Source organism: Rhinatrema bivittatum, chromosome 1, assembly GCF_901001135.1.
Source record: "Rhinatrema bivittatum chromosome 1, aRhiBiv1.1, whole genome shotgun sequence".
NCBI lineage: Eukaryota > Metazoa > Chordata > Amphibia > Gymnophiona > Rhinatrematidae > Rhinatrema > Rhinatrema bivittatum.
In genome coordinates, this window is record NC_042615.1 from 332,925,204 (window position 1) to 332,997,292 (window position 72,089).

The 72,089-nt window shown below is 42.6% G+C and overlaps 1 long non-coding RNA gene across 1 annotated transcript; it reads left to right on the top strand.

Moving 5' to 3' along the window:
• Positions 1-12,382: 12,382 nt before the first annotated feature.
• Positions 12,383-26,344, top strand: LOC115080696. Its single transcript, XR_003853636.1, has 5 exons — positions 12,383-12,448; positions 17,374-17,441; positions 20,847-20,882; positions 23,681-23,822; positions 25,989-26,344. It is a non-coding gene; the product is annotated as an uncharacterized LOC115080696 (long non-coding RNA).
• The last annotated feature ends 45,745 nt before the right edge of the window (positions 26,345-72,089 follow it).

The window sequence follows — 72,089 nt, forward strand, 5'->3', positions numbered from 1 at the left end:
GGTTTTACATTAAACTGTGGCCAAGTTGAATACCACTAATGTGTGTGTTTGCATTTATTGGGGGCATGGGGCGACAGGTTTCAGCAGTATTCCATCCTTATGTTATATGGAACAATTTCACTTTCTACATATTATTCAGCTTCATTACCTTTTTGTAGCCTGTAGAAAGAGGGGCAGAAAGAGAGGAAATGCATAAAAGCCAGATTTCAGGACTGGGTACGATGACAGCAAAACATACAAAAAGCCTGCAGATCAGCTTTCTTGCATAGTTGCAAACTGCCCATTCTTTGCCCATGGGTTTACTTTCCTAAAACGTTTGGAATAGAAACATAGAAATGATGGCAGGAAAGGACCAAATGGTTCAATCAGTCTGCCCAGTAAGCTTATGCTAATATCTGCTGGGCCTTGTAGGTTAGCCTATCTTATCAGTTATCACTGTAAAAGTCAGGGACCTTATTGATTGCTGTTTGAGTCCAGTTCCCCATCATATCTTGCCGTTGAAGTAGAAAGCAATGTTTGAGTTGCATCAACAGTATCAAGCCTTATTGGTCAAGGGTAGTAACCGACGTATCAGCAAGTTACCCCCATACTTGTTTCCCCAGACCGTAAAAGTCGGGGCCCTCGTTGGTCACTGTATGAATCCAAGTCCTCTTTTCCCCCTGCTGTTGAAGCAGAGAGCAATGATGGATGTATCAACAGTATCAAGGCTTATTGGTTAAAGGATAGTAACTGCTGCACTAGCAACTTAGTCCATGCATGCACTCTTTTCTTCATTTCCATCCTCTAGCCTTTAAGGATCCACAATATTTATCCCGTGCTCTTTTGAATTCTTTCACTCTTTTGGTTTTCACCACCTCTCTGGAAGGGCATTCCAGGCATCCACCACCCTTTCCATGAAGAAACATTTTCTGATGTTGGTTCTGAGATGTCCTCCCTGGAGTTTCATTTCGTGACCCCTAGTTCTATTGATTTCTTTCCAATGGAAAAGGTTTGAAATTTGTACATTATTAAAACCTTTCAGGTATCTGAAGGTCTGTATCATATCACCCCTGTGCCTCCTCTCTTCCAGGGTATACATGTTCATATCCTTCAGTCTCTCCCCATAAGTTTTCTGATACCGATCCCACAACATTTTGTTAGCCCTTCTCTGGACCACCTCCATCTCTATCCCTATTGAGACAAGGGCTCCTGAACTATAGGCAACCTCCTGTCACCCTTGACAACAATCCACTTGGATTTTCAGGATATCTCTAAATAATATTAATGAGATTGATCTGCAAATAATTGAAGCAGTGTGCATGCAAATCTATCTCATGCATATTCATTAGGGATAACCTGAAAATCCAAGTCGATTGATATCCAGGCATATTGGAGGTTACCTTCTCCAACCATGGAGGAAAAAAAACATCTGAGTTAAATAAAGCAAACACTTGTGCCAAAAGTGCTGATGGATATTTTCCCCAAGGACCAAATGAATGATAAAGAGTGCCACAGCTCTGCCCTTTTTCCTACCCCATAGATCTGGACCTGGATGTGTACTTTACATTTTTTTCTCACCATAAGGGTGGCCTGCAATATCCAGCAATAATCAGCAAATACTGCAAAATAAATTTTAAAAGATTATGAATTTGTTGACCAATGTATGGGATGCAAACACAGGGTATTTCAATGCTGGATATGTTAAAAAAAAGTCAGCATATAAAAACAAAAGGAAAAAGAGAAAGATTAATGTGAATGGCAAACTACAAGGAATTAATTTATCACTCTCACCTGACCCCTTATGTACAAGATTTTTTTGAAAGTAAAAACTAGGCAAATTTAAGGGAAAGAGCTCACAAAGGATTAATGCTGAAATCCTAAAATATGGCATATGTCCTTGAAATGTTTGGGCTGTAGCACACATACCCAGAGATACAGAAAAAATGTGGTACCATTCGTTTTTATCAAATAACAACTGTACTGCATTAATCAGAGGCCCACATTATTACTGTATTATTACAAGATAGGAAGGACATGAAACTCATCACTCCCCCATGTATTGCCTTTAAACAGCTCTTACAAAGATACTAGCTTGGGAAGGGACAAGAGGAGGTTGGCACAGCTTAGTAAAACAGTCATAAAAGAAGGCTTGGGAGAGCTGTAAAATGTATTTCTCTCTCTATGACAATCAGTTGCATAAAATTCCATGTAGTTATACATTTTGGGCCGGATTTTAAAAGGATTACACGCATAAGTTATGCGCGTAACCCTCTTAAAAGGCCCCTGCGCGCGCCGAGCCTATTTTGCATAGGCTTGGTGGCGCGTGCAAGCCCCGGGTCGCGCGTAAGTCCCGGGGCTTTGCAAAAGCGGCGTGTCGGGTGGGCGGCGTGAATTTCGGGGCTGGGCGGGAGGCGTGTCGGGGGTGTGTTGCTGGCCCAGGGGCATGGTCGAGGCCTCTGGACCAGCCCCTGGGTCGGGTGATGGCGCGCCAGCAGCCCGCTGGTGCGCGCAGATTTACACCTGCTTCCGGCAGGCGTAAATCTGCCAACAAAGGTGGGGGGGGTTTAGATAGGGCCGGGGGGGGTGGGTTAGGTAGGGGAAGGGAGGGGAAGGTGAGGGGAGGCGAAAGGAAAGTTCCCTCCGAGGCTGCTCCGATTTTGGAGTGGCCTGGGAGGGAACAGGCAGCGTGGGCCGGGCTCGGCGCGCGCTGGTTGCACAAATGTGCACCCCTTGCGAGTGCCGACCCTGGATTTTCTAAGATACGCGCGGCTACGCACATATCTTATCAAATCCAGCGTACTTTTGTTTGCGCCTGGTGCACGAACAAAAGTACGCGCGCGCGTAAATTTATAAAATCTACCCTAATGGGATTTGATGAGCTGAATCCATATCTGTAGTAGCAAAAATAAAATTCATCCACTTGCACAAACAGCATATCTATATATTTCTTGCAGTCAAAGGAAAAACACCATGATAAGCAGAATCCATTTATAAACCGCCCGATTTACCCACGCCCACCTTTCCAGCCCCCACGAGTAACTTCACCAAAACTTTTGGCCAGCTTGGGGGGGTCAGGAGGCCCCCCCAAGCTGGCCAAAAGTTCCAGCTTGGGGGGTCAGGAGGCCCCCCCAAGCTGGCCAAAAGTTCCGGTTGGGTCCAGCGGGGGTCCCGGAGCGACCTCCTGCCACATGACCTACATGTCACGTGGTAGGAGCACAAGATGGCGCCAGTGACCATGTGACAGGGGATGACCAATAGCACGGGCAGCCCCTGTGACACAGGCTATCGGCGCCGTGAGGAAATCGCAAAAGAGTGCAGGGATGGCTTCCTGACTCCCCACTGGACCACCAGGGAGTTTTGGTAAGTCTTGGGGGGGGGATTAAGGAGGGTGGGGGGTTTAAATTTTTATTTAGGGAACTGGGAAAAGTATGGACAGATCCTCAACTTATGGAATTCTCCATAAGTCCATATTGAATGAAATCGACACCCCACGAAAACTTATCAACGATTCAACGAACACTTTTTGTCTGCACATCCCTACTGATCTGCTCCCGGTGCTCCAGCTGACTGAAGCATCGCTATAAGCATAAGGTATCCTCAGTTTATACTTTCACAGCTCTGAAAGTGTAATTGTGAGTAACTTACACTTCCAGCACTGGACCACTGGGAATGGGTGAGTTTATTCCTCACTCCTGGCAGAGTTATTTGGTTTTGTATCAGGGGGTTGGGAAGGTGTGTGGACCAGGAAATTGGCACTGTGAGGGGAGGGGTGCCAGGGGCGCAGGTTTTAAAATATATGAAGTGAACCAAGGAAGGGCGATGTCCTTTCGTGGATTGCATACTGGCTAAAAGACAGGAAACAGAGTAGGATTAAATGGACAATTTTCTCAGTGGAAGGGAGTGGGCAGTGGAGTGCCTCAGGGATCTGTATTGGGACCCTTACTTTTCAATATATTTATAAATGATCTGGAAAGAAATACGACGAGTGAGATAATCAAATTTGCAGATGATACAAAATTGTTCAGACTAGTTAAATCACAAGCAGATTGTGATAAATTGCAGGAAGACCTTGTGAGACTGGAAAATTGGGCATCAAAATGGCAGATGAAATTTAATGTGGATAAGTGCAAGGTGATGCATATAGGGAAAAATAACCCATGCTATAGTTACACAATGTTAGGTTCCATATTAGGTGCTACAACCCAAGAAAAAGATCTAGGCGTCATAGTGGATAACACATTGAAATTGTCGGTTCAGTGTGCTGTGGCAGTCAAAAAAGCAAACAATGTTGGGAATTATTAGAAAGGGAATGGTGAATAAAACAGAAAATGTCATAATGCCTCTGTATTGCTCCATGGTGAGACCGCATCTTGAATACTGTTTACAATTCTGGTCGCCGCATCTCAAAAAAGATATAATTGCATGGAGAAGGTACAGAGAAGGACTACCAAAATGATAAGGGGAATGGAACAGCTCCCCTATGAGGAAAGACTAGAGAGGTTAGGACTTTTCAGCTTAGAGAAGAGACGGCTGAGGGGGGATATGATAGAGGTGTTTAAAATCATGAGAGGTCTAGAACGGGTAGATGTGAATCGGTTATTTACTCTTTCGGATAATAGAAAGACTAGGGGGCACTCCATGAAGTTAGCATGTGGCACATTTAAAACTAATCAGAGAAAGTTCTTTTTTACTCAAACCACAATTAAACTCTGGAATTTGTTGCCAGATGATGTAGTTAGTGCAGTTAGTATACTGTGTTTAAAAAAGGATTGGATAAGTTCTTGGAGGAGAAGTCCATTACCTGCTATTAATTAAGTTGACTTAGAAAATAGCCACTGCTATTACTGGCAATGGTTAGATGGAATAGACTTAGTTTTTGGGTACTTGCCAGGCTCTTATGGCCTGGATTAGCCACTGTTAGAGACAGAATGCTGGGCTTGATGGACCTTTGGTCTGATCCAGTATGGCATGTTCTTATGTTCTTATGTTCTTAGGTCCAACCTGTGAATTCTGGAACATGCTAATTTAATTTTGGAAGGGTTTGAAGGGTAGAAAATGCACAGGCCAACAGGGTCCTACATAAAAGTTTTGTTGGTGGAAAAGAGATAATAGGGTGCTGGCCATTTCTTTTTTTCACAGTGCTACTTAATCAGATATCTTTTGAAGATAGCCGGTTAAGTAGCAAGTTATCCGGCCATACAAGGCTGGATAACTAAGAAACCTAACCAATTTTATTTGAATATAGATGGTTAGGCAAGTATATTCAGCAGGATATTTATCCCATTAAATGTTAGGGACAAGTTATCTGACTAACTTTAGCCAGATAACTTGTCCACTTGCTGACTTACTGAATTTCAACCTCTTCATGATTAAATTACAATTTAGAAATAGTCACATAATAATGTGTTATCATTAATATTTTGATGTTCATATTGCAGCCTATCTGGGGCACCTTACAAAGAGGAGATAGAGTATAACCAGGATTTGAATATGGCTAAAATGATGTAAAGTTAGAGACATGAGTCAAAAGCGAGGAGGTGCACATTCAGAGGCATTTAGCTAGACAGATATTTTTTGACTAAATGAATATTTGGGCACTTATTTACTTATTTATTTTGTAAATTTTATCTTATGCACTCTACAATAGCACAATGAGGCTCACAAATTATAAACATACATAGTTAAAAACACAATATGTATACACAAATGCACATAATGAAAAGAAATATATTCAAACAGTGCTTTTTGGCATTTCAGATACCTCATTTCCAAAGAGGCTGATCGCTCAGTTTATGTCATCCTACCACAACAGCTCATCTAAAACTCATTATCTAGCATCAGGTTCATCAAAGTATCCAAATCCTTTTTCGCTGTTGCTATGACCTTGTGCTAATTCAATGTTCCCAAATTGTTGTACCCCCTCCTGAGTGAATCACGATGGCTTCCAGGCATTGTCTGCTACTGATCTGCTCCATCATGACCTGTACCAATTGGTCCCATCTCATTCCTCAGATCTTGAATCATGCCCAGGGGTTCGCCATATGACCGAATGAGAGCACTTCTGTAAGACCAGTATATAAGTAAGTGACCCAGAACCCAGGCACATCTCATCTCAACTAGACTTCCCATAACCCTAAAAGAAAGCAAAACAGATAGAAGTTATGCATCATAAACTGGAGGCGCCCCCCAATCCCAGGTGAACATAGACGATGTAAGTCCCGATCATCACTGGCCAATATGCCGAATCTCTTCATCTTATATACCCACTTCATCCACAATCTGAAAAGACTGTGTACATCTCGTAAGTCTCCACATTCCAACCTAAGCTCTTTATCTCATTCTTGAGAATCCTGGAAAATGATAGCAAGTTAATGGAATCTCAGCACCATGCACCAAGAATGCCACTCCCCTGCTGGCTGCGAGCTATCAAAAGTCTGCACTCTATCCACTAGACATGCTGCCTTATCCTTCAAATGGTAGTGTGATGACTGGCCCCTTAGCCCTCTGATCTCATCTGACACCAGGACATTTTCACAAATGCCACTCTGAATAAAACTGTTTCATAGGCTGACTAGCACACCATGGGCAAACTCCTCACAATGGCACCTCACGTACATGATTGGCCTCCACTTATTCATGACTGGACCTCTCCCCTTTTCCCAACCTCCTAATAGACACCTGACTGGAAATCTAGCCATGGGATTATCCTTATCCATTACCTTCTGGAAAAATGAAAACTCTGCAACATGAGACTGCACTGTCACCAACCAGTATCCTGACTGCTTTGCCTGTATGAAGTAATGAACAAAGACGAAATCAGACACTGGTCCACCTTGCCACCCATGCTTCCTCAAAAAACAGGAAACAACACCTCTGTCTTTTTTGTAAGACATCCAAGTTGCCAGAGTGAGGGATGCTCTGATCATATCCCAGGCCTCACTACGTAAAACTGCCACAGATGCTCTGGAACTGGTACTCCTAACTAATCCACTTGAGAAGCCAAATGCCAAAACATATCCTACTTTGAAAGAGAAAAAGCATCGGCGATTGAGTTCTCCACACCTTGAACATGTTTAGCCCTAGCTGTAATATTCCATTTTAAGCAAAGTAACACAAATTTCCTCATTAGTGCAGACACCCACTTACATTTGATGGACTGCATATTGATAACTTCCACAACCCTCAGGTTATCACACCAGAACAAAACATTCTCATCCTTCAACCCAAAGCCCTAAATTGCCAAGGCCACAACTAATGGGAATAGGTTGGTTGGTTTCAGACAGCTTCGACCTCTGTGCCTTTCTTCCTTCTCTCTCCTCACGCCTTGGGAAGATGACTGCTGCCGCGTCTTCATGCTGCTCTCTCCGGCGTCCCTGGACCGGCAACGGTGATGGTGTTCACCATGATTTCCTGAGGGCCTCCTAGGGTGCGTGCACACACACCACCCACGTCTTTAACCACGTCATGGCGGGAACCTCGGGGGCGTCCCCTCTGAGTGACTTCATCCTAGCCGGATATTTAGCCTGCCCTGTTTTGCTAGCTAGTCGAGTTAGCAAGGATTGGAAAGCCTCCAGTCTAAGCTGCTCTGCCGCTTCTAGTTGCCACTGGAAGTCCTCTCTGCCCTTTGGGGTATTCTCTCTAACTTGGGTACCCGCTCCTCGGAGGCCCTCCTTCTCTATTTCAGGTACCTATCCTGGGATACCGGGAACTCGCTCCTCAAGGGCCTGTTCTCCTTAATCTGGTGCCTGCCACGGAACAACTTCTGCCTGACTGGAACTCTATCACAGCTTCAGCTGCAGTGAGTACTAACCCTCTCAGTCTGTCTTCTACTTCAGCGCTTCACTCTACATCCAGGACCTGTTCCTGATACGCTGCGCTGCCTACCATCTACTGTGTGAGAGACTGCCCTCCTCTGCTGAGGAGATCTGGACTGCCTTCCTGGGTTACCTCCACAGCTGCCCGCTCTCCGGGCAGTGCCTTCAGCTGTATAATAAATTCAACTTCTCTGTGTTGTCATGTCCGAGTCTAGCCTAGTACTGCGGTTCCTCACGGGGTTCCTCCCCGTGGGCATGGCCATATCCGCAGTGCCCAAGAATCCACTCCAATACCTCAAAACCATAACAGATTGCTAACTCCATGGATTTGGCTCAGCTCACCGCTTTGTGGGCCATTCCAGGCCTGACCCAGCGAATCTACGAATAACAGAATGTTATGGTTTTGAGGTGTTGGAGTGGATTCTTGGGTACTGCAGAGATGGCCACTCACATGGGGTGGAGCCCCAGGAGGAACCGCAGTTCTAGGCTAGACTCTATACACGCAGACACAGAGAATTGGTATTTATTATACAGCTTGGTGGTAATGCCAAGGAGATGGCAGCAGTGATGTAACCCAGTAGGAGTCCAGGGGTCCTTGGCAGAGGAGACCAGTCCTACACTTGAGTAGATAGTAGGCAGCGCAGAGTAGAAGGGAAAGTCCCGGATGCAGGTTCCCAGCGCTGAGCTAAAGTTGAGACAGACTGACAAGGTTAGATTACTCAATGAAGTAGGTAGCCGTATCCTGGTAGGCAGAAGTAGTTGAATTGTAGGCAGAAAAGCGGGGATAGTAGGCCATCGAGGAGCGAGTACCTGGTATCCCAGATAGGTACCTGAAAGAAAGCATAATGGCCTCCAAGGAGCGGGTACCCAGGTAGAGATGAATGACCCCAAAGGGCAGAGAGAACTTCTAGCGGCAGCAAGGAAGCGGCAGAGCAGCTTAGAACAGAGGCAATCCAATCCTTGCTAACTCAGTTTGTTAGCAAATGAAGGGCAGGCTAAATACCCGGATGGCGTGATGTCACTCGAGGGGGACGCCCCCGAGGTTCCCGCCATGATGTGGTTAAAGACGTGGGTGGCGTGCGTGCACACACCTAGAAGGCCCTCAGGAGAAACATGATGAACATCGTTGCTCTTGCCATTCCGGGGACGCCATAGAGAGCGGCAGGAAGATGAGGCAGGCTTGAGGAGAGAGAAGGGAAAAAGGTGAGGCACAGAGGATGAAACTGTCTGAAACCAATGGATGCAACAGTACCCCCCCTTCAAAGGGCCCCCTCGAGACCCCCTACCTGGTCTTGGTTTTTGAGGATGCGATCAATGAAATTGACAAAGCATCTCTTTGTCCATGATATTAGCCAATGGTTCCCAAGAGTTTTCTTCAGGTCCGTATCCCTCCCATGACAGGAGGTAATTCCAAACTCTGCCTCTCTTTCTTACATCAAGGATGGCATCAACCTTGTACTCGATTTCTTCTTCTGCATCAACAGGAGTAGGTTCAGGTGTCTTGGTGGAAAAATTGCTAAGAACGAGCGGTTTCAGCAGAAAAACATGGAATGCATTATGAATCTTCATAGCTGGAAGATGTTTTAGACTATACATGCGTGAGCCCAATCGCCGGAGAATAGGGAAGGGTCCGACAAAGCGTGGAGCAAATCGAGCAGATGGAAGCTTACATCTCAGATGCTTGGTAGACAGCCAGACTTTATCACCAGGCTGGAATTCAGGAGCCTTGCTATGGTGAGCATCATAGCCTTTCTTTGCTCTTTGTCCTGCTTTTTGGAGCATCTCTTTAGTCTTTCTCCAGAGCTGCTGTATATCTATGGCAGTAGATTGAGCTACCGGGGAAGACACAGAAAGTGGAAGTTGTAAATGTGGTAAGGGTTCTTGTCCGTAGACCACTTCAAAAGGTGTAGATCCAGTAGATATTGTTGGATGTGAATTGATGGCAAATTCAGCCCAGGGCAACAGTTCAGCCCAGTCATTCTGTCGTGAACCAAGATAGGTGCGAAGGAACTGTTTGAGGGTTCTATTCATTCTCTCAGTTTGGCCATTTGACTGAGGATGGTACGCCGAGGTGAAGTCAAGTGTGATGTCAAAGTTCTTACACAAGACTTTCCAGAATTTAGCTGTAAATTGAGCTCCTCTGTCAGACAGGAACAGGAAACAGGAATGATGACAGGAAAAGGAGCCAGGAACAAGCAACTAGCATACATGCAATTGTGGAGACCTGTTGCCAAGACAGAGAACAAATGGCTGGGCCCTGCCTTTTATACAGAGACCCAGTGATGCCATCATCTGGGGCTGCGGACTACTTTCCTGCTGCGGCCCCTTTAAGAATGCACGAGTCGCGCGTGCTCCTAAGCCATGGCCCAGAGGAAGCAGGGTGGTGGTGGCACTCCGCAGCCCACACGGGGAGACCCGCCGGGTGCAGGGAGGAACTGTGCAGGAGTCAGAAGCAGCAGAAGTGGCTGCAGGCGCTCGGGGACGGAGGCAGCTGCCTACCGCCACAAGCAAAGGTGAACCAGAGCTGGCAGCTGGATTCCTGGGGTGAGTAGGCCCAGGTGTGGGCCTACCATGGCCAGGACGCGTATCATAGATATCCCGAAGTCCTGACTGGTTAGGGGGTGATCACAATAGCTTTGGGAAGCCTTGCTATAAGGTCCTTCTAGTCTGCCCATATTCTCCTGTTATAATATCATGGACCCTGCTTGATCTCCTTTTCCATCACTACAACTCAGGATCTTTTGAATTTCCCAATCCCACCATTTAACTCAGACCTCCCATCCAAAAACTGCAGACAAAAGACAACTGTGATTTAATTTCCGTGACTCAATTAGCAGATGTAAATCATTTGTATAAGTTTGGAAATGCATGCACATATATGTCTTACAAAACACTAACTTGTGAATGAAATACTGAACCCTGCCCTAGAATGTCCCTAAACTGCCCAATTTTTTTGGAGGGTGAGGGGTTACATTTATGTGCGACATTGCTGGTAGGTGCCTACTTCAGGCATTTACAAAATAGTATTTCTGCATGTACCATGGTATTTACACAAGATGAATTTTAAGACCCATGCACGTGTGCACATGTGCGCTCTTTTGCCGGCTCGCACACGTGGACGCAGCAATTTTATAACATACACATATACATGCGAGTATATGTGCACCTGTTATAAATTGGGCCAGTTCGCCCTAGTAAAGGAGAGGACTTCCTAAACCCCCAGCTAACTAGCTTCCCTTTTACCCTATTAGCCCTGACCCTCAAAACCCTGCTGACTAGCCTAGTTTTTATTTTATTACTTACATGCTGTCTGTGGCAGAAGTAAAGTTACGCAGTAGGGGACCCTGGCAAGTGCCAAATACTTACACGCAGATTTCATATTACAAACTCTCCCTACCCATTCCCCACCAGTGCCCCGCCCAGATCACACCAACGCCCCTTTTTAACTTTTGGATTTATGCGAGAACCAAGAGATATGTGTGCACTTATGCAGGTTTTTAAAAATCCGTGCGGCACGCACTGGGCTGGCTGAGTCACTTGTGTATCCCCTGGCTTTGACGTGCATATTGCTTTTAAAATCCGCCAGATAACTTCCAATTTTGCAGGCTGAAAACTTTGGAAAAATTACCCCCCCCCCCCCCCGAAAGGTAAACTTGCTGGCAGACTGCACCTGTCTTTTTCAAATTAGGGTGGACTACTGCCAGTTTAAGACTAGATATGAATAAACCCAAACTCAAAGAAACAGTAACCATACAAGACAGCAATTTACCCTCTGCCTTTTTTTTTTCTTTTTAGCAATTCAGTGGGGTTAATATCTAATTAACAAGAAGTAGTGGCCTAATAGTTCCAGTAACTTTGTCTCTGCTAGAAAGTTGCTTATTACATCTTGTCTGTTATATATAAATGTTTTAAAAATAAAGGGCCGCATTTTAATACCTATGCGCGGGCGTAGATTTGTGCACGCAACCCCCAAATCTATGCCCGATTTTATAACATGCGCGCGTGCATGTTATAAAATCCGGGGTTGATGTGCACAAGGGATTGCACACTTGTTCACCTTGCGTGCGCGCCAAGCCCTAGGGGAGCCCCGATGGCTTTCCCAGTTCCCTCCGAGGCCGCTCCAAACTTGGAGCGGCCACGGAGGGAACTTTCCTTCTGCGCCCCCCCCCCCCCCCCCACCTTCCCCTCCCTTCCCCTACCTAACCCGCCATCCAGCCCTACCTAAACCCCCCCTAACCTTTATTTTGAAGGTTGTGCCTGCCAGTTGGATTTACGTGTGTAGGGCTTTTAAAATTTTCCCCAAAAGGTTGAAAATAACTTTTAGTAGCTTTAAGCTATGCACGGTGAATTATCAGTACATTCCATTTGAGTGGTGTGACAGCTTCCTATCATTTCCTTTACAGTGTATTTATCTCTTAATAGGTATTGGTTTAAGTGGGATTTGTTCTGATTAAAGTCTTATGTTTGGCTAAGCACATAGAGCTTCTCATTTTGGAGCCATTAAGCCACACCTACAGTGCAGATAACTGAATGATTGTAGCAATATTAATAAGTCTTACACATTGAAGCAAACTATATAAATAGTAAGTGATTTGCATTTAAACATCATCATCACAGCTCCTCTTGGACACAGAATCACTCACAGCTGGAGACAGGTAAGCTAGCACAGTGCATTCTTAAGATGTTTCATTTTTGTGTCTTATATTCATATATTTGCTATTTAAAGAAAATGTCCTAAAGTAAATTTAGCACTGTACCATAGAAGTATTCACCATCTGCACAGTTTTTTAACACCTCTGAATTTCATCCAGTTAGGGTTTGTTTGTTTATTTATTTATTCCTCTTGATTCTCCATGTTTTTTCATGAAAGGTACTAAGCAGATTGAATTTAAAAATCAGCAATATCCAACTAAATATATTAAAGTAGCCAGCAATGTCTAGCATAATATATATATATATATATATAACAATTTGGAACATTTTTTGGGTTACTTTGTGAATGTTTGTACTTTTCATTCGGGGCTATTAAAGAATATAATGCCTCAAACTAGGCAGAAAAGATAACCAGAGGATTAACAGAGCTATAAACTCAAAATGCAAAAAAGAAAAAAAAAAAGGTAATCACCCTTAATAAAATAAAATCCATTCTGTAGTTACCAATAAAGATTGTATTACCTGGTGTCCTGCTATCTCCTTTAAACACAATATTCAACTTGATCAAGGTTCATTGTGTGTATGCGATAGTGTACATAGTACAGATTTATTTATTTAAAATCATATATTCTGCTATATTTCCAAAAACTGTACCATGCGGATTACATATTTTAAAATCAGAAAATATCATCATCAAATAAATACACAAACTCCTTACAGTAGACAAATTGGTTAATAAATACAGATTAAAACATAAACAACTTACTTATTATTCACCTAAAATAATCAATACGCATGTTGTAAAAGCTTCAATAAAAAATAAGGGAGGTCCATTTTCAGCTGCTGTGCAGCCTGGCTAGTTAGCCGGAAAAACATATCCAACTTACTAGTAGGATATATTCATCAGTTTGGTTGCAACGCTGAACATGCCTGGCTATCTTAAAGTTGGCCGGTTATGTCTATCAGTATAACTTTAGGACAGCCCTACAGCCCGACCAGAGTTAGCCACTTAGTTTAAGCAGCTAACTCCGAATATCAGAGTTAACCATGTAACTAATGCGGCTAACTGTGCTCCCCGGAATACCCCGACTTATGCGACTAAATTCTAGCCGTGCAACTCGTTATGCGACTAGAATTTAGCCACATACAGCTTTCAATATAGTCAGATAGCCATTTAGATGGATCTCTTTTCAGTTATACATCTAAATGGCTTTTGAATATCCACCTCTAGGTTTTTAATCCTTTCCTAAAGCTTTTAATATCTTTCTCTTCTCACAACTCAATAGTCAAAGTATTCCATAGCATGGGTACTGCATATGAAAATGCACAAGACCTTGTCACCTCATGTTTAAAAGCCTGTGCAGCTGCCGGTATACTAAGCAATTTCTTATTGCAAGAGTACAAAACACTTCCAGGCAAATAGCATTGCAATCTCTGGTGCACCTAGCACTCATTTTCAGAATGAAGCAATCTATGAGTTAGAACCAGAAAGCCTAAATTTAAATCTCCATCTTACCGGAAGCCAATACAACTCTTCCAGTGCCTCAGTAATGTGATCTCTTTTTTCCAAACCCAAACAACGCTCATGCTGCCTTGTGCTTTATCAACTGCAACACCCTGCAACAGGACCTCTGGAGGCCCATTGCATAGGCTGACACAGTAATCCAAATGCTCCAACAGTCACTAGGGATTGCAAGGCAGAAGGAAATAAATGTGTTGGAATCATAACTCTCAGCAGCTTAAGTGTTTTCAGCTTAAACAATGCTACCTTTGCCACATGGCACACCTGTGCTTTTAGGATCAATTGTGAATCTACCATTACCCCTAAGCTACATATTTCAGATAACACCTGTAATCACGTCCTCATTATATTTATTGTTTTTTCCAGCACATCAGCAGAGAATTCACCAACTCCTAGCAACTTTGTTTTTCTATATTCAATCATAAGCCATTAATGGCTAACCAGTTCTTCGTTACAATCATACAATTCTCTCCCTGAAACTCCTAGCAACTTTGTTTTTCTATATTCAATGATAAGCCATTAATGGCTAACCAGTTCTTCGTTACAGTCATACAATTTTCTCCCTGAAATTCTTAGCAACTTTGTTTTTCTATATTCAATGATAAGCCATTAATGGCTAACCAGTTCTTCGTTACAATCATACAATTTTCTCCCTAAAAATGGTATGAATATTTGAATATCATCTGCATAAATAAAATATACTAACCCAAGTTCCTGAAATTTCTGACCTAATGGAAATAAAAATATATTGAACAAAACAGGACAAGGCTGACCCCTGAGGTTCTCTCAATACAAGGTTTCGCCAGGATGAACCTTGATCATCTTGCCATACCTGTCATGTCCTCGCCTGCAAAAAAGATCTAAAACCATTTCAAGACTACGCCATTTATCCCAATATTATTCAAATGGGCTACAAGTGTCTTTTGGCAAACCATATTAAATACAACATTTACATTCAGTTGAACTAAAACCCCTGGTCCACCACCTTTTAAACTACACAATACAATATCCAATAGAGCTAGCAATAAAAATTCAGTATTGGGTGCCTGTTGGATCCCAAATTGAATTTTATCTAAAATATCATATTTAAAGCGCATTCAGTGCTATTTAGCCAGGTAAGCGGGACTTGTTTATTTATTTATTTATTTTTTAACTTTTATATACCGATGTTCCTGTATAGGATACATATCGCATCGGTTTACATGAAACTGAACTGTCGCCGGATGGCGGATACAATGAAACAAGGGTATAATGAACATGCGGAAACAACAAAAAAAAAAAAAAAGTGAAACATTAGAAACATTAGAAATACACTATCATATAATGTTGTAATGATACTAATGAGAAAATGATAATATAATAACATAATATTAAAAATAATAACCTTAATACTTTAATACTAAGGCTTATGCGGCTAAGTAGCGGCCGGTGAATATGTGTCTATGTTCAGTGGCCACCACTTAGTTGTACAAGTTCCTTATATGGATAAAAGTTACACACACAAAAAGTAGGCATGTACTGGGCAGATCAGGGGCAGAGCGAGCTATCCATATAACTTAAATGGCTAACTACTGATATTTGGAGTTAGCCTCATAGTTATACATGTAAGTTTAGATGCCCCATAGAGCAGGTCTAAACTTAGATGGGTAGATTTATCCAGCTATGTAAGTATATATAATGCATATATTCTGCATCTTCACCATGCTGCTGAATATAAATTGTAATTTCGCTGGATAAGTTCTACCCGGCTAAGGCCAGGATTCTCTAAGGTCGCAGACCTTAGAGAATCTGGTGGTAAAGGGGGGGGGGGGCAAAGCGGGGGGCGGTCCTGCGATTGCTGCCGGCTTTCGTGCTGAAAAACTACACCATAAAAGGTGTAGTTATTCGGCGCGAAACTGGCAGCGATAAGGAATCTTACCTTTCGCCGCCAACGATGTGTCCACAGCATCAGCCCCAATGCCGCCCCGACTCCTCCTCTTCCGGGGCCGACTCCGCCCCGAGCTAGCTATCGCACGCTAGCGTTAGAGAATGACCCCCTAAGTTACTTACATGGGCCACCTTTGAATGTCTACCCCATGTTCCTGAAAAAAATCATTTAACTGTAATAATACTGCCTTTTCTATAATTTTGGCAAGTGTTGGAACATTGGATATCAGATAATTCACATGCTTGCAATATCCCTGGCAAAGAGAACACAAGGAAGTTAGAAAACTTGGACATAGTCACCAATGAATGAAGGAATCAAAGCAGGGCTTCTGAATGTCCAAGTTCTTAAATCCTGAAATCTATAACATCAATGAAAGATCTGCCTGAGTGTCACCTGTTTCTTTTGCAAATGAGTTATTTTTATTAAATACTTTAAACAAAATAAAGAAAAGGAAATGCATTGGTAGCTTCTTATTAGAACTTAGTTATTTGCACTAATATGTACTACTGTATTCATATCAATAAGTAAATGAGTTTCAATGATCACATCTCAATATTCATTCATTTTCTAGCAACATCAGTAAGACTATCTGTTTTCCTGCCGAATCTAAATGCTTTTGAGGGGGATGTGCAGATCCTATACTAGACTGTCTAAAACGTCTTGGGCAAACATATTAATTAGATTGTGGGTCTCAATGTTCCCTGCCTCCCACTTTCCCAGCCCTCCCAGCAGTTTCAGCAAGTTCAGTTTGATGAGACTGTAATATGGTATTTGAAAGATGTTCAAGGCCAGACTAGTGAGCCAGTTCTAATTCTATGAAGTGCCAGGCAGGAGACTCAGTCTCCATCCCCAGCTATGGATTCTGCATTTCACACTATTCAGGACCTTGAGCTACAGAGAAGCATTACTCAGAATAAGGGAGTTCCCTCCAGCAATGACATGTACTGACTGGCTGAAGGATTCTATTGACCAAAGCACCCAAGGGTGTCCAGCAGGTAACCACAGCCACAAGTCTGAAGAGGGGTGGAGGAAATACAAAGATTAGGAAGAGAGTCATTATTGAACAACAGTTTGGAATTATATTATACCTTTCATCTATACAGAATCATATTGTGCTATCCAATTTTCTTTTTTTTTTTGGGGGGGGGGGGGAGGTGGAGGGAGAGCAGTATCTAGTACTTAAGCAGTATGCATGCTCTCACCTCCGTGATAAATGGCCAACCGGTATGTTTATCGCACCTGGGCTGCATGTAAACTTCAATGAGGGAAAAGGAACAATGGTTTAAAAAGTAATTTTAAAAAATGTAATTATATAATGGACCTTTAACCATGAATATTCATTCTGTATATCTTGACGGGATCATTTGGTCAGTCATATTACAATATTGTAAAAATAATAATAAGGGGAACATTTGAATTAAAATTGAAATCTTTTAGGCAAAAAATTAATACTGGCCTGATTATTTTTTTCTTTCCAGTATAAAACAGGATGATGAGAGTTATAATTGTGTTTTTGTACCTCCTGGCTTTGACCATTGGTGAACAGGTAACAGTATATTCTTTATTGTGTAAAATATAAGCATTGTGTAGTATAGTGTCACAACAGACAAATTCTGTGGAATTTGAAGGAATACCAAACATTATGCACAGGAATAAATGTCTGTAGGACAGAGCTGAATAGTCCACGGAGCTCTCCCAAAGTATCTATTTTATAGCATGAGAAAAAGTGCTGTAATGTGAATATCAGGAGATAGTCAATCAGTTGTTTGAGGAATTTCGCAAAGAAACCAAAATGCATCCACCATATTTTCTCTATCTATTGGGATGATTATGCAACACATTGTTAAGGTGTTAGCAGGGAAACATGTACTCAGTATATGATGTTTTATGAAAATGTTATATAATTTTCATTTATATTTCACTTTTTGTGACTAGAAGGCCACTTCAAAGCAGATTACATTCAGGTGCTGTAGGTATTTCCCTGTCCCAAAATGGCTTATAATTGTAATTCACTTTGATGTTTTTCAAAAGCCGAAAAATTAAATATGGATAAATAAATCATTTCTTATTCCTGGTTCCTCTTTCTTCTCACACCCATCATAAAAACAGTCAATTTCTAAGATTGGATATAAGAATGCCATTCCAAAAATTCTAATAAAACATATTTCAACTCATAATTTGCAAATATTTAAGAGTGTCATATTCACTTTTCAGGCATAACTTAACACAATGGCTACTAGACTTTAAAATTGCTGCTGAAAAGTAAAGTTAATTTTCCAGATATTCAGTCACAACTCACTGACTACAGCTGCAGCTGACTACTCTGCTAGAATGCAAATCTATGTGATTTAGTGGAAGGTAAAATTGAATAAATAAATTAATCTGATCAAACAAAAGTTGTGTGGTTAGATTTAGGCCAGCCTTTTGTGCGGCGGCACTTAGGAGGACAAAATGCTCCAGTTAGTATTTAATATCGTTAAATTCCAAAACTTATCCAGAATGCATCCCAGCCCAGTTCCTATTCTGTCCATCCAAAGCTGTTCACCTAGCAATTTTGTGTGGACTCAGATTATAGCCGGAATGAAGGGAGGGTGGGGAGAGAGGATGGGAATTCTTATCCACTTAGATTTATGAGGTTAAAAGGCTAATTTAGGCCTTGGAAAATCTGGCAATAACAGGGGGGGGGCCTGCGAAAGCCGGCAGCGATCGCTCCTCCACGGTGCAATCGCTGCCGGCTTTCTCACCCAATAGCGCCATTGTGCCTATTCCACCAGGCACGGATGGAGAGGGGCAGCCCACTACCAACGGGCACTTCAAGAAAAAATCACTTTGAGAGAAAAAAACAACAAAAAAATTGAAAAACTGAAGAGAAATATGAGAAAGGGAAAACCAGCGATCTGAAGACCCGCCCCCCCCCCCCCGACGTCATGATGACCAGCCAGCGGCAACCCGATTAACGGCGCTATTACACCAGGCGTCGCACGCCGGGCGTCGCACGACGAAGGGGTGCGACAAAGGGGTTTTCCCCTTTGTGCTCCCCTTCGTGCTAACCTTTGTGCTCCTTATATCATAACTGTATGTATATGTTTTGGTTAACAATTTAATCTTTATTAATGTTGTTTATATTTTTTGCATTGTTTTTATAAAAAAAAAAAAAAAATTATTTCGTTACAGATGTTTAAATGTATTAGACTAAGAAATTTCACTTCCTGCTTATTCAGTTTTATTGTAAACCGGTTTGATATGCATTTTATGCAGGAAAATCGGTATAGAAAAACTAAAAATAAATAAATTTTAAAAGGTGGTGCTATTGGGTGCGAAACTGGTGGTGAAAAGGGCCCTTACCTTTTCGCCATCAACGATGTCTTTGCAGCGCCTGCCCTGGTGCCGCCCCCGACTCCTCCTTCAGGTGTGGACGCCACCCAGAACCCGCCCCGATCTAGGTATTGCACGCAAAAAGTCCCTTTTCACGTGCGATCCCTTTTGAAAATGACCCCTTTAGTTATGTAATTCTTTTACATGTTGACCCCAGTGTGATCAGTTCAAGACCCAGCCTTACTCATGGGACCTTAATGCACTCATAGCTAATGTTTGCTTGCTAATTCATCTTAGTTAATTTATGTACTATGCAAGAGTCTTTTCCATATGTGGGGCCCAACTCCCTGGAAGTTTTCACATTTCTATGTGAACTCAATGTGAATATTCCAAAAAGTTTACCTTCCCAAAATATTAATTCTATTTTCATAAAAAAAAAAAAAGAAACACAAACTACCACTCTGCAATAGTTACATTGATTAGCAACTAAGGGCCTCATTTTCCAGTATCGCATGAGGGGGCGTGTCCCATGCAAATAAGGCATTTTTCGTGCAGCAGGGAAACATCGCATCACGCGATGTTTTCGCAAATCACGATGTGTTCGCGATTTGCGAATCCATTTCCGCAAATGGCGAAAACATCGTGATAAAACAACCAATGAATCTTTGCAGTACACAAGAGAGAGAGAGAGAGAGAGAGAGAGAGAGAGAGAGAGAGAGAGAGAGAGAGAGAGAGAGAGAGAGAGAGAGAGAGAGAGAGAGAGAGACTTGCTATAGTACCTATGCCCTAGACAGGTATTTGTATCCCTATCGGAGGGCCACCTAGTAACTCGAGGTGGGGATTAGGTATGAGCGTAGGGGGTTGGGGGCCACTTTCACATTCAACATGAGACATACAGAAAGAACAGTGGTCTCTAGTGAAGATTTGCTGGCCGTCGGAGTGAGGACACTCACTCCAAGAAGAGATTTGGGCAACGTTCTCTCAACCTAGCTTGATGGACACTCTACCTGGGCAACAACAAGCTAGGTTGAGAGAATGTTGCCCAAATCTCTTCTTGGAGTGAGTTTCCTCACTCCGACGGCCATCAAATCTTCACTAGAGACCACTGTTCTTTCTGTATGTCTCATGTTGAATGTGAAAGTGGCCCCCAACCCCCTACGCTCATACCTAATCCCCACCTCGAGTTACTAGGTGGCCCTCCGATAGGGATACAAATACCTGTCTAGGGCATAGGTACTATAGCAAGTCTCTCTCTCTCTCTCTCTCTCTCTCTCTCTCTCTCTCTCTCTCTCTCTCTCTCTCTCTCTCATATATATATATATCATGGACCATGATATCCCTGTAATGAAAGTGTTGTAGCTATTAGCCATGCTAACACTGTGGCAAATGATAACTTTACATATACTCTGCCCCCTGAATATAAAATTATGAATTTGCAAATCATGTTAACAGCTGTTAGCCTGATTTGTGAATTTATCTCCCGCGATAACACCTTGAAAAATGACCCCCTAAGTAATAAGTCAAAGCAAATATTGTATTATGTGACTACATGAACCTTAGTGCAAAGTGAGTGATATCTCTTATTCTGTGTGAAAGTATATTTTCTGCTTTTTTGGATCCCCTGGAAACACTGCAGGCTACAGAAGAGCGTAATCGTGAGGTCAGGAGTTCGGTGAGTACTCTCTATGCTTCTGAATTCATGTACAATGTTGAAAATCTAAATTTATAAGCTTTAACAAGTGAGGAGCTACAATACAGAGCTATGCTCCAGGAATAGAAATAGAGCAGCACTAAAGACTTAAGACCACAGTATACTAAGAACAAAGAAATGAGGACTCCATAGGTTGTGTTACCCAGTGGTTCTCAACCTGGTTGTTGGCACCAACCCATCTAATCTGGTTTTCAGGATATCAATAACAAATATTTGTTTTGTATATTTTATCAGCTGATGCATCTTATCCAGAATTTATGCATCAACTTGCATTGACATCAACATTAAACCTTCTAGAACTATTCATAAATAGTCAATGGATTCCCTAAAACTGAATTAATTCAGGGTTGGGGACTTTATTTCCAACTACTGATAAATCCACTGAAGTAGTTACTTTTTTTTTTAAATAAAAAGCATTCAAGAGAGGTCAGAACTAAAAGGACTCTGTCATGGTTAGTAAAATGAGAACAGCTGAGATTTGTTTACAGCCGTGGCACAGCGGGAAATATCTCCAGTCTGAAGCAAGATAGACTCAGACACCATGGCTCATTGGCTACAATAGTAGATTAAGATAGTGAGCTAGTCCTGCTGCTTCAGTTTGCATATCTTTGTTGCTGCACTACAGAGAAAAAGGGAAGCACAAACAGGAGATTCAAGCAGATTACATTTGTGCATGAATTCAATTGTGTTATTTTCATGAAAGTTAGCTACGACTCTGGAGCTGGAGCTGGAGCTAACTTTCCCAGGGAGCACTGGGACGCGATTGCATATCCTGACGCTCCTGAGACTGTATGTTAAAGAGGCCCGGACAGTCCAAAAGCACTCCCCCCTCCAAAATCTAAAAAAAAAGACATAGTCGTGTGAGACCCACCAGTCCTGCTCCCCACCTCTATCCTCCGCTGCCTCTATGTTTTTAAATGTGCAGCACAAGCCCATCCTTTCCCTTCCCAACCCTGTCCATTTGTCTAGATTTCCCCAGCCTCTAGACCCCACCCTGCCCAGGCCATACCTATTAAACCATGATTGCCTAGTGGAGCCTGGAAAAATTGCATGGGCTGAATAGTTATCATCTTATGCTCCATCAGTGTGTGATCTTATATGATTACATAAAAACACATACTGGGAGGGGACGAGGGAGACCAATTTAATTCAGACAAACTGGTCAGATCCTCACTTTTAAAGAAAAAGTATTCTTTAGTAATGGTATCATATTTTTTTAAAGCCAATGCAATAATAATAATACAATAATTTTCAGAGAAATAGATTTAGTTGTCAGTTATTTTCACCCTCTTAATTTTTGAGGTTTTTAAAAATACAACAAAATTTTCAGCTTGATAGAAGGTTAAATGTCAAATACCTCCAAATCAAATGAAAGTGCTGAACGGAATTTTCGTTTGACTCTAAGGGCCTGATTTTAAAAAGCATTTACTCGAGTAAAACTGGGTTTTACTCGAGTAAATGCACTTTACTTGTTTAAGTGGACCTTTGAGAATTACTACAATATATGCCATTGAATTGTTCATAGGATTTACTCACTTAAGTACACTTTACTTGAGTAAATGGCTTTTGAAAATAGCTACGATAGTATGTTACATTTACGCATGTAACTCCTTTGAAGATTACCTCCTAAACGTTTGGCAGATCCAGTCAGCTGTTTACCAGGGTGTCTAGTAAGGGCCTGGACTACTTTTATTCTGCACTGAAATGGATCAGACTTCAAGTTGCACCAAAAGGTAGTACAGTGAAGTCTCAAAATGGAGCATAGGAATAGCACAGCAGCATTATTCCCATAACTTAGAAAGCCTGATGCCAGAAAAACTTGGTAAAGGAGAAAAATATAAGAACCACATTCCTAATTTAATATCAATACTAATTGACTAAACTTTATTTTATATGATGACAAAAAGATCATTAAGTACCAAGAGATGCAACCAGAGATCAGGATAATGAAGAAAATAGATTCAGGAAAAGCACCAAATATCTTAGGCACCAGCAGTTTAGTTAAAAAGAACTTCCAAACACACCTCAATATTACACATTATGAGCTCCAGGAAAAAGTACTCTTTCGCAGAACGCAAGCATTAAGAAGAACACTAGCAGTAAACTTGAGAGAGTGAAAAAGTCAACATACCTTGGCTTAAGAGTGAGAGTCATTCCCATCATGATATGCGTTAAGCAAAATAATTCTGAGATGGTGCTCCTGAGGGAACCAACTGTTAAAGTGTGCAAAACAATTATTTTATCAGCATCCTCCTATTTACTGTGTTCTTTGTGAACATCATTCTCTCAATCGATGGCAGGAGAGAAAAGGTGAGTTGGATTCAGACGACAACCAATGCAGGCCCCCGACTTTAACAATCCTTGGTCCTGATACACAGACATAAGGGTAAAAGCACAGGACTGCTTCTATAGCCAAGTCCGAAACCAAAGCATGTCAAGCGGCACTGTCTAAATTTTCAAGAAGGCTGCTGATCCCATAAAAATGTTGCTAGCAGTAATTTTGTTATTGGTTTGACAGTTGCTTTGTTTTGATTGTGAATATTGCTACCCTTATCATATGGCTTGAGGATAACTGCACAGCGCGACAGTTACTAACCTTAAGATAAACATGGGGGCGACCTGCATGGCAGGGCAGATATTAACTTGAGAAGCTTGCTAGGCAGACTGGATGAACCATTTTGTCCTTTTCTGCTGTCATTACTATGTTACTGTGTGTAAGACCTGTTGCTTACGGACATATCTTACAACTCTACTTACAGTCAGGTGAAAGACGCTTTCGAATTATTATGCCGCCATTTTATCCAGCACAACCACCACCGCCTCCACCTGTACAGCGTCCATCTTTTTTCCCTTTCTTCATACCTGTGAATTTTACTGCTTTATTTGGTTAACATTATAAAGGTATGTACAAAATGTTTAAAAATCTCCATATTAAATGGACATATAATCCCAGTGCAACTGACATAGCAGTGGATAAGCTTTGACGTACTATTTAACTATAAATGCCCATCCCAGGGAGCTTACACTTTGTTCAGCTACCTGTAAGTGCTTATTTCATAAGGCGAATTCTTGCATCCAAGGCCATTTTGATAATGAATAGCAAGTAAAATCAAAGCATAAACTCTCCGAGGCAGGAACATACAGATAGTTTAAAGGATAAACTCTTGGAGGGGACATCTGCAGCTGAACAGGATGCCAAAGTTGGATGCACAGCACCAAAGTGCATAGGGCCGGATTTTCATAGGATTTATGCACGTGGGTGGGTTACGCGTGCAGGGCCTATTTTATAAAGGCCCGGCGGCGTACATAAAGCCCCAGGACACATCTAAGTCCTGGGGCTTTACTAAAGGGGCACTCTGGGAGTGCACATGTTATAAAATCGGGCGTACATGTGTACGCGCCGGGTAGCACGCGCACATGGATGCCCGTGCGTATTTTTTTAAATCTATCCCTTAGGGCCGGATTTTATAAATTAATCGCGAGTACGCGGGATTTTAATAGATACGCGCGTAGCCGCGCGTATCCATTAAAATCCGGGGTCGGCGCATGCAAAGCTGCCCAAAATCGGCAGCCTGCGCGCACCGAGCCGCGCAGCCTGCCTCTGTTCCCTCCGAGGCCGCTCCGAAATCGGAGTGGCCTCAGAGGGAATTTTCCTTCCACCCCCCTCCCCCCGCACCTTCCCTTCCCTTCCCCTACCTAACCCACCCCCCCTGGCCCTATCTAAACCCCCCCCTATCTTTGTCGGCAAAGTTACGCCTGCTTCCAGCAGGCGTAACTTTGCGCGCACCGGCCGGCTGCCCCGCTCCATGTTCCGGTCCCGGGGTCTGGTCCGAAGGCCGCGGCCATGCCCCCGGAACGCCCCTGGGCCGAAACCACGCCCGCGGCACCAACCCCTAAATGCCGTGTCACTCGCGACACGCCCCCGAAATGCCGCGTCATTCCCGGCACACCCCCGACATGCCCCCAACACGCCCCTCCATGCAAGCCCCGGGACTTACGCGCATCCCGGGGCTTGCGTGCACCACTGAGCCTATGCAAAATAGGCTCGGCGCGCGCAGGGGGGGTTTGGGATAGGTTTTTGGGGGGTAAGCGAGTATCCTACGCGCGTACCCCTTTGAAAATCTACCCGTTATTGTTTAGCTGAAGTTAACAGACATTTTAGCATGCTTTCTTGTTATTCCTATTTGATTTACATCCCATTAGCTTACTGCATCCCAGCATCCCATGGGGACTCTTGTTTTTAATGTACATGTTAAGTAAAACCTACAGTAAAATTTCACTCTGATTTAATGCAGGTTTTATTACATCAGTCCAGAAGTTTTGTAAGACTTTATTTCATGTTCTTTTATTTTGTTTACTTACAATATATTGTATATTATATTAAAGTGTTTTTATTATCAATGCAAAGTATAAGGGTATTTTCCTGACTCAAGAATATAAAGAAACAACACAAGATAAAGACTTTATATGTATTCTGCATTGAAAGATTCATGGACTTTTTCAGGGTTCCAATTTATTATAGAAATATCTTTAGGATTTAGAACTGTCTAACTCCTGGTATTCACTGTCTTTAGTCTGGCAACAAGTTATTAGATCATTAAAGTCTTTAGCGGGTTGTTTTCTATTAAGCCAGTGCTGATTAAAATCCCGTGCAGCCTCCTGGCATGGGTGTAACAGGCTTGAAAGTTGCTTGCTTTTTTTTCCAGTAAGTGATGAACTGGCTTTTATCATCCTTTTAGTTACACTATTATAGAAGTAATAACAATAACAACATAAACAACAATAACAAATAAAAATTGTTCAGAAGTATTCCCTGTATAGGCTGTTTTCACATATTTTTAGTCACTGTAGCAGTATGATTTCTATATACAATTTACATTTATATATTTATATATACTGCTTCTTTATTGTAATTCTAGAAATTAATTTTACTATAATTTTGTTGCTTTTATAGTCTATATAAGCAGAAAAAGTATGAGTTGATTTTAAAATGATAAAACATAGGCAAGGAGAAATTTCATGGGCAATAATATTAAACTATTTCTTCTTCTTTTTTTTAAATTACAGATGCCATGCTGTGCTTGCATTTCAGTTCAGATGGTTTCACTATGAAAGCATTAAAAAAATGTATTTGCTATTTTTTTACCCATTTCTAAAAGAAACAGAATCTTCCATTTTGGCTAATTAAGACTATATCACATTTTATGATTTCATAGCTTGGTTTACAACTTTTTTCTTTGGTTGTGATTGTTATTTTTTCCTTTTATTTCTTATCTGATTTCCCATAGCATGTGCCCCTTAATTTGAGGACATAAACCAATGAATTGTTTTTTTTTGTTAGAATGTAAACTTACAGTAATACCATGGTATATTAGATTGCTTATTAAAATGCATTAGACACATTTTTTTAACTTTTCTCTATATGTTTGGAAAGTCTAATAAATAATATTAAAAGACAAAAAAAAGAAAATCTATATGCTAATTACCATTGTCTTTATTCCCTTGAATTGTATTTTTAATTTTCATTAAATGCAAAACTCAGCTGCTCTGTCTATAGTCAAATTTCATTTTTTAATCCAAAAAGATGAGGAGGATCCACATATAACTGAGAATAATTAATTCTGGGCCTATTATTCAGCCAGATAAGTAGGACTTATCCAGCTAATGGCCACTGAAATTCTGCTTAAGTTCAGCAGCCACTTATCAAACTGTTTTATGGCATGTGTTAAGCACCTTTAACACATACAAAAACCCCTTAATGCTGGTTTTAGTTGTTTTGAAGCTCCTGGAGAGTGAGAGAGCGAGAGAGACTAGCCATGATGCCCTTACACTATATAGGTATTTATATCTCTATAGGAAGCCCATCTAGTAACTCAAGGTGAGGTTTCGGTATTAGTGTAGGGGTTTGGGGCCACTTTGACATTCAAAGTGAGATGTACGAACAGCACAGTGCTCTCTTGTGAAGATTTGATGACCTTTGGAGTGAGGAAACTCAGCCAAAGATGAGATTTATGCAATGTTCTCTCAACCTAGCTTGATGTTATCCAGGTAGAGAGTCCACTGTACCTAAACCAAATATGGTGTATTGATGCTGTTAAAAATCTCAGGGAGATAATTGTGCATCCTTGCTGTTAAAAATTTTCAACGACAAAGATTCTACCACTTCCCTCGGAAACACTTTTCAACATTCTTTTCAACCGTGAGAAAAAACAACCATGCCTTCTTATCCTCCTTGATTTATCAGCTGCATTCGACACTGTAAACCATGAGATCCTCCTTGACTGACTAACAGAGATTGGAATCAAATACACTGCTTTCAATTGGTTTAAATCCTTCCTCCAAGACAGGTTTTATAAAGTCAAAATTAACAATAATGAATCACAGCCCATCTGTTCCACTCTAGGAGTCCCTCAAGGATCCTCCTTATCTCCGACTTTATTTAACATTTACTTGCTCCCCCTTTGTCACTTATTATCTAATCTGAATCTAACCCACTACCTATACGCGGATGATGTCCAAATACTCATTCCAATTACCAAATCACTGCAAGAAACTCTTCATTTTTGGAATTCATGTTTTACTTCCATCTCCAGTCTCCTTGCTGACCTTTGCTTAATTCTCAATACCAACAAAACTGAATTCCTCCTCATCACCCAAGATGGCAACTACCAACTCTTTAACTCTCACCCAATTCCACCACCTTCTTTTTCTCCCATGGTCAGAAACTTAGGAGTCATCATGGATAACCAACTCAATTTCAAAAGCTTCATCAGCAACACAATGAAGGACTGCTTCTTCAAACTTCAAGTATTAAAATGATTCAGACCTCTACTTCACCCCCGTGATTTCAGATCAGTTCTGCAAGTAATCATATTTTCAAATATTGACTACTGCAATGCCCTTTTAATTGGTCTCCCAGCGATTTCCCTTAGACCTCTACAAATGCTACAGAATGCCACAGCTAGGATTCTAACAAAATAAAAAAAAAGGGACCACATCACTCCAATTTTAAAGAATCTCCACTGGCTCCCTATAAAATATAGAATTTTCTACAAAACTTGTTCAATCATCCACAAATCCATCTACAAAACCTCCCCTCTTGACCTCAGGATCCCTTTACAATTATATTCATCTTCCCGTCCATTGAGAGCTGCCCAAAAAGGCTCTCTAAAAACACCTCCAATTAAATCTTTTTCAAATAAAAGAGCCTTCTCCACAGTTGGCCCGAATCATTGGAACTCTCTCCCTTCAGACCTTAGACTTGAACAATGCCCAATTACTTTCAAAAAAAGACTCAAGACTTGGCTCTTCACCCTAGCCTACGCCTAATTCGGACTTAATCCTTCCTACCCACCCTGATTCAAATTATTATGTTTTTCACTGACAAACAACCTTAGATTTAATCACATATTACTCTAATCACTTTTAGTCGACTGTTACATGTTTGACTACCAATCTTATATTGATTCTGTTATTTAAGGTTTCTATATCATAATGAGTTTATTGTATAACATTTTATTAGTTTTCATAGAAATATACAAAACAGGTCAGAGGGTGCGTTACATGGAGGGTCATAATGAGTTTAAATGAGTAACATCCCAGTTCTTCATTTCCTTGTTCCCTGTAAGACTCACTTTCAGTCATTTCAATAGTTGTCTGTAAACCGAAGTGCTTAGTGATTTTGTCTCTAGAACCTCGGTATATAAAAAATGTTAAATAAATAAATAAAATAAATAAACACGTTGCATTGCTTATCTTCCTTGACAGAGAATTCATTATCATGTCCAGTCTAAATTCCCTTTGCTTTAATTTCAGCCCATTACTTCTTTTGCTATCACTAGTGGAGATTTATTTTATTTTATTTATTTAACAACTTTTTTATACCAACATTCGTTGGTACATCATACAGGTTTACAAGGAATTAAGAGAAATACAGTGAACAGGGACAGGGGGGGGGGGAGGGAACAGCAACAACGAGAGGGGGATTAACAAGGCAAAAGGCATAACGTGAAGATGGTTCAATGGATGCAAATAATATGAAATATAAAATTATCTAATGTAGTGTAGAGCAATAATAAACAAACATAATAATAACATAATAAACATAATTAAGATAAAATAGTAGTTAACATTAATGATAACAATAAAATAATTAACATAATAATAATAATAACTTGGTGGAGTGATCAAAAGGAGGAGCTGGAAGACCTATGCTGGGAGATGGAGAATAATGATCACTATTCTCTGTAACAAACTCCCTTTATGTACTTTACTACTGCTAGCAAGTGACTCATCAATCTTCAGATTACATAAACCCATTTCCTTCAATCTTTTCTTATTAGGTGAATTGTGTCATGGATTATCTGGGTGGGGGAAATTTATATAGGTTCATATAGGTCCCTGAAACTCAGCTCTGCATATAACTATCAGATAATAATAAAATCTGAGAGATAGAAGAAAAACAGGTTGCAATCAAGCTTCCCTTTTAATATCAGATAGTATGGGGTAGATTTTATAAAAAAGCACGCGCACGTACTTTTGTTTGCGCACCAGGCACAAACAAAAGTACGCCGGATTTGAATAGATACACGCGCAAGGCTGCCCAAAATCAGCAGCTGGCGCGCGCCGAGCCGTGCGGCCGGCCTCCGTTCCCTCCACCCCCCCCCCCCCCCCCCGCACCTTCCCCTCCCTTCCCCTACCTAACCCACACCCCGGCCCTATCTAACCCCCCCCTACCTTTGTTACACAAGTTACGCCTGCCCGAGGCAGGCGTAACTTGTGCATGCCGGGCCGGCCGCCGGCACGCCATGGTCCAGTCTGTGGGCTGGTCTGGAGGCCGCGACCATGCCCCCGGAACGCCCCCGATGACGTGCCAGCCGTGACACGCCCTTGACATGCCCCCGACATGCCCCCCCCAGGAAAGCCTCGGGACTTACGCGCGTCCTGAGGCTTTGCGCGCGCCGGCAGCCTATGCAAGATAGGCTTGGCGCATGCAGGGGGGTTTGGGGTAGGTTTTCGGGGGTTACGCACGTAACCTACGCGCGTAACCCTTTGAAAATCTACCCCTATGTATATTTGAAAGGCCAGGCTACCAATCTAAATAAATAAGAGGAACCAATCATCTTACCTCACAGAAATTACATTTTATAATTATAAGAATATATTATGCAGCTAATTTACTTAACCAATAGAAAATCATACAAAGCATCTTTAACAAATCATCATCCTGTCTCTATGATTATTAAAATTAATATGCATATGGCCAACGTTTACGTATAAGGCACACTTTGCACATGTGATATACAACACAGTACTAAGGTCAATCTAAAGGCAGTAAACAGCTTGCCCTATTAATTCTTAGAATATCTTGTTTTTTCCTAGCACCTATATTGCAATGCTTTAGCTACATCACTTTGGTTCTTGCCTTTAGCATGTTATAGCAATCTAGATAAAGCTGTTCTGCTCAATCTCTATTCTGTAAATGCTATTAGCCTCACTAACAAAATAATTTGACTAAAAATTCTTAAAAATTACCATAATATTCCTCCCACTGAGGATGAATCAGCCACAAATCTAACTAACCTAAAGACTAAAATCCCCAGGGAGATCTCCCTGCATCCACTGTAAGTGTGCTTCAGTCTCAGGTAATCATCTATCTGATCATCATCCCTAAGAGGGGAGAATCCCAGAAGTTCCAAGGGTCCTGACAGCATCTAATAGGCATATATCATCATCAGGGTAGTAGTGGTGGTCATCGAGGATAAGTTCTTCCTGCAGAAAGATATAATAAACTGCACAAGAAAAGAACTAGATAAAATCAAAACTAAACCAACAACAAGTATAAAATAAGAAATGTTCTTTCCCAGACCTCCAAATAAAGAACCAATTCCCCAAATGTCCCAATCCCTATCAATTTTCATCCTCCCCTCCAAATACTCAGGCCAGTTCTCACAAGGTGATGACTGATTTCTGGATATCTACTTGTTTTTCTATGTAGGCACAACAAGACATATTAATAACCTGACAAAACTATTTTGCTAGCAATATATCCAAAACCCTACAATTGTTCAGGACCACCCCAGATAAAGAAGAAACTTCTTGTTGCAAAGCAATGATAGCAAAACCAGTTTGTTTGGCAATGTTTTCAACGATATCAGAAAGGTTAAGGACACATTTCTCAAGTTCATAGACACCAAGGCTTGGGAGGAAGAGGCGAACAAATTTACTTCAACCATCTTCCTTCAAGGGAGTGTGCAATCCTCTCTTAACACAATAATGAGGATGACTATCATGCTGATAAAGGAAGTCCAAGCTGGCATCATGGTTATAAACAGATAAATGAGGAACCATATAGCCCATAGTGAAGCAAGTTGTCATGTTGCCATAAAGTCTTTTGAAGGCCCTGCTTCCAATGACAAAATAAAGACTTTAGCACTGCCACAAGGGGATATGACTCTTGCAACTATGGGGATATCAATTCAACTGACCTCTCCCTGTCTGTTGCTTTTCTTTGGTATCATTGTCCATCCAAATACAAGAATCATCCATCCGGGTCCATAGACTGAGGAATATGGAGAGAGGTTGCAAAGAAACATTTGCTGAAAGGTTACAATTTGTGGTTGTGGCTGTAGAATTTGGCAAGAACAGATAGAGTTTCTGAAAGACTGTGCTGTCTTTTCATAAATGCCAATGGGGATCAACAAAGACCAATTCACATAGGTGCCAAAGACTTGGCTTTGTGGAAACCACATCAAGCAGGTTAGGATTTTGTTAGATCAGTTGATATGTGAACCTTCGGCCGAAATGAGAGGTGGTACCACCCATGGGGAGGAGCTCCATGAGCCTCACCGTCGGGAGGCTAGGTCTCAGCTGAGGTCAGACACAGAAGCAATATAGAATCTTTATTAAAGAGATAGAAGCACTACCCATGGAGCGGGGGCTGCCAGAGAGGTGATCACACAGACCCAGAGATACAGGATCGGTGGAATGGGAAATACCCAGAGGGAGTACCTCTGTAGTGTTGGTAGTAGTCCGTAGAGTGGGTACACCAGAGAGGTCTCCTGTAGAGATGGTAGTGGCCCGCAAAGCGGGGTACACCAAAGAGGTCTTTAGTAGAGATGGTAGTGGCCCACGGGGTGGGGTACACCAAAGAATGTCCTCGGTAGAGATGGTACTGACCCCCAGAGCAGGGTATGCTGGTGGGGTCCTCAGTAGAGATGACAGCGGTCTGCAGAGTGAGGTGTATAGACGAGGCCCTTGGTGGAGATGGTAGTGGCCTGCAGAGCAGGGTATACCGGTGAGTGTCCTCGGTAGAGCTGGTAGTGGTCCGCAAGGTGGGGTGCACCAGTGAGGTCCTCAATAGAGTGGTAAGGGCCCACAGAGCGGGAGCCTCTGATGGAGTCCTCCATAGAGATGGTAATGGTCCGCAGCACTGGGTACACCAGGGAGGCACTTGATAGAACAGAAAGTGATCTGGAAGGCGGAGTACTCACTAAAGAGCAATGTAGGTTCTAGGGAAGCCCCGGGGAATGGGGCAGGCAGGGTTCCAGGCATCAGGCCCTCCAAGGAGTGGATAGCCAGGACAAGAGAGAGGCCCCTTAGGAGCGGGTACCTGAGATGTCCACGCCGGAAGCAGGAACTGGAACACAGGGTCCTCAGGAAGTGAAGTGGAATTAGCAAGGATGACACTCTTTGCCAAGTCATCCTTAGGCAGGGCCAGCTGGTTTAAATATCCAAGGGGATGACGTCATCTGGAGGGGACACTCCCGAGGTTCCCGCCATGACGTGGATAAGACTGGCCCATGCATGTGCGCTTGCGTCTAGAGGGACCCGATGGCGGTTGGCGGCATCCTTGTCAACTCGGGAGGCCTGGGAGCTGTAGGCAGGTCGTCGGTAGCTAGCAAAGGCTGCCAATCTACCCCATGGAGTCAGGGTAGCAAAGAAGGAGATGAGCAATAGTGGTCGCAGCCGTCTGCGACTGACGGGCGAAACAGTCCATGTGTTAGGGAGTGAAACAGTCCCATCATAGTATGCATAAAGGATATTCTTCTATAGTGGATAATCATCAGAGCTGTTTGTAATTGAATTAGGAAATGTGGAATTAATGGGTAACATCTGGAAACACCATTAAGCTAGTTCAGAGACATCTAAGAGCATAACTAAGGTAAGTGGAGAACTATAGACTGGTCTCTTCACTTGGCAGGTGGGTGAAAAACATTTTCCCAATTGATGAGTGTGAGATTGACTGGGTGAGCTGTGAATATATTAGCAAAGTCAGTCACTGTGGCTGGCATGTAGGTGTAAAGTCAGAAGTTGGTGAGGTTGAGACTAGTACTAATGAATTGAAGCAACCTGACAGCTTGATTATGATATTGATAATGATGCAGACCAAAAAGTTCAGTAGGTCAAAGAAACAGGATCAGGAATACTGACAATATTTTAACCACGGACCTTGGGTTATACAGAAAGGCAAGGCAGCAGAACAGTCCCTAGGATCTACTAGGGATGTGCATTCATTCAAAATGAATTGCCAATCTGCAATTAATATGCTGTATTTGTTTCGTTCGTTTGCCCCTGAAAACAAATGAGCAAGTCCCATGAATGAAACATATATCATTTGTTTTGTTTGTTTATGTTCCCATTGAAAAGCATTGACTGAATTAGAAAGACAGAGCCTGAGACTGAGCAGGTCTTGTGGTGGTTTCCATAGCATCCAACTCTGATGCCTAAGACTCATGTGTGAGGTCAAGGAAGAACCGAGATCTATGATTAAGGAAACCAGACTGACAAAGAAAGGGAACGTATCAGAGGGAAGCATTTTTCTAAATCAGTAAATCGCTGCTCTGTCTATTTTTCTTATAGTATTCCCAGACTGTTACAGCTTGCATTTGGATTTCTCTCTCATGGAGGATACATAGTGCTTTGCCTTTGAGAGGGAATTCAGTATTTTACTACAGTCTTCTGTACCAACAGTGCTTTTGTTCAAGATTAGAAACATTCCATCTTTTCTAATCCTTTTAGCTGCTTTCACACTCTATTAATTAGCACTAGCTTTAAATTTTTTTTTAACATCTCACTGTCACTGCCACTGACCTAGAAGAAGGTTAACCTTTTTCATATCCTTCTCCATTCGGAGAAGGCAGACTGCTGCTAGGCAGACTACTGATAGGCAGTGACTGTATTTGCAGTGATTTATTAAATTTTAAACCAGTTGCTGGTTTAAAATTTGCTGTGTGAACCAGTGTAGTACCAGTGCTACTAGCTGTACCACAGTACCTAAGATAGAGAGGCTGTATTAATTTTCTGAGGTCCATATTCAGACACAGTTCAGCTAGCAAAGTTAACCAGATAAATTATCAGACTAACTTTGGAGGCATATTCAATAGTGAAACCACAGTATTGAATATAGATGGCAATCTTAAAATTAGCCAGTTAACTATAGCCACCTAACTTTAAGACAACTCTTTGGCCCAACCAAACTTAACCAACTAAGTCATCTGGTTAACTCTGAATATTAGAGACAGCCGGTTAACTTAGCCGGATAATTCAACTCCTCCCAGTTAATCTCCCAGTATGCCCTTAGCTTAGGGCCTGATTCATCAAAGTATTTTACCATAGACACAGAATAGGAGAAAAGCATTAGTGAATCAGGCAGTTAACCAGCTAAATTCTAGCCTCCTAACTTATTAGGCGGCTAGAATTTAGCCGAGTATGTAACCAAATATTCATTTAGCTAGCTAACTTCTGAGTTAGCTGGCTAAATGCTTTTGAATATAGACCTTGCTGTGTCTTTGTCTGTGTGTGTGTTCTGTGTACAAGAGTCAGTCCATCCATAAAGAGAACAATATGTGCCATTCACCACCAAAGGTACAGCCTATGTGGATTAATTTATTTTGTTACTGCATTTATTACTAGTGCACAGCTGTCTACTACTCACACACATATTAGAGCATTATATCATGCTTTGCTTTTTCAGAATGTGTGTGTGTGTGTGTGTGTGTATGTGTATGTGCTGCATGTGCAATGAAGTGGGAACATAGCAAGTAGAAGGGGTGACAGAAAAAAACCACAAGGCACCGATAAAGAGACAAGCAGCAAAGAAAGACTAGCATCAACACAATGAGGAACCATGATAGTGGCAAGAACACCACAAGGAGTAGAGTCATCTGGTGTATGGCAGCAAGGCAGAGTAGCACAAAGTTGATAGGGGCAAGACAGGCTTGTAGAGCTCAGATAGTCAGGTTGCTGTGGGGTTGATAGATGCAAGACAGGCTTTCAGAGCTGAGGTAGTAGGGTTGCTCTGGTGTTGACAGGGGCAAGACAGGCTGGCAGAGCGGAGGTAGTCTAGTCCCTGTGGTTTTGATAGGGGCAAACACAGGCTGGCAGAGCTGAAAGTGGGGGGGACGCTATTCACGGAGCAGTGTAGAGATCGCAGGGGCTGCGGGGATCGTTGCGGGCTGAGGAGAAAATCTAGGGGAATGGAAAGGGATGAGCCAGGGCTGGGGGACGTATGCATACGTTCACCCAAGAGAACGGTATTAGCGCCGGGTTTAACGTGCTTGCGCCAGACCAGCCAGGCTACGGAGCAGGATCTGGGACCGGAAGGGGCATGAGCGGGGTAAGCACGAGACTCTGGCACGGGCGGCTTGCCTTACCGTGCATGCCTAAATGCTCTCGTGTCCGCTCGTTGACCTGCGGGGCCGGCGGCTGCTCTGTACACCTCCTTCCTCCTGCTGCCCTCGCCCCCCCCGGGAGCTCCCTGGACCCTGCGGGAGAGAGGTAAAAATCGTAAGGGGGGAATGACAGAGGCCTACAAAATCACCAAAGGACTCTCACAGGTAAATGTAAATCGCTTGAGGGACCGGGAGCCACTCTGCGAAGCAAGCGAGCAGCTCCTTTAAAAGCGGCTCCTTTAAAAGAAAAAACAAATCGGGGAAATCAAAAGGTTACTAAGAAAGCACTATGAACCAAATGAATGAAACTAATATGATATGTTTCATTCGTGGGGGATCGCCATGCATTTCGCAGACCCCCAAATCAACGAATAGGACCTATTTGTTGTGGATAACACATTCGTTGAAAACGAATGCACATCCCTAGCACAGGCGTCGTTCTTTGGAGAAAGTCGGCTGCGGCCCATCTGCGTTGGTTCATCTTCAATTTTGCTCTGTGCTGCACTCAGCCTGGGTGAAGAGGATCATCGAGTCCGGGATGAAACTGGCATAGATTTCTTAAACGCTCTGGACTCCTGTGAACGCTCTTGCAGACAGCGGTCGATGCAACCAGCTAGGTCTATCAAAGAATCCAGTGAGGCTGGCAGTTCGCATGCCACTAACTCTTCCTTAATCCGCGAACTTAGTCCATTGAGGAAGATGGATCATAAGCAGTCGGAGTCCCAGTGAACTTCTGATGCCAGGGTCCTGAATTCAATGACATAATCAATTAATGGTCGAGAAGGTCTACCAAAATGAGAAAGGGAATGGAACAGCTCCCCTATGATGAAAGACTAAAGAGGTTAGGACTTTTCAGCTTGGAGAAGAGATGGCTGAGGGGGAATATCATAGAGGTGTTTAAAATCATGAGAGGTCTAGAATGGATAGATGTGAATTGGTTATTTACTCTTTCAGATAATAGAAAGACTAGGGGGCACTCCATGAAGTTAGCATGTGGCACATTTAAAACTAATTGGAGAAAGTTCTTTTTTATTCAACGCACAATTAAACTCTGGAATTTGTTGCCAGAGGATGTGGTTAGTGCAGTTAGTATAGCTGTGTTTAAAAAAGGATTGGATAATTCTTGGAGGAGAAGTCCATTACCTGCTATTAATTAAGTTGACTTAGAAAATAGCCACTGCTATTACTAGCAACAGTAACATGGAATAGACTTAATTTTTGGGTACTTGCCAGGTTCTTATGGCCTGGTTTGGCCACTGTTGGAAACAGGAGCTGGACTTGATGGACCCTTGGTCTGACCCAGTATGGCATGTTCTTATGTTCTTAACCTTGTTGGAGATGGAGAAGAGATGTCCCAGAGATAACTCTGCATCCTGGATCGTCGAAGACGGAGCGAAATAGGGCAAGAAAGCCAGGCAGGTCTCTAAGAACCAGGTCGGTGCGTTTCCAGAGGGGTAATGCCCAGGCCAAGGCCTTACCATCCAAAAGGGACAGGATGAGGGTCGTCTTGGTGATTACATCTGGGAAGTAAGCCAGTTGTAGGCAGAAGTGCATATTACATGATTCAAAAAACCCCTGCACATGAGGGGATTCCCCGAATATCGTGGAGGTGCTGGCAAGGGCACGGTGGGCCGGGGCACCAGCATAGAGGTGGAAGAAGTGAGCTTGGTAGACGTGTGGTAGCAGTTACAGTAGTATCTAAATGAGAGCTCAAGTTATTAATGGCTGCTGCCAGTGTTTCCAGGAACTTTTGTTGCTCATTAATCCTCTGTGCCAGGCCAGGGATGGCCTGAATAGCTGAGACCTCTGTCGGGTCCATGGACTTGATAATCTATTAGGATTCGTGGGTTTGTGGGCCCTTGGCCTGAGGTGAGGGTTGATACCACCTGTGGAGGAGGAGTCCCACAGGACCCCGCCATCAGGAGGCGAGGTCAGCTATGTAGAAGATTCAGTAGTGTAGAGGAATGGAGTGTCCTGTGTCACAGCCACGTGATCGTAGGTGGAGTAAGGGAATACTGTGGGGGATCCCGAGGAGCGGGGTGAGAGACACAGTTCTGGGAGAACCCACAGTAACTCACTGAACTGGAGAGGCACATACCAGAGCAGAAACCTCTGAGAGAGAGAAGCGCTGGGCAGGCCCCGAGGAGCGGGGAGCGCAAGACAGGAACTTCTGGAGGTTCGCAGCGGAGAGTGACCCAAGGGGCGGGGCTGCACATCAAGAGAGGCTCTGGCATGGTGACGTAGGCCTACCCGCAGAGCGGGGAAGCCCGGGTGAATCTCTGCAGTAGTGACAAAATTAATCCCGAGAAGCGGGGCGGCATAATACGATGGAATCTCTGGCAGAGAATGAGGGCACTACCCTGAGGGAGCGGGGGAGCTGAGTAGAGTCACTGAAGTAGAAGTGAAGCGCTGCTCCAAGGAGCAGGGAAGCGCAGGCACAGTCTCTGTTGTAGAACGTAGGCACTGACCCGAGGTGTGGAGGAGCGCAGGTACAGTCCAACCAATTAGAAAAATAAGATCAGACAACAAATATATATATATTCTGACTTTTAGTGATTGACATATGCTATTATTGGGAATGTGTACTTTATATTTGTGTTTTGTTCTTTCTTTAGTATTCTTCTGTTCACAGTCTGGTTTTTCGGGCTTTCCATTTTATTTTATCTGCATGTTTCTGTTTATAATTTAGAGTCCCTTATTCTGTATTAAGTAAGGATTTGTCTGTGTTCTGCATGTATAGATGAGGTGCAGTATTTCTGTTAGCCTGTAGTTTCTCTGTAGGGATTTGTAGTAGTACGGTTTGTACAGTTTCCCCAGTACGTGGTGTATTAGTGTTCCAGGGCATGGTATAATATTTGTATTGCTGCCTTTTCATAGATAAGATTGCTGCTGCTTCCTTTTCATAGATAAGATTGCTGCTGTTTGGGTCTTGAAATCTAGTGCTGCTATGATCTGGTGTGGTAAGGTTCTAGGTGATTTTTTTTTTCAGGGGTTTGTTATTTCACAAAGTGTTTGGCAGTAGAAGGTTGCAGTTTGCTATGACTGAGATGAAACTATGTGTGGTAGAACTGAGTGTGCCTGTATGAGTGAGTCTGGGGCAAATGAGAGGAATGAGAGTGAATGTGTGTGTGTGTGCGTGAGAATGAGCATGTATGTTTTTGAAAGAGTATGAGAGTGAATATGCGAGTGTGTTAGTGTGTATGTGTGTGAGAAAGTTTGTGTGCGTGCTGCAACTGGTGCGCATGCACGGCCGCCCCCTCCCACCACCACCACCGCTACTGGTGCATGCACATGCCCCCCTTCCCAGAATCCACAACAATCTCAGTGACTGGAAATCAAAGGTTCCCAGGTATGAGAAGGAACAGCAGTACAGTCACTTCCTGCACCGGACCAGCAGCAGGATCCAGAAATGTCACTCTCTCCGGCCTGGCTGCCTCTTCCTTCTGGGTCAAAAACTGAGGGCAAGAGTTTGGAGAAAGCATTGCTGCAGCTTCCATACCTCCTCTGCTTGATTGATTCCCATGAACAGAATAAGCCAACCTGCCAGAGAAGGCAGGAGAAGCAGCAGCAGGTCAGAAGTGCTACCTCCCAGCTCCTTCAACGATAATAAGAGGAGTGGGAAGAAATGAGGAGAGGAGAGATGGTTTTTTGCAAGGTGGGGATATGTGAGAGACGTACCTGTTGTGGTAATGAAATATGGGCCTCTGCATTTCAATCCTGCACCAGGCCCTGCTTTGGCCTGTAGATGGCTCTGTTATCATGTGAAAGAACAGGTAATCCTGCCCGGCAACGGAAGAAAGGAGAGAGAGCATCCCGTCCTAAGCTACCACAGCAGAAAATAGCAGATCCTATGCTGTTGTGACAAAGATGTGTTTCAGTATTTTGTGCTGTCATGGGAAGCAGAAGCTTATCTTGTGCTGCTACTGCCAGTTTAAAGGGACCCAGGCAGTGCAACGTTGATGCAAAGAATGCACGAGGAAGCTGAAAGGGAGTACAGAACGACTGATAAAAGTTGCTGATGCACTATTGACTCCAAAGGGGAGCCAAGTGCTGACGGTGGAGATGGGAAGGAGAGAGAAGGATAAAAAGAGAGCTCAGCAAAGAATACTGTATGTTGAAATGGCCTGAAGAAGCAGAGAGAGAAAGCTACCAGACTGCTGACACTCAAACCTAATGAAAAGAAACTGAGTGAGCAAAGGAGAAGAGAGGGAGTCAGAGGAAGCCAGAGAGTTTAATGCATTTCAATATTTTTTTCAAATGTTTTCAAATATTGCTATGTAATGTGTGAATGTATGTATGTGTGAGTGTGTATGGCACATTGCAGAAGATACATATAATAATTTCAGCAGAAAAGAAAAGGGACTACATAATGAATCCTTGCAAGTTGTGAAAAAAGAATGTAATTTCTTACTGCACCTGCAACAACTGGAATCTACAGGAACGTTTCTTGGGATGAATCTTGCTAGGCCATTCATCAAGCTGCATTAGGGCGTTATCGCACGCTATAATAGGATCCTGCACACGATAAATGTGTGATGCTTATCACAAAGTGTGTTAGCATTTAAATATGTTAATGAGTCCGCAAAACCAAGAAAATTATGCAAATGAGGGACTCCTACTGCATTTCACAGAAAACTATTGCATAACAATGCCAGATGTGGAAAATAACACCTTTTTGATTTACGGTAGAGCATAAAAAAATGTTTTTAACGCACCATAGCAGCCGTTGTTGAGGACAGCGGCAAATATCACACGTGATAAAAAGAGGCCTTTTCTCTGACATGTCTGTACAGCCCTGGTGGGCTAATAAAACAGCTTTAGTTACCTGCCCTGGCTTCCTAAAGCTACAATGTTAGGGCGAAGGGCACTATTAATGGGATACTTGCTGCTTCAGGCTGCTGAACAACAACTACTACTACAACAGGCAAGGGAGGTTCAAACGCCTCCTAGGGAAGTCCTTGTACCAGAACCAAAGCTGCAAGCCCTACTTGTGAAGTACGCTGACCCACATCAGAGCTTGCCATGTAAGAGGGCCCACAGGTGGTACAGGGAGTTCAACTTTCATCCCCGCACCACATTTCTGGGGATATCAGAGGCCCATGTTGTTATGAGGTATCACCTGAGCTCTCAGGCTAGCATGGAATTTTATGAAAAACTCAGAGGGGAGCTGGAGCCAGTCACAGAAAGGTCCCACACTATAACAGGTCTCACCAAACTATTGTGCACCCTGCATTTTATGGCATCTGGCACAGTCCAAACAACAGTCAGGGTTATCAGGAGACTGTCCCAAACATCTTTTTCCTGCTATCTTGGCCAGGTCATAATAACAGCTGTATGTAACTGCATTAATCATTATATAAAGATTTCCTCTTGAAAGACAGAACTTACTGGACTTGAACAGGGGTTTTTATGCCTTTGCGAACATTCTAAATGTTCTGGGAGCTATCGACTGCACTCACATAGCCATTATCCCACCCCGTTGCAGCGAGGAGACTTCCCGCAACAGAAAGCTCTTCCACTCCATCAATGTGCTAGTGGTATGTGTGACACTCAATGGCGCATCCTTAATGAGGTCACCAGATGCTAGGAACTGCACATGATTCCTTTATACTTAGGCAATCTGACCTGTTTGAACAATTTGAAAATGGCCTCTATAGTGACGGTTGGCTCATAGGTAAGAGTGGTGTTTCTTTTTATCATCCCTCTCCAGCTATGGGGCCAATGCAAGTAAAGTGCACTGAAAGCGGGCGCAGAATACTCAGCGCCCACTTTCCTATTGCGCCCCAGGAACCAGCAATATTTAAATTAGGGGTTGCATTGTCAAGGAGGCATTAGGGTCGCTTGCGCGCCCCTAGCACCTCCTTGATAATGGGAGCCCGTGAGCGGTTGGCTGTCCGCAGGTTAGGAAACAGACACTGAATTTATCGGCATCCATTTTCCTAATCAGCGCACAGCCAGGGGTTCAGGAAACGGATGCTTGTTATCTGAGCATCTGTTTCCTGAACCTGAGCGACAGCACTTTTTAAAAACTTTTTTTTTTGAGTTTTTTAAAGATTTTTTTCCTCCAGTTAACATCGCAATGATATTAAGTAGGAGGATGTACAGAAAAGCAGTTTTTTCTGCTTTTATGTACAACTTTTGGGAGCGCTCACAAATTAACACCTGCATTTGCATGTGATGAGTGCCCTTAGTGTTGCCCTGCATTGGACGCACATTGTGGAGGCACTAATCCCCTTATTGCATAAGGGAATTAAGTAGTGCCTATTCAACCTGTGACCAACTGCGGGTTAAACAGTGCACTCGGCTGAGCGCATCGGAGCTTCGCCAATACCAGCCCTTGTTCCCCACAGGTTGAGCCCTTGGGTACCGGAGCTGGCTGGACATAGGTGGGCCTCCGTCCGAGGTCTTCCTCAGGGATGACGAGAGAGTCAGCCAGGAGCCAGCAGCGGTAGTAGAAGTAGGTGATCCGGTCCGGACGAGGCAGAATCCCGGAGACCCGGGCGCCAATGAGAACAGGAGACAGACAGAGGGTGCCCGAGTAAGAACAAGCCGAAGCCTGAGATGCCAAGACCAGAGCAGGTTCAATGGTAGTGTCGTGGAGCAGGCTGAAGTCAGGGCAAGCGGCAGGCAAGGAAAAGTGGCAAGACAAACACGGATCAAACCAGGACTCAGATAGAGTATGGTCAGGCAAGGCAAAGGTCAAACCTGGAAATGGGCAGGAGCATAGTCAGACGTGGCGGAGATCAAGCCAGGAATCAATCAGTAGTGTGGTCAGACGAAGCAGAAGTCAAGCAAGGTATCAATCAGTAGTGTGGTCAGACGACGCAGTCAAGCCAGGTATCAGTCAGAGGTTGACAAGCAGGGTAGACACGGAACTCAGGAGCAGGAACGGATACCAGGATCAGGAACAGGAACACAGACGAAACAGGAATGAACCAGGAACCAAGAACACAGAGGAAATGCAGGAACAAGCAACTAAGTACATGACAAGCGTGGAGACCCGTTGCCAAGGCAAGGAAGCACTGGCTGGGCCTGTCCTTAAGTACCGGGACCCAGTGACATCATCATCCGGGGCTGCGGGGTGGTTTCCCACCGTGGCCCCTTTAAAAGCAGAGTCGGTGTGCGCGTACGTGCCTAGGGAGAGTCACGGCGCAAGACGGCAACATCTCCCTGCGGACCACAGCAGGATGAGATGAGACACCAGAATGGAGGTGGCAGCAGCAGGATGAGATGAGACAGCAGCAGCCCCAGGAGATGAGACAGCTGCATGGAGGCAGCAGCAAGGTTAGAAGAGTCATAAGCCAGCATGGAGGCAACAGCAGGATGAGATGAGATGAGACATCAGCATGGAGTCAGCAGCAGGATGAGATGAGATGAGACATCAGCATGGAGTCAGCAGCAGGATGAGATGAGACACCAGCATGAAGGCAACAGCAGGTTGAGATGAGATAAGATGAGACACCAGCATGGAGGCAGCATCAAGATGAGAAGAGGCACCAGAATGGATGCAGCAGCAGGATGAGATAAGAAGGGATATCAGCAGCAGCATCAGGAGATGAGAAATGATGAGAAGAGACACCAGCAATAGGACCAGGAAATGAGACATAATGAGAAGAGACACCAGCAGGACTGTGATGGGAGACTGCAACAAGATGGCAGAACTACAGTCAGAGCATACAGGAGGGCATAACAAGTAAGTAGCAGGACAACACAGGCAGATAGTAGACCATCCGCATCATCAAGCCGGCACAGGAACTCTGTAGATAGGACGGGCCCAGAAGTTTTCTTCCATCCAGCTGGGACAGTAAATCTGTAGAAAGGATGGCCCCAGCAATCTTCCTTCCATTTAGCCAGCACAGGAACTCTGTAGACAGGATAGGCCTAGCTTGTTTAGAACTGGCATCTTTGAGTGCAACTGTTAAAGGTTGGTTGGCACAAGTCAGCTTCATGGGAATTTTCCTCTCCAAGACGTTTTGCTGGCTGGAGGTGGCATTTATTTAGCTGGCCTATTCAAGCTTTGTCATGAGAGCTGGGGACTGCTTCTCTGAGTGGACTCCTGTGAGGAGGCTGATGGCATGGGTGCAGGCTGTGGCAAATACTGAATTAGTTGTAGGATGGCTGTTTTCAAATTATTGATCAAGGTTAAGAACATAAGAACATAACATATGCCATATTGGGTCAGACCAAGGGTCCATCAAGCTCAGTATCCTGTTTTCAACAGTGGCCAATCCAAGTCATAAGTACCTGGCAAGTACCCAAACATTAGATCACAGGCTACTATCGCTCATTAATTACTGTCATAGCAGTTTATGGATTTATCCTCTAGGAACTTATCCAAACAGTTTTTTAAATCTAGTTACAGTAAGTTCTGTAACCACATTCTCTGGCAATGAATTCCAGAGCTTAACTATACACTGAGTGAAAAATAATTTTCTTTGATTTGTTTTAAATGAGCTACTTGCTAACTTCATGGAGTGCCCCCTGGTCCTTCTATTATTTGAGAGAGTAAATAACTGACTTACATTAACTTGTTCAAGTCCTTTCATGATTTTGTAGATTTCTATCATATCTCCCCTCAGTCATCTCTTCTCCAAACGAAACAGCCCTAACTTCTTTAGCCTTTCCTCATAGGGCAACTGTTCCATGCCCCTTATCATTTTGGTCACCCTTCTGTGCATTTTCTCTAATGCAGCTATATCCTTTTTGAGATGCAGTGACCAGAACTACACACAGTATTCAAGGTGTGGTCTCACCATGGAGCGATACAGAGGCATTATGACATCCTCCGTTTTATTTTCCATTCCCTTCTTAATAATTCCTAACATTCTGTTTGATTTTTTGATCACCACAGCACACTGAGCTGATGATTTCAATGTATTATCCACTATGACGCCTAGATCTCTTTCCTGGGTGATAACTCCTAAGTTAGAACCTATATGCTCCCAGATCTTCTGCCAGCTAATCTCTGGCATCATGAAAGACCCTATTATTTAAAGGTTGCTTTGATCCCTGTTCCATTGCTCCAAGTTATTTATTCCTTGTTAAATGTAAAAGCATTTCATGCTAGTTATTGTTATATTGTAAACCGAAGTGATATGTAATTTCTTACATGAATATCGGTATATAAAAATGTTAAATAAATAAATAAATAAATAAATAACCTAATGTTGTATAACTACAGCAAGGGTTATTTTTCCCTATATGCATCACTTTGCACTTCTCCTTGTTAAATTTCATCTGCCATTTGAAAGCCCAATCTTCCAGACTCGCAAGATCCTCCTGCAATTCATCACAAACTGCTTTGGATTTAACTACTCTGCATAATTTTGTGTCATGCGCATTTTTTATCACCCCACTCGTATCCCTTTCCAGCTCATTTATAAATATATTAAAAAGCACCAGTCCAAGTACAGATACCTGAGGTACTCCACTGTTTACCTTCTTCCACTGTAAAAACTGACCATTTAATCCTACTCTCTGTTTCCTGTCTTTTAACCAACTTGCAATCCATAAAAAGACATCACCTCCTATCCCATGACTTTTTAGTTTTCTTAGAAGTCTCTCATGCAGGACTTTGTCAAATGCCTTCTGAAATTCCAAATACTTCATATTTACCGGTTCACCTTTGTCCACGTTTATTCACCCCTTCAAAAACATTTAGATGATTTGTGAGGTAAGACTTCCTGTGGGTAAATCCATGCTGGCTGTGTCCCATCAAATCATGTCTATCTAAATATTTTGTGATTTTATTCTTTATAACAGTTTCCACAATTTTTCCCAGCACTGAAGTCAGGTTCACCAGTCTACAATGGTGAAGCTCTGCTGTCTGCTGCTGCACGGCCTGGGTATGGATGACCTGAGCCCTCCTCAAGCAGACCATCTCTGCTCGTATATGATGAAGTTGCAGCCCATGCTTCCTCTCAATGTGGTCAAGTGTGGCCTGCACTGTTGGATCCACTACTGGTTCTGCAGGTAGTGGGGTGGTAGTCACTGAACTGCTATCTGTGGCTCCAATGAGTGCATCGCCGAGCTCATGGAATGAGTTGGCTGGCTCCCTTGTACATCCCACTGGTCACGTGGCATGCTGGAGGCAGGTGTTGACTGGGCTGGTTCCTCCCATGTCAGGGTAATTCCCTACATAAATCTGGAGAGGGTAGGTTGGTGTCAATGGTATGGCTGATCCAAGGTATTGAAGTAGCTGCTATTGCTGCTACTCCTCTTCCTCCTCCTCCTCATCCTCACTCCACTGTTTCTTTGCATCCATTTGAAAGGGGCCCCTGAGACCTGGGGCTGTGCTGCTGGTCCCTGGGGCTTCACAGCTGGAACTGGGAGCTTCTTGGGCGAGAGCTGTGGAAACAAAGAAGATATAAGTATGATTGCTAAGAAGTACACATGTACTGTTTTGCCTAACTGTGTACTTTGCATCATTCAATGTGAGCATCCTATGCAAAAAAAATATGGGCATCTGTTGCAGACTTGACATTTACAGGTGATGTGATGTGATGTGCATCGTGCCCAGGGCCTCGTCCATCCCTAGAAAGGCATCCGGTCCCAGCCATTGAATCACCTGCTTCTCCATCGGCATCAAGACGATTAGGCAAAGGGCTCTTCTTCCTGTCTGGTGCATGCATTTGTTCCTGCTTGCCATCTTATTCTTTAACTGCGCCTTTACGTCTCTGTAGTGGTGGGCCACCTGCTCTCTGGTCCTCTTGATGCCTCTGCATTGCAATATGGCTTGGGCTATGGTGCCCACCACAATAAAATGTGGAAAGGAGTACAAATCACACAAGTAGACAGAGCTGCATTCAAAACTCCATTAGTGTTATTCTCTCAGTGCCCTGGATCTGTGTATTCTCCCTAATAAATATTTTTCTCCCTACTTTAAAGTATCTGCAGACCCTTTAATCCTCACAACACACCTTGTTTTTTTTTTATTTTGGGCTATGGTGTGCGCCCTTGGCTGCCCTGGAGGTCTTCCAGCTGAGTTTCCAAATAGCAGGTTATAATTCTTGAGGACCCCAGTAATGACCAATTCATTGTTCTCCATGCTGAACTTGTAGGCACGTAGGCACAGCTGACCTGCTACCTGGCTGCCAGAGGATCGTGTTGCCACTTCCACTCTTGTTCCCACTACCCACTCCCCTCCCTTCCTCCCCTGCCCCGGCACCTGCCCTGACAACTCCCCCACCTTCTGCCTTCTCTGTCTAGCCCTACCCTGCCATCCTGCCACACTCACCTGCCTAGCCCCTTCCCCCTCCTGCCTCCCATCCCTTCTCCTACTGTCCCTACTCCTACTCCTCCTCTTCCTCTCCTCTTCTCCCTCTTGGCTCTCTTCTCCTCCCTCCCCACACCTTCTTCGCTCCATCCTCTCCTGCTCCTCACCACTCCTCCACCACTCCTCTCCACACTACTCCTCCACCACTTCTCTCCTCCACACAAAGGGACAAACAGACAAACAAGACAAATGCACACAAAACTTCCACACACAGATGAAGACAAGAGACAAAGGTAAAGAAAAACAGATGAGAAACACTAAACAGGACAACTCGCTCAGCTAATCACTTGAAGAATCTCCATGTAAGCTCCAACTAACCATCAACTCACCTCCAAGCTCTCTCTCCAACTCCTGACACACCCTCAAAGAGGCAGCTGCAGGAAGCCATATGTAAAATGATGATGCATAAAATGATGTGCAATGCATAAAATGCCACGCGGGGCTATAATGCATCAAGTGACGCAAAAGAGTATTAGGCTCGCGATAACTGCATATGCGATGCGGTGTTTCATTAATTTCCCTAACCAATGCCCATCGTTTATCACAGGACACTAACATGGCATAGTTCTGCTATATTTACTGTGGACTGATGAATCTAGGGGTTGGTTTGGGAAAGTTCCTTTCACAGGACCTAGACAATAAAGAATAGGCCCATCAGCCTGATTCTGCAGTAAGATGTGACAGGAGTCCAGGACCTGTCTAATTGATCTGCAAAGTCTAACCATGTCCTAAAGTGATGTATATTCAGGCCCCAAGAAGGGCAAACTATTATAATAAGCTACTTGTTCCCCCAAGCTTAATTGCAGCCCTGAATCTTTTATACTCCTTTATTTTTTGCATCACATCATTCTCCTGTCTTTTCACATGCGAGTATAAATCTCCTGTGGTAATGGAAAGCTGGAAGTGCAACCTACTGTGTAATTGCAAGTTGGTACTGCCCAGGAGTCCGCTATAATAAGGGGTAGATTTGGTGCAGTCTGGGATCAGAACCCCCAGCTGAGAATGTTCAAGAGTTTCAATCTGGGAGAGAGAAAATAGAAAGCATGGAGGTGTCACAGAGAGGCTACTCCCTTTACCGCTTTCCTATGTGTTTATTCTCTTCCTTTCCATATTGTATGGAAGTAGTAAAGGTGGAGTGGGAATTACCACTGATGGAGCTCACTGGATGGTATACAGTTGAGTGATCTCATAGAGTGTAATGCAGCTTCTTGTAATTAACTTCAACACCCCTGCAGTTTCAGATCCCAAATATCTGTAATGAATTTCTCTTCAGATCTCATCTGCTCAAGAATCGAAGCCTAGTTCAGTAAAACCCTCTCTAGCATGCCTCAGCTTTCTTGCTCAATTACCTACAGTAAGCATTTGTGAAGAACTCATTGTGTGTCTAATCAATCCAGCAATAAGGTGGCAGAGTTGCTTCCCAGGAGGAAAGGGCAATAGAAATGCTGTCCACATTTCAATGTATGTTTTATATTCAAGAAGTAGTAGTAAATCTTTTCTAATACTGCTAAGATTAATCGTACTCCCTCAAGAAACAAAATCATTCCTGAGATTTTATGGAATTTCATTGTGTATTTTTGTATGTAGAACAAATGTATATATATATTTTCTTTGGTTTTGTCTTGTCTTGTGGCTTTTTTTGTTTATTTGGACCTGAAATAAGTGTCTGTCCAGTGATTTCAAGTCGGAGGGTAGAAGGTTACAGAAGCAGTGTACAGAATGTGGATGGTGAGGCAGTAGCAGTCCCACGTCTGTGACTGCGAAAGAGCTATACTAGAGCAGCTGCAGAAAGTGAGCCCAGAGAAACTGCCTTGGAAAGAAGGTACAGTATGGGGCAAAAGGATGTCGGAGAGAAACAGAGTGAGAGAAGGAAATGCAGGAAAGATAACAGAGACCATGACATTCAGCAGCACGAGGAATGGAATATTCAGCAGAGCGCTTCCTATTAGGTCTTCGCTGAATATAGCCAGTTAAACTCCTACCGTAGTTAGCTGGATAAACATATTCAGTTGATTTTAGGACTGTTCTCTTGCACTTTCAGACTTAGCCAGATAACTTATCTGGCTAACTTAACTCCATCCCGGAATGCCCCCAGACTGCCTGCAAGTTATCCAGATACATTTTATTCAACTAACTACTTATCCAGTAACTTGGAGATGATCAAAGCGTAGGAATTTTAAAAGCCTGCAGTTTGTTCGGCTAAGTCTTGAACTTAGCCGGACAAATCATTTGAATACTAACCCCAGATAATTTCAGAACATGGTCCTATTACAATGTATTTGTATGGCAAAACAACAACAAACTTTTGAAAATAATGTACACAATTGGACATGGATATATTTTGGAATATTTTTGACCTTTGGAGGAGAGGGAACAATCCCCATTACTTCTGCATTTGGAAACTTCCAGCACACTAAAGTCTTCATAATAGCTCTGGGTTGATGTCCTTTGAAGGATGAGGTTGGAGGGGTGAAAAACAGAGAACGACACATCAAAACACTTGAGCATGTAAGTGGGCAGGAGTTCAACATTTTTTTTTTTATTTCCTAAAAAAACAACTTAGAATCAAATTACTTACATCAATAAATGCTACAGAGTGTAGAAATTTAGGAACAGATCCTCTGAAAATAAAGATGTAGCCTACACATGGATTAAATAGCAGCCAGGAATTCTTCCCTCTTAGGAAATACGTGTTTCCTGCATGCTGCACTCCAAAGTTCAGGTAATTAGGGGGATGTACAGTCAAAGTCAAAATTGCATCATTTACAAACCTCAGACTGAAATGTAATGTTGTACAATGCATAGAGCAGGATATGCTAAAGCGTTTAACAGCAATCCCTATTTAAAGATATGGCAAATGATTAATAACCACAGAGTTTCAAGAAACAAATACCCACATAAAAAAAGACTGTAGGCTTAGCAACAAGGTTGTGATTTCCAGATGCCGCCCTCGTTGCTTTAGCACAGTGATAGGAAAGGAAAGGTAAGCATGATCTCCATATTTGCTGTCCTGATGAAAGAGTATTCTACTAATCATCCTGCCTCAAACTTTGCAGTCTTAGAGGGCAATATACTAAACTACAAAATGTATTTATGTTTATATTCCACTTTTTGGCAACTCAAAGTGGATTACATTCAGGTACTGAGGGTATTACCCTACCCCCGGAGGGCTTATAATCTAACTGGTTCATTCATCAAACCGTGTTAGGGCTCTAACATGCGTTATATCATATATATCACCGCAATATACGTGATATTTTACATGTCCCCTCCACTATTGCAATGACCTTGTTTGCATGTGATTTGCATGCCTGAATAATGCAAATAGAAGATCATTACTAGGCAATTCGATGCAAATATTTTATTGTGGCTGACCGAGAAGGCGTTCAGTCACGATAAAATAACAACACTTCCCTGGTAAGCGTTAGATGTGCGGCGGGAGGCCTGGGACCCTAATGCGGGTCCTGAGGCTCCTGTTGCACATTTAAAGTGGCAGGGAAAAATAATGCAGCCAAACGGGGAGGTTGAGAGGGGGTCAATGCTGACCCCTGTTTCAACATGGGGCCACCAGTTGATGCAGTTCCAACTCCCCCAAAATAAAAAAGTTGTAATTATGCATGCAGTGGCAGGGGCCCCCGATGTCCTAGCTCCCTTCCCCCCACCCACGGCCCCTCCAATAGCTCAATAACCCCTTCACCCTCCAGCCCCTGTCAGCTCAAGACCCCCATCACCCAGCCCTCCGACAGCTCAATAATCCATTTCCCACCCCCAAAGTCTCAAGACGCCCACCCCGGCCCCCTCTAGAGACCCCTTACCTTATCCTGGATCCTGTGTTGGAGACAGATTTACCCTCGCACCTGTCCCAGTTGGCACCATTTTCCAAAATGGCGCCGACCTGACCTTGCCTCATACATTCTTCCTGTCCCAGTGCTGTTGTGTCTTATCTGTGTTCCCCCAGTCCATTTATGTTAAACAATACACAGTGGGGCCGATGCACTGTATAACACGCAGTTGGACGCAGGTTAAATAGATGCTAATCCACCCCCAATGCAATAGGGGGATTAGCGCCTATTTAACACGCGTCTGACGCGGAGTGAATGAGTTAGCGCTCATCACATGCAAATGCATGTGAATGAGGCTATTACTCATTCACTCCACTTTCAAAAAAAAACATGTGCATCTCAGATGTACAATTAGCTCTCAGGTATTAATGCCTGCCTGGAGCAGGCGTTAATAGCTGAGCACATGTAAAAGAAGTACAGAAAAGCAGAAAAAAACTGCTTTTCTGTCCTTAAGTAAAAAGAAAAAAAAATACCTCGGCAGATCGCTGAGTTATAAAGACCAACGCCGGTAAACTCGACATCGGTTTTCATAACCGGCCGTCTGCCAGTAATGAAAAAAGTCGCCGTAACCGGCAGCCGCCGTGGGTTCGTGTTAGTAAGGAGGCGCTAGGGGCGCGCAAGCAACCCTAGCGTCTCCTTGCTAGCTCGACCCCCTAATTTCTATATTGCATGGCGCCCCCCCCCCCCTTTGCAGGCGCCATGCATGTGTTAAGAAAGTGGGCGCTGACTTTTCAGCGCCTGCTTTCCGCACTTTATTTTTGCATCGGCCCCAGTATGAGTCTGTGATGACACTTTTGAATTCTCTTTTTCTAGGGCCTCACCTTTAGAATTCTATGTGACTCACATCATTATGATGCAGGGTTCTGATGTAAGAAATAGCGAGGGTGATAGAGTAGTACTACAATACAAGAATCAACACTACCACGTTTTGACACTGCAACTCTGTGTGTCATAATGCATAAGCAAAACTTACCAAATTCAACGCTCTTTTTGCATGGTAAGATTATATGATCCCTTCTTTCAAGTTTGAAAATGTGGCCCATATGTCCAAAACTCCAGTAGAACATCTTTTTGTTGGTCCTAGAAAAGGTTTCAATCCACAGATATTGCAATTGCATATTCAGAAAGTTGATATACAGCTACATGACTTTTTAAAACTATTGTTGTAAACATCTTAGTTTATGGGCAGAAACGATGCATAAGTTACACACCTAAGCATCTTTTAAACTTCTGCCACTTAGACATTTAGATTTAGTTAAACATGTATGAGATCAGTTTTAAAGGGATTTCTCCAGCTAAGTTCAGGACTTAGCAGGACAACCCCAAGCTTTGAATTTCCCACCCTGCTAAACAGGTAAGGACTTCACCAGCTAAAACTTAGATGAATAAAATGTAGGCAGGGTTGAGGCATTCCAGGAGCATAGCCAAAATTATTCAGGCTAACACTGATATTCTGTACTAGTTGGATCAACTTACCTGGCTAACTCAGGTTAGAAAAATCACAGGCCCAAAGTCAGCCGAGTATGTTTAAAAAAAAAAAACTCCTTGCAGGCCTGTGGCCTTATCCCAGCACCTCTCTTCCCCCCCCCCCCCCCCCCACCCTTCAAAAAAATGTAGTGGAGCCATAGTACTCTGCCCTTCCGAAGCTTCAAGAATTGAAATAAAAGATGTAATGGACTGAGAGACTCAAACTCCTTTTCCATTCCCCCAAATAAAAAAAAAAAAGTAGCAGCCAGCCACAGAACCCCTCCTTGCCTTCCTAAAAAAAATTGGGCCACCACTCCCAAGCCACATCCCCTGACCCCCCCAAACCCTCTCTGTACCCCAGCGGAGGAGGAGGAGGAGGAAGAAAAGCTGACAGGTACTAACATTTAGATAATTTATTCACATCACTCTATTTGGGATTGGTTCCTTTACTGAGTCCTGAGTGGGGATCAATCACCTTTTCGGGGCTGCTTTTAAATCTTAACCAGCTCTCTATAATAAATGCATTTGCTGTGGACTCTTATTTGTCATGTTTGTTTGTCTTGACTAGAGTGTAAGCTTCATGGAGCAGGGACTGTCTCTTACAGTATGTGTATCTGTACAGCACTGTGATAAATAGTAATAGTGCTAGCATGGTGTCTCTGCCTCCTGCAAGCCCTGAATACCTTCATTCCTACTGATCTGAAGAGAATTTTTGCCTGCCCTGATTAGCCCTGAATTTCCTCATGATAAACCCTTTTCTGTCAGCTGATATTCAGCAAACTCCACACATCTGAAGCTTTTCAGTAAGTGGATATTTAAAACACTGAGAGTGAAACAACCTCTGTAGACAATAGATCTTAACAAATTTTTTAAAAGTATGTATAAACAATTGGGTTATGGGGATATCAATTATGCAACTACAGTGTGTATTAGGATTAGGGAAGACTCCATGAAACTAATAGGAGCACTTTTAGAACAAATCAAATAATGCATTTTTTCATTCTACAATTAAACTGTGGAATTTGTTGCCAGAAGATGTGCTGAAAGTAATTATCATAGCTGGGTTTACAAAGGGTTTAGACAAGTTCCTGGAGGAAAAGTCAATAATCCACCGCTTATCCCTGGTAATGAGCAGGAAGGGTTGGACCTATTATTTGGGATCCCACTGGTACTTGTGATCTGGATTGTCCACTGTCGGAAACAGGATCCGAGGCATGATGGACCTTTGGTCTAACCCAGTGTGACATTTCTTAGAGCCAATACTCTAAATATATATATGATTTGCTGTCACATGTGAATAGATCATTTGTTCCAGAGGATATAACCAATAAATATTTAGCAATATATGCTTGTCTGCCCCTTGGTTTATCATCAGTTCAACAACTAAACAAGGATATTACAGCAGTTATAATCCTATGGAGTGACTCATGCAAGTTTAGAAATCCTCAGCTGGCCAAATATTAAGACTATTAACTTTCAAGGCAGCACAGCTACTGTGAGACAGCCAGCAAGAGACCATAGGGACAGAAGAGTCCTGGGATGCCTGTGGTTCAACAGTTTTTGCCACACTAGGACCAGATCGCGGTACATTTCTGTAAGTTGTCTTATGCCTATTTGTTCACTGTATATGCTGTACATAATATGGCTTTTCTCGATTGCTATATGTGAAGCAATGGGTAGGGCATCCCCTCTGAAATGGTCCACAGATGCAGTTCAAGATGTACGTAGGAAAGAAATACAATTAGCAACATGACAAGGTAATCCTTGTGTTGCTTTTTGTTGGCATTCTTCATACTATAGCTTAGACTTGTAATCAAACTGAAATCTTCCTGTAGGGACATGCATGTTCCAAAAGAAAATGTGGGGATTTGTTTAAGGTAGGAACACGAAACAATTAAGTTGGAATAACGGCACAAGTCTCCACAGAGATGTGGAGAAAATCTGGTGGTGAGGAAATGAGATTTTATTTTTATGGATTTAAATTGTGAACATGAAATAGATAAGTTTATATTCTTATGATAATTTTTCTTTGGAAAAAAAAAGTTCTTCCTATTTCCTCATGGGTTTTTTTTTAATCTGTTCAATTTGTGATTCATATGTTTAAAACTTATAACTTTAAATATGTAGCCAGAAAATTGCCGCTTGAAATGCTACTATGAATCTCTGAAGTCTATGGCACTCTGCATAGGAAAGAGGTATAAAGTTAAAAGCAGAATAGAACAGAAAGATGACAAAGTATACCAGAAAGAAAGATAGAGAGAAAAAATTATTATAGAGAGGACCTGAAATGAAAAAGGATTAAAGAGAGACAAAGAGGAAAAGAGAGTAAGCAAGAGATGGAAAAAAGGGTGGAGACAGACAGAGATGGATAAGAAATCTGAAAGAGAAAAGCAAAGACTTCCCAGAAAAGAATGAACCAGAAATACGCCATATAATTGTGAGGAAAATAGGAGGAAACAGCAGCTATAACTCCAAAATATGTAGTACCCTCTGGTGAGGCCAGAAATATAATATGATCAGAGACAATATTGCCCAGTTCCAGAACCTGGGAACTGGCCTTGTTATTGTCCTTTCTGTACTCTGTCATTTTATTTTGCTGTTATTATCACTATTGTGTATTATTCCTCCTTTTATTTGAACTACGTTCTGTGTTACTTTGGAAAGACGTACAAATTGTCTTGCCAATATAGATAGGATAGAATGAGAATAGGGTAGAGAGAGAGAGATCTAGAGAGTAACAGAGTGAGATAGATGTTAGGGATGGATGGACAGTGAGACAGAGGAGGATAGGTTGGATATAAATGTTAACAAACAGGCAAACTCCTCTTCTGAACACCTCCTTTGTGCCAATTCAAATCTAAGTTCAAATCTGAGAACAACTGGCTCCAATTTTACTCAGGTAACCAGAGTGAGGTTTGACATGATTTGAATCTGACTCAAATTTTATTTTTAAAATTTCTACTGTTGTGGCTGCATGCAGGTATTCAAAGACTTTTAATAGTCAAATATAAGTGTGATTCTCAATATTCCTGATGAAAAAGCTGCAAGTTGGCAAACATGGAAATTCATGTTGAGCTGTGGACACTTTTGTCTACCTCACCTCGTTGATGGCCAGATGTGGTTCAACTAATCAGGCTTGATACTTCACTTTGATGCAGCTCCAGCACTGCCTTCTACATCAATGGCGGGGGTGGAAGGAAATTAGAACCAAAAAGTTACCAATAAGGGCCCTAACCTCAGTGGGCAGAGTAACAGATAAGTATGAGAAAAATAAGTGTGAAAGCTTGCTGGGCAGACTGGATGGGCCGTTTGGTCTTCGTCTGCTGTCATTTCTATGTTTCTATCTCTGATTTTCCAGATCTCTTCCTTTGTTGCTTCTCTCTTTGGCCCCTTCTAGTTAGCTTCATTTCGGATTTCATTAAACCAGTTTGCCCATCCCAGTTTGCCCATATGTGCGTGTTGATCTCTGGATAAACAAATTAGCAAGGACAGAGAGAAATGCAAAAATGTATGCCAAAGAAAAGACTTGATTGTGTGTTGAGTCAGCTTTCTATTATTGCAATAAAGAATATATTTTCTCTCTGATTTTCTACTTAATGTCTGCTGCATTCTGGCAATAACAATGCCAGAGACACTGTTTTACAGTACACATACATTTTGTTTGACTGTCATAAACAATAATCATACAAAACGAAATCACTAGCTTTTGACGTTGTAAGAAAGAATCATGAGCAGCATATTTTTGTCATTAGCAATTTCAAGATCAGGTTGCAGCTAAAGCAATCAGAGGGGCCCCAGTGTTAGTGTAGGAGTCCTGTGAAGTACTGACAAATCAAGAGAAATTCTGCATCTCCATTTTTGTTCCCAAAAAAAATCAGGCTGGTAATACTGTATTACTATCCTTTAACAGTAAAAACGAAACCCAGATTTTGTCACCAATACTTCTATGTTGTCAGTATTATACGATGGCAAGCAATTTTCAGGATATATTGGGCTAACTTTCAAAGCCTTTTACATGCATAAAACCCAGTTTTAAGATCCTAAATTGCTGTTATAAAATTATCTGAGCCTTTATTTCTGTAAAAGTACTTTATATATAGTAACATAGTAATGACAGCAGAAAAAGACCAAATGGTCCATCCATTCTTCCCAGCAAGCTTCCCTACATAGCAACTGCTGTTCCGTGCAGACTACCTGCATGTTTTTCTTAAGGGTAGTAACAGAAACATGGAGGTAGCTTGAACTGAGCAGAAGCATTCCAGGGGTGTTGTGGTTGAGTTGGCATATATATGCATCTTTTTTATTTTAGACATTATGACAGTAACTATCAAAACGGCGCACATGAGCATGCATTTGCTGGCTCGTGCCCAGCCATTTTATAACATATGCGCGTATATGCCTGCATGTTATAAAACAATCTCTCAGCGCGCACATGTGTGCTCAATTTTAAGTGAGTGCGTGCTTGCACATGCAAATCCCACTTTTACCACATAAGTGTGGGGAATTTTAAAAGACACACACACCGTTATTGCTAATTTTCCCAGTGCGTTCCCAGTTCGCCCAGAACTTCCAAACCCCACCTAATTTTATAACCTCACTTCTTCCCATTAGCCTTGACCCTTAAAACCCCACTGACCTGCTTAATTTATTTTTTGTTTTATAACTTACATATTATCCATAGCAGAAGTAAAGTTACTTGGCAGGGGACTCCAGCGCACACCTGTGTGCATAAATATTTATGCATAAATTTAATGTTGAAATCCTGGAATGCCCATGCCCTGCCCAGACCACGCCCATGCCCCTCCCCTTTAGGGAAAATTTGTATTTGTGCATGTAGCAGCATGTAAGTGCGTACCCAGGCAGCTTTTAAAATCTGCTCGGCAGGTGCAGGCCTGACATATTCACACATCCCCTAATTGACGTGCGAGCCTGGCTTTTAAAATTCACCTTTATGAAAATCAAAACACTGAAAGAATTCAAAGGCGCATGGGATAAACACTGTGGATCCTTAAAGGCTAAAAGATGGAAATGAAGAAAAAAGTACATGGGGTAACTTGCTGGTGTGGCGGTAAGTACCCTTAACCAATAAACCTTGATACTGTTGATACAACTCCACATTGCTCTCTGCTTCAACAGTAAGGGGAAAAGAAGAAAAAGGGGAATTGGATTCAGACAACAACCAATAAGGACACCAACTTTTATGGTCTGGAACTGATGTGTAGACATAAGAGAAAATAATACAGGACTACTTCTACGGCAAGTCCATAAGCAAAGCACGTGAAGCAGTACTGTCTGAATTTTCAAAAGGCTTATCATCCAATAAAAATGTTGCTAGCAGTCAATTTTTATGTGTTAACATAAGGCTTGGGGATAACTGCACAGAGCAGTAGTTGCTACCCTTAAGAGAAACATGGGGGGCAACCTACACAGTGCAGCAGATATTACCATAGGAAGCTTGCTGAGCAGACTGGACGGACCACTTTGGTCCTTATTTGCCATCATTTCTATGTTTCTATATAAGTCTATGCACATAAGTTCCACCCTCTCAGGAGTTATAACTTTATGTGAATCAATCTGTGCCAGTTACCCACAAATTTCAAAGTAACATTAAGTGCAAACGTTTGCTTTGAAAATTCTCAGTAAAGTCTTCATCTACAATGTACACATAGGGATAGATTTTAAAAGGAGCGCACGCGCACATGTACGCCAGATTTTATAACTTGCGTGCGCAGGGTCGGCGCGCGCAAGGTGCACAATTGTGCACCTTGCGCGCGCCGAGTTGCGCTGCCTTCCCCCGTTCCCTTCCCCTAACCTGACCTTCCCACCCCTTCCCCTAACCTATCCCCCCAGCCCTACTCTAAACCCCCCCCCCCCCCCAATGTTTATCTTACCTTTTGCGCCTGCTGGCACGCGATCCTCCAACAGAGCGGCAATGGCTGCTCTGTCGGAGGCCTCTGGCCTCGCCCCGCCCCAGACCGCCCCTTTAGCAAAGCCCCAGGGACTTACACTCGTCCCGGGTCTTTATATGCGTCGCCGGGCCTTTTTAAAATAGGCCCAGCGCGCGTAACCCTTTGAAAATCTGGCCCATAAGATTTTAGCGCTGTATGGGGAATTCTAAAATTACCTTCTATACATACAAAAAAAACAATTGCTATCAGTCCAACCAAACAAACAAAAATGACAAGGTCTGGATTTGCCACCTCTATACTTGACATTAAGGGACCTATGTTATGTGCTAATGTTTTTTTCCCATTTTGTTTCTATGGGAGAAATACTTGGTACAACTATATAGGGCCCTATGTTTAAGAGGACCTAATTAGTGATTCCATCACACTCAAAGTCTTGGGTTTTTTTTTATGTGAAATCATAAACTGTACTTTTGAATATGCAACTCTTTGGTTTATTTTAACAGATACTTTTATACAAGATGAAGGCGGTCATGCTACTTTCACTCTTTATCACCATAGCATTTTCTTCTCTAGTAAGTACTCTCAATGGGATTATTTTCATCTTTCAGGAATATTTCTACTCATTAGATCAGAAGTATCGGCTAGACAATTTAGAATATTAACTTTTAATTCTTTTGCAATCCTACTGAATCTTCTTTTTGTCTCATTCCTAAGTCTGATGGAGATGAGGAGTTCACATAAAATATATAGTATTTCTTATATATTTTTGGAAATCAGGGTTTGCATCTTTTATTCCAGTGATGTGCTTCTTTTTAAAGCTTTACTTTGAATGCCCTCTTCAGCCATTCATGCTATCCTTATACTTTAGAAGAATAATTTTCAGAACCATTTACCTGGTTAAATATTCATTTACCCAGGTTTATTGAGTTGTAGAGATGTGCATTCTTTTGAAATAAAAATGAAAAACATATGAATTTGTGAATTTTTTGTTTTTAGGAAATGGTGTGTCCTATTACCAAAATAGGCCTCCAGTGGTACCAAGCCTCAGGCTAGATCCATTGCTGGGGCCTCGCCTGATGCCATCACTGAAGTACAAGCCGAATGCCGCATCCAGCCAAAGCTGAGTCTGCACATCAGTGACATCACTGCGGCACTTGCCTCCCGAGTAGATATTGCCAGATTGATATATGGCTGTTGAAACGTACAGCTGAACCTCAATATGACACCATCTGCTCAAGAGGAAGGCACTGCTGTGATGTCACTGAGAGGCATCCTTTAAGTGAACAGCATAATTTGAAGAGGATATCGAAAGGAAGAGAATGACAAGAGACCTAGTCTAGGCCCCAGGCCTAGGCTTCAGACCTGGGCTTAGGCTAGGCCCAGGCTTCAGTGACAGGACCCAGCATTGGGCCTGGGCCTAAGCCTTGGACTGGGCATCGGTGATATGACTCAGCTTCAGCAATGGGACCTGGCCTTAGGCTGTGCCCCAGTGTTAGGCCTAGATCTTGGTGATAGCACCTGGCCTCAGTGCCAAGCCTAAGGCTTGGTCCTGGGACTCGGTGCCTAGGTTGGACCCCAGCCCCTGTTCTTTTTTTTTTGCATTGAAGTCAATGGGGGTTTAAGGATTGCTTCCGCCATTGACTTCAATGGAAAACAAATGGCATGAATGGTACAAATAAATGAAAATGTGTTGTTTTTTTAAAATTATGAACCAAACAAATATAGGTGAGCTACGAAATGAATGAATGAATCTAAAAATATATTTTGCCTTCACATATCCTGGAGCAGCTAAAAATTCCACTCTTCTGCCCAGCTGAAAGTAGATGCTGGTTTCCATAACTCAAGTATTTTCAGCTGGATTGAGAGATAAGGAGAGAGAAGGTTCAGAAACCAACATTCATAGATTTGACTGTCAAATATACATGCATTATGTTCTTTACAAATTTTTACCCCATAGATTGCAAGTACAAAGTCTATGTATACTTTTAGCCTGTGGACCTTATAGGCAACTTTAAAAAGGGATATAGCCATGTGCTACTTTGTACCTGTAGGCTATCTGATAATCAGGCCGATACAGTACAGTGCGCGCCAGTAGCGCGCACTGTTAGCCCAGGTTTGAACGCGCGTTTTCGATGCGCTAGCTTAACCCTTTATACAGTAAGGGGTAATAGTGCGTCGAAAACATGTGTCCAACCCCTCGAAATTAATAGTGCCCGCAACATGCAAATGCATGTTGATGGCCCTATTAGTTATTCCCGCGCGATTCAGTAAGTAAAATGTGCAGCCAAGCCACACATTTTAATTTCTGCCAGCGCCAGGGAAGTGTACAGAAAAGCAGTAAAAATTCACTTAAATTCATGATGTACTTGAAGTAACACACCAACCCCTAGATTGATTCATCAGAATGCTATAAATATAGCAGAAATAGCACCCACAATAAAAAAAAATGGGCATGGTTAGGAAAACTGTAGCGTTACCATATTATTTGTTTTTCGTGCACACAGTATATTATCACAGCTCATAATATGAGAGAGCAAGAGAGGGAGGGAGAGAGAGAGAGAGAGAAAGAGAGAGAGAGAGATCACCTCTGTATAGAGTCAATGTGACATGCTATAATATATACCACTGTAAGAGGGTTTACTTTCAACTCGGAGCAGGTTTGGGGGTGGGGATTGAGGGGGGTTGCTTTTACATATACAGAGGATTTAACTGCAAATTAGATATGACTGATGAATTTCTATCATTTGAATCAATGAAAGGTACCAACAAGAGGAGATTTTTGTACAATTCCTTTGAATGTGTATGTAAAAGCACCCCTCCAACCCTTCCCCACCCTGTTGAAAGTGTACCCTCTTACAATAATATAAATATATATAGCTTGTCACATTGACTCTATAAAGAGGTAATTTCTCTCTCTCTTCTTTCTCATTATGAGCTGTGATAATATACTCTCTATGTTAAAAACAAATAATGTTGTGATGTGATGTGGTAACTCTACAGTTTTCCTAACCATGCCCATTATTTTTTTTTTTTATCACGGGCACTATTTCGGCTATATTTATAGCATTCTGATGAATCTAGGGGTTGGTGTATTACTTCAAGTGCATCATGAATTTAAGTGAATCTGGGGCTGCTACACTGATCCTCATTAGAGCCTCACCCAGACATCACACTGAGATGTGCAGGAGACCATTATCAGATAGCCTGCAGGTACAAAGTAGCACACGGCTATATCCCTTTTTAAAGTTGCCTATAAGGTCCACAGGTTGAAAGCATCCATAGACTTTACACCTGCAATTTGTGGGGCAGTAGAGACTGCTTTGTAGTAATCAACTCTTCTTGTTGTACCTTCCATTGAGTCAAATGATAGAAATCCATCAGCCATTTCTAATTTGCAGTTAATTTCTCTGACTGTGTATGTAAAAGCATCCCCTCAACCCACCCCGAATTGAAACATTTTCCCCTGTAATGTCGGTATAATGCACAAAAAAAGGTGTAGCTATTTCTGACGTTAAATTGTGCATTATTCTATCACATTTATTGCTACCAGACCCTTATTTCCATTAACTACTCCTCCCACTTGCATACTAAATGTAAGATTGTATTGTTTGCATTAGGGCCCTAATGCATTTTGAAGAATGACCCAGCAAGTAAGAGAAGGGAAAGGTTATTATGGTTATCCAATTACAGTTGGGCAAACTTAGACATATTCAAAAGATCATGCACACTCACTTGTGAACCCCCAAGAAAGTAGTTTGTGTATGAAACATATTGGGGATACTTTAATGCTTTGTTTTTTTAAGTTGGAAGGAATCAGTGTGGATACTATGAGAAAAGAAATTACCGATGATTTTATTGGACTTGTGGATTTGCCTTTAGACTTTTTATTTCAAGACTAACAGCACTGTAAACCAAAATGCATAGAGCAACTATAGTACCACATCATCAGCGCACATGTAAAACCTCTCACACTGCACCATCAATGTACCCCAACATTTGTCTGAGAGACTTACTCAGCTACTATTTCTGTTTTCCATTCCCCCACTCACATATAACTAACAGAGATGTCAATTTGTGTTAGTTATGATGATAACTTGCATTGATGTGGGCACTTGTCTACTGGGAAAGGGAATGTGACCACTGGGTTGTTTCACAAAGATACCAATAGTACTTTTCACTACGACACATGGTTTTCAACCATTCAACATCCAGTTATATGCTTCTGCTGAGTTACATCCTTATTCTGTTTTTGAACTAAGATTAAGCAGTTTAACGATGTCCAGAATATTTATGAAATCACTGAATATTGGTCAGGACACCATTTGACACAATCCATTAATCAATGGGCATTACTAGACATATGTATAACGCTGTACAAAAACGTGATAACCAGAGATACATGAGAAGGAGGAAATATGTTCCATTATTTTTGGAATGGTATCAAGGGGCCACCTAATGAATAGTAGCATATTGTCTGCGTATGGCTCCACTTTAAGTTCCTGGCCACAAAAAGAAATGCCTGTTATTTCAGGGTCTTGCCACAGAGATATCAGAAGAGGTTCTAAGGATGTATTGAACAAGTACGGGGAAAAGGGACAACTCTGGCGTGTCCCTCTCTGTAATGGAACCTGTTGTGAGAGAGTTCCATTAATAGAAAAGAAGGAAATCAGGGAATAATAGAGCAACTTGGTTAGAGAAAGGAAGGAGATACCATACACAAATCAGTGCCAAACCTCAAAAAAGATAATCCCACTCTACATGGTCAAAGACCTTTTTGGCATCAAGTGACATTGCAACCAGTGGTTATGGGATATCCTTAGAAAGGTCCAGGAGATTCAGGAATAATCTTGCATTATCTGTAATAAGTCGCCCCTTCATAAAACCAGATTGAGAAATATGCAATAATTTACCAATTACCCAGCTAAATCTCAAAGTTAACAATTTAGCAAAAATGTTGTAATCAATATCAAGTAGAGAGATCGGCCTGTAATTAGAAACCAGAAGGGGATCCCTATTCAGTTTAGGGAAAAACCACAATTTTAGCTTCATTAAAATGAGATGTTTAGCCAGAGAGCTGCATGAAAGTGTAGAATGACCCAGGTGGGGAAAAAGTGGAGAGGCAAAGGATTTATAAAACTCCACCGATATCCCTTCCAAACTGGGTGCTTTCCCAGAGTGGAGTGAGGTAATGGCAAGCTTAATCTTGGCCTGAGTGATCAGCCTTTCTAGAATTTCCCTAACTGCTGGTGTGAGAGTGGGATGATCCAAATTAGAAAGGTAGTTAGAGAAAAGAGAGGGATCATTGTGAGTCAGAAGTAGACAAAGATGAATAAAAATTACAAAACTCCTGGAGGATTCCAGCTTGTGTAGACATGACTGTACCATTCTTTGACTTAATAGCAGCTATCTTTTGACACTCTTTACGTGAGCATAAATAGATAGCCAATAACCTACCAGATTTATTTTGTTCGGAATAGTATCTAGATTCCTGTAACAATATAGCTTTACTGGCTTGATTGCTTAATAAATTATTGAATTGATATTTTAGTTTATAAAGCTGCTGCAGAAGGAAATTATTTAATGAAGTGATGTAAGCCAGTTCTAAGTTAGTGATCTGACACTCTAAATCTTTAAGTTGCACCCTATAGGTCTTGCAGACATGCGCAGAGTACTTAATAATTTCACTCAGTAGCACAGCCTTAAAGGCTTTTCAGACAAGTTGCTGAGAAATATCACCAGTGTTGTTGAGAGAAAATAATTCTTCAAAAAATATTACTATTTTAGGGGGTTATTTTCCAAGCTGCGTTATGTCCAGGGGCAGATATGCCTATCGGGGGATCGGGCATCCCCCGGTGGGCCGGTCTAGCTGGTCACGTGGTCTCGACCGCGTGGCTCTTCCTCAGCCCAGCCTCAGCGCCTCCCAGCTAGCCCCCAGCATTAGACCAAGCCAGCGTGGGCCGAAGAAAAGAAGATTAGCCAGCCCCCGCGGAAGACCAAGCTGGAAGGGGGCCGACTAAATTAAAATCGAGGCTGGCGGCGGCCGAAGAAATGAAGATGGGGGCCGACTAAATTGAAATTGAGGCTGGCGGCGGCGGCAGAAGAAAAGAAGATGGGCGCCTCCCAGCCAGTGTCAAGCGGGGGCTGGCTGGGCGGCACCTATCTTCTTTTCTTTGGCCCCCACCAGCCTCGATTTTAATTTCTTCGGCCCCCGACGGAGACCAAGCCGGGAGGGCCGAAGAAATTAAAATCGAGGCCGGCAGGGACCAAAGAAATTAAAATTGAGGCCCCCGCTGAACAGCTGATCTCCGGCGGCGGTTAGCAGCACCGGTGTTCACTTCTTCGGCCCCCGCCGGCCTCGATTTTAATTTCTTCGGCCCCCGCCGGAGACTAAGAGGGCCGAAGAAATTAAAACCGAGGCCGGCAGGGGCCGAAGAAGTGAACACCGGTGCTGCTAACCACCGCCGGAGACCAGCTGTTCAGCGGGGGCCTTGGATCAGAAGGGTGCTTGTGTGTGTGTATGTGTGAATGTGAGAAAGGAATGGTGCTTGTGTGTGTGTGTGTGTGTGTGTGTGTGTGTGTGTGTGTGTGTGTTATGTATGTGAGAAAGGAATCTGCCAGTTTAAAAAAAATGAAATGTGATAATACATATACCTCAACTTTTGTTCTGGTAGTGCAACTTTTGAAAAGTTGGATGAAAGATTAAATTACTGAATGTTAAGCATCCCTCTTCTGGAAAATAAAATTTAGCAAAGTGGGTAGAGACAAAAACTAAAGCAAAAAAAATTAAACTATTTAAAATGCTCATCTCAGCAAAATCACAAATTTAAGATATTGATGCCAGGTGGGTTTTGGTTTTTTTTAAGCATAATTTAAGCATGAAGACTAGAATAGTTCCAATCTGAAATGGTTTTGCTATTTTTTTTTAAGCCTTTAGAAAATGTATATTTTTAAATGACTGAGGCCTGGATTTATCAAAATGCGGTAAGTACCACATGCGATAGCAAAAGGGGCGTGTTTTATGCTAATATAGCATTTATCGCAATTTGCGCTAATTACCTGTGCGAAGAGCTAAGTTAGCGCAAATTGCGATACCATTTTCAGATTCTGTGATAAGTACCAAATCAACCCCCACAATGATTGGGATATCAACATGTGTACATAATAAGGTAGAAATATTAGTATAAAAATGAGAAACATCCGTATTATGAGCTTAAAGATTTAACAATAGTAATTGAATGTTATGTAGAGAAACCACGGCAGCAACCCAATGTCCATTCGGGGCTGATTCTTGCTTTACAAGTTGCAAAGGTAATGCTTTATGAACTAAAATAACCACCCCACATTTTTTATGAGCCGCTGGAGCAAAAACGATCTGACCTAACCAACCCTGTTGTAATTTAAGTGATTCAATGGAAGACAAATGGGTTTCCTGTAAAAAGACTATGTCCAGGTGTAATGAATTCAAATAAGTCAGGACTTTATTGCATTTGATGCAGTGGTTCAGGCCATTAACATTCAAGGTAAAAGTTTTAAATGATTGGCTATGATAAAGTTTGTGAACCAAAGTGTTATTGCGAGTATGCCAGCACAAATAGAAGGGAAGCACAGACACAAATATAATCAGGAAATCCATAATAAGAAAATCATAAGGAAGCTCTATAGAGTGAAGGGGGTATAGCATAGGCAGAATAAAGGAGAAGAAAAGAAAAAAGTACACAAAAAAGTAAAGTGCTAAAATTTTCCCCAAGTGAAGGGGAATAATGGGTAGATGGAGGTGTTGGGGCAAGGAAACAGGCCACTCAGTCCTCCTCCTCAAAAAAAATGAAAGCTTTAAAGTTGTTGCCTTGAGGTCATAATGAAAATTCAGTCCAAATGGAAAGATAAAATGAAAATAAAAAAAAAATTACCATTCCCCAACTTCGACATGACAGTAGTAAATTAGAGATGCATGTATTCACTGATGAATAGGAAAAGCAAAAAAGAAACGCACATATGTACGTAAGTCACAAGTTATGGGGCGGATTTTAAGAGCCCTGCTCGCCTAAATCCGCCCAAATCCGGGCGGATTTAGGCGAGCAGGGCCCTGTGCGCCGGTGAGCCTATTTTACATAGGCTCATCGGCGCGCGCAGACCCCGGGACTCGCGTAAGTCCCAGGGTTCTCCGAGGGGGGCGTGTCGGGGGCGGGCCCGGTCGTCGCGGCGTTTAGGGGGCGTGTCGGCAGCGTTTTGGGGGCGGGTCCGGGGGCGTGGTTACGGCCCGGGGCAGTCCGGGGCCGTGGCCACGCCCTCCGTACCCGCCCCCAGGTTGCGTCCCGGCGCGCCAGCGGCCCGCTGGCGCGCGGGGATTTACATCTCCCTCCGGGAGGCGTAAATCCCCCGACAAAGGTAAGGGGGGGTTTAGACAGGGCCGGGGGGGTGGGTTAGGTAGAGGAAGGGAGGGGAAGGTGAGGGGAGGGCGTTAGAGAATTCCCTCCGAGGCCGCTCCGATTTCGGAGCGGCCTTGGAGGGAACGGGGGTAGGCTGCGCAGCTCGGCGCGCGCCGGCTATACGTAATTGATAGCCTTGTGCGCGCCGATCCAGGATTTTAGCGGATACACGCAGCTCCGCGCGTATCTACTAAAATCCCGCGTACTTTTGTTTGTGCCTGGAGCGCCAACAAAAGTACGCCAACGCGCCTTGTTTGAAAATCTACCCCTATATGAATAGTCCAGGAGAGCCATGTATGATATCCGCCATGACTGTAGGGTAAAGTTTGAAGCACCGCATAGAAGTGACCATCAGGAATGGCACCAGATGGCGAACAAAAGGAGTCGGGCAGCAATGACCAATTCTATCCTCCATCAAGCAGTCGAACAACAATCAGAAGCCGGAGAGAAAGAACACAGTTAACATAAAAAAAAAAAAAAGAGAAATACGATGCAGAAGAACATGGCTGAGCTCAATCTGCCAAGGGAAAGAAAACTTCGATGCTATCTCTCTGTGCCAGCAAAAATTGTGATGTAGATGCAGAGAACACAGCATAAGGAAGGAGAGAAAATGATGTCTCCAGGCAGCACTCAAGTAACCATCTGGGAGGTCACCTGTAGACCATTAAGTTAGGCAATCAGCGCTGATGGGTCATCGTACGAGTAGGTAGAGTTATTGTGAGTTGCCTTCATTCTAGCGGGGTAAAGTAAGCCATATTGAGTTCCGACTTCCTGTAGTCATGGTCGTAGGCCTAAAAAGGCTTTCCTGCAGGCAACAGTGGTCTTGGCTACATCTGAAACATAGAGAAGGTGCATGTTGTCGAAGGTGATTGGCGACTTGGTCTTGGCAGCTGGCAAGATCATCAGGACTTGCTGGTATCTCAATATCTTTAATATAATAGGCCATAGGTATGGGGTTTGAGGCATCGGTCATGAAGGAATCCAATGTGTGCGTTCAATTTCCAGCGGGAGCTCAAATTGCAAGCCCAGACTGGCAAGTATGAGCTGCCAGAGAAGTGGTAGTATATCAGATTCTTCTTGACCTTCAGGCACACAAGGATACAGATGTTATTGCGTCTATTGTGATTAGAAAGATCCTCAAAGCCGCATTGTAAGGAGGTAAATTTCTGTGAGATGATATGGAGGTCAGCTACTGCCACCTCACAGGAATCTAGTCAACGTTCCAAAGTGTTCAAACGTGGTGTTAGAGCTGCAACATTAGCTGTTAAATCTGAGAGTTCCAGTTTAATAGCACAGGTAGTCTCCATATTATGTCACAGTATTTCCTTTAACTGTTGCAGTTCTCTGAGAAATGGGTCCTGAGTCAATGTTTGCCCATCCAGCATCTTCTCCGGAGAGGGTGGATCATGTTTGGTTGTTTGTGTCGCTGAAGTTACAGCGAAAGCTCAATCTTCCCAGATTTAGAGGCAGATATCTTATGGGATTGCACTGAAATCACAAATGAATAATAGGTGAAAAAGGGCAACAATAATTGGAAAATAGTAGGAAGATCTGAAGAGCTAAAGGATTAAGCAGCCATCTTCCTTGATGCTCACCAGAGCCCTCCCTCCCACAGTGATTGTCTTAAAAAAAAGACAATTTTGCTGCTGTAGCCTCAACAACTATCATCCAATATCAAATCTCCCTTTGCTTTCAAAAATCATGGAAAATATTGTATTTAAATAACTTCATGATATTTTGAATGACCATTCCATTCTTGATTTACAACAATATGGGTTCCATGCAGGTAACAGCACTGAAACCCTACTTCTTTCATACCGGGTCATTCATCAAAATGCGTTACGGCATTAATGAATGTGATAACGCATTAATGCCGTAATGCATGTGATAAGAACAGTAATGCATGGTACAAATGCAAATTTTTGAGAGAGGTGGGATTAGGAAGGAGTTTCGGTGGGATTTAGTAAAATGAGGGGTGATAACACATGCATGGTTTTAATGCCAGAAATAACTATAATTTTTTCAGGCTGTGCAATATGGTCATTATGCAATTCACAATAAATTTATTGAATTGATTTTGGCCATGAGAGAGAGAGACTCTGGGGAGGCCCTCACAGTGAGCAATTATTTATATCTCTATAGGAAAGCCATCTAATAGGTCGAGGTGAGGTGTTGGTGGTGCTTTAGTTTCTCATGTAGAGTGAGACATACAAACAGACAGTACACCTTGGTGAAGATTTGACTTTATTTGGCATAAGGAAAGTCTCACAAAAATGAAATTTTGTACTATGTTATCTCACCCTAGCATGATGGTACCCTGTTATAGAGTCCATTAAGCTAGGGTGAGAGAACATAGTAGAAATGGCATCTTTTTGAGAGTATCCTCATTCCAAATGACGTCAAATCTTCACCAAGGTGTACTGTGCTGTTTGTACATCTTACTCTACATGAGAAAGTGGCCCCTAAACCCTAAAGCACCACCAACACCTCATTTCAACCTGTTAGATGGCCCTCCTATAGAGATATAAATAATGACCAATGCTCTTGTATATAGGTTCTTTCTTTTTCTCTCTCTCTCTCTCGCTTTCTCATTATTGCAGCATGTGATAAGTTTACTGCACCATGTGATACTGCTGATGCAAAGCAGTAACAATTCTACAATTTTTCTAAACACATCCCTTTTTCTTAATGTGGGCATTATCAATGCATTAATAACACATTTTGATGAATCAAGAGGATAGTTTGATATTTTACGTAGGGGTTTTGATAGCAGGGAGAAGAAGTTTTAACTGGTACTTCTTGACCTATTTTCAGCCCTTGACACTGTGGACTGTGACTTAGAGAGATTGGCATTGTTAATACTGTGTATGATTGGTTCATATTATTTTTAAAGGGACATAACCAAAAAATAGTTTATAATTGTACTGAATCCTCATTATTTGATTTAAAAACAGGAGTGCCACAAGGTTCAGTGCTGTCCGCATCCTTATTTAATATATATGTTTTGTATATTTTTGTTTAGAAAGCAAAAGATTGAAATATAAAATGAATTCCAACAACTTCCAATGAAATATCTGTATTAATAACATGGATCTTAAATTTATGGTATGTCTAACTTACATAAAAAAATAGTCACTAAGGGTTGGACTTTAATAGCTACGCGCGGGCGTAGATTTGTACGCGCAACCCGGCGTGCACAAATCTACACCCGATTTTATAACATGCGCGTGCAGCCATGCGCATGTTATAAAATCCGGGGTCGGCGCGCACAAGGGGGTACACACTAGTGCACCTTGCGCGCGCGGAGCCCTAGGGGAGCCTCACTGGCTTTACCCATTCCCTCCGAGGCAGCTCCGAAATTGGAGCGGCCTCAGAGGGAACTTTCCTTCGCCCCCCACCTTCCCCTCCCTTCCCCTATCTAATCCACCCCCCAGCCCTACCTAAATCCCCCCATCTTTATTTTATAAATTGCGCAGGCATAGGTTGCGCGCACCGGCCAACGGCCGGCCCTCGATCCCAGGCACAGCAGCAAAAAGCTGCTGTGCCTGGAGGCTCTAGCCACACCCTGCCACGCCCCCTGGCCGCCCCCGCCCCACCCACACCCTGCCCCTTTTTTCGAGCCCCGGGACATATGCTCATCTCAGGGCTTTACACGTGTTGCCAGGCCTTTTGAAAATAGGCCCGGCGCGCATAAATCCTCCTGGATTTATGCACATAGGCTTTGAAAAACTGCCCCTAAGAGTATTTAGACAATAAATAACATTTTTTTATATCATGAGTGATCTATTTCAAATCAATATTTTAGATGCTATAGGTGAAGATTATCAATTCAAATAACAGAATTACAGTATAAAAATCTGTTATTTGAAACTTCCTACCGGTGTATTTCAATAAGGATAGAGATGGGACAAAACAAATCCCACCCATTATCCAAGCATTTCTCATCAGATGGGGATTGCGATCCAAAATTGGAAAGAAAGGATCCATTATAAATCATTTTACAACATTATCTCGGGTTCTGATCCACATTGACGGTTCGTTTAGAAACTCTGAACATTTTTATCTGTTAAAGCAAGATCAAAAGATGTTATCTGCTACCAGATATTTTGACATTAACTCCAGTCCAAACTGAATCATGTTTCTGTTTTCACTGCTATATTCCAATGGTGCATAATCTTTTCCTTTAAACTAATTTAAACCTCTTTCCATTCAAGTAATTTTATATATATACTATCTGGATAGTGAAGTTAGCCGCATAAACTTATCTGACTAACTTTGGAGATAAATTCAATAGTGCAGCCACACTATTGAATATAGCTGGCTATCATAAAGTTAGCTGGCTAACTTTATTTATTTATTTATTTAACAGTTTTATATACCGACCTTCATAGTAAATAACCATATCGGATCGGTTTACAATTAACAAGAATAAAACTGGGGTAACTATTCAAGTAAACGAAAGATAAACAGTAGGTAGGAATGAGTCAAAGTTACAATCAACAGGGAAGAGAACTTAGAAGCTTGCAACAAGCTGGAAAGAAGATAAGGCAGGAAATAAATATGAAGTGATACCACAGGGCGTATGGGTTAAAGCTTAATGGTGCTTTAACCTGGGAGAGTCAGAGTCCATTCGTGAGTATAATCACCATAACGGGTAAGCGTGAAGGACAACTAGTGATTGTCTAGTGGGTCGGCGAAGGCTTGGTGAAAGAGCCAGGTTTTAAGTCTTTTTCTAAAAGTTAACAGGCAAGGCTCCACTCTGAGACTTGAAGGGATGCTATTCCAGATAGATGGGCCAGCTATCGAAAAAGCTCTGTCCTTGGTCATCGAGAGGCGTGAAGCTTTAGTAGGGGGAAATTTCAGGGTGCCTTTGAGAATATCTCTAGTTGGTCTGTTAGAGGAGTGGAGTTTGAATGGGATTTCCAGGTCGAGTTGAAGATGAGGATGGATAGTTTTATGAATTACGGTGATTGATTTGTATAGAATTCTGAAATTAACTGGTAACCAGTGTAGGTTCCTGAGGATGGGAGAGATGTGTTCGCTGCGGCTGGTACTGGTCAGCAATCTTTATGATGGCTCTTTGGTCAATCAGACTTAGCCGACTATGGGGGTTATTTTCCAACTCACGTTATGGCGTTTTCGCATGCAAAAAATGCCTTAACACAAGCGAAAAGCACAATAAACGCATGATGCGATGCTAATTTTTAAAAGGTGGAGGAGTCGGGGGCAGGATTTTTGTAAAAGTGGGTTGTCTTCACGAAGCCATATCGCACAGTTAACACCAAAAATAACTACATCTTTTTTATTGGCATTAAGCCAATAGCACACATTGCCTGAGAGAGAGAGAGAGAACCTCTGTGGGTGACACCATAGTAAGCAGCTATTTATGCTACTATAGGAGACCCACCTAGTAACACGAGGTGAGGTTTAGGAAGTAGTGTAGGGGTTAGGGGCCACTTTGATATGCAGAGTGAGACGTACGAACAGAACAGCACACTCTTGTGAAGATTTGATGTCCTTCGGAGTGAGCAAACTCACACAACAATGAGATTAATGTTCTCTCAACCTAGCTTGATG